General features: G+C 48.4%; 2 protein-coding genes across 7 annotated transcripts; both read left to right on the forward strand.

Annotated features, from left to right (window-relative positions):
• The first annotated feature begins 3,855 nt into the window (after positions 1-3,855).
• MTMR9 (myotubularin related protein 9) lies at positions 3,856-23,882 on the forward strand. 4 transcript variants are annotated; one of them, XR_015282637.1, is made up of 11 exons: positions 3,856-4,568; positions 6,030-6,138; positions 6,477-6,602; positions 11,537-11,710; positions 13,315-13,532; positions 14,444-14,605; positions 16,367-16,508; positions 17,649-17,869; positions 19,304-19,455; positions 19,898-20,476; positions 23,740-23,882. XR_015282637.1 is itself a non-coding variant. In XM_023924210.2 (11 exons), exons 1-11 carry the CDS (start codon positions 4,384-4,386, stop codon positions 23,770-23,772), a joined length of 1,620 nt encoding a protein of 539 aa, XP_023779978.1. In that variant the 5' UTR covers positions 3,874-4,383; the 3' UTR covers positions 23,773-23,882. The 4 variants fall into 4 exon arrangements, 3 of the variants coding, with proteins under 3 accessions (XP_023779977.1, XP_023779978.1, XP_086731551.1); XM_023924210.2 differs by having other exon boundaries at positions 3,874-4,568; positions 19,898-19,995; XM_086875425.1 differs by having other exon boundaries at positions 3,877-4,568; positions 19,898-20,043.
• An 18,013-nt stretch (positions 23,883-41,895) lies between these two features.
• LOC111927365 (L-threonine 3-dehydrogenase, mitochondrial-like) lies at positions 41,896-54,571 on the forward strand. Of its 3 annotated transcripts, none has more exons than XM_086875427.1 (10): positions 41,896-42,024; positions 44,462-44,573; positions 46,760-46,961; positions 47,294-47,336; positions 48,458-48,528; positions 49,075-49,224; positions 49,553-49,725; positions 50,676-50,766; positions 51,212-51,481; positions 51,691-54,571. In XM_086875427.1, exons 3-10 carry the CDS (start codon positions 46,778-46,780, stop codon positions 51,828-51,830), a joined length of 1,122 nt encoding a protein of 373 aa, XP_086731553.1. In that variant the 5' UTR covers positions 41,896-42,024; positions 44,462-44,573; positions 46,760-46,777; the 3' UTR covers positions 51,831-54,571. The 3 variants fall into 3 exon arrangements, with proteins under 3 accessions (XP_086731553.1, XP_086731555.1, XP_086731554.1); XM_086875429.1 differs by lacking the exon at positions 41,896-42,024 and adding an exon at positions 43,166-43,311; XM_086875428.1 differs by lacking the exon at positions 41,896-42,024 and adding an exon at positions 44,073-44,352.
• The last annotated feature ends 6,377 nt before the right edge of the window (positions 54,572-60,948 follow it).

Consider the following 60,948-nt stretch of genomic DNA (forward strand, 5'->3'; position numbering starts at 1 on the left):
TTTCCATAAAGAAATATTCCCTAACATCCAACTCAAACCTCCCCTGGAACAACTTGAGGCTGTTTCCCCTCATCGTTTTCACTTGGGAGGAGAGACCAACCCCCAGCCAGCCACCCTCTCCTCTCAGGGAGTTGTGCAGAGCCAGAAGGGCCCCCCTGAGCCTCCTTTTCTCCAGGCTGAGCCCCTTTCCCAGCTCCCTCAGCCTCTCCTCATCATCCCAGTTGTGCTCCAGAGTCATTCAGGGTGAGTCTGTACCCCAGCCATGAGATTATCCTAAAACCGTTGTTGTTCACAGCCCGTGGGTTGGGATTTCTCCCATGGAGGGGGAATGCAGGACAGGATGGTATGTGCAGGAAACAGAGGTAAGGGGGCCAGGGAGAGGTGTTTTATTGCACAAGAGGTGTGTCATTCCCTTCCCCATGTCATGTACACTCCCCATGGTTCCTGGGACAATGTTTGCTGACCGGGATCAGGGCTCAGCTGTGCCAGGCAGTGTCACCAGGCAGGGAGCAGCTCCAAATGTTGCTGCTCCTGATTTTACAGGACTGAAATCAAGGCAGGATGGGTCTCCCTGACATGTTCTGGGAGAGGTGACGCTTAAAGCAAATTCTTTTGAGTGTAAACCTCACTTTCCCTCAAGCACGAGGAGAGAAAAAGGCAGGCAGTGAATCCCATCTCAGTGCAGCCACTCCTCCTCTTAAGGACATTCCCAGTGCACCTCTAACTCCATTTTCTCTGTGTAATATCCAATATATCCCTCATTTGAGGGCTGTCTGTGGTGGGATTTTCTCTGAGCTGGGTGATGATCCCCTCCCACACATCCCCTGGGGATTGCAGAGTTGTCAGGACAAACACTGGGGTAACAATCAGTCCCTCCACGTGCAGCCACAGCCCAAATTTGCCTTTTCCTTCCTCCACAGAGGCAGCAGTGTTGTTTCCCCACTGCCTGTGGGGCTGAAATCCTTTGTTCTCCTTTGCAGCCACTCCAGTTGTGGCTTCCCCACCCCTGGAAGTGTCCAAGGCCAGGTTGGATGGGGCTTGCAGCAGCCTGGGGTAGTGGAAGGTGTCCCTGCCCATGGCAGGAGTGGAACTGGATGAGTTTTAAGGCTCAAACTATCAAGGTACACCCAGAGACCCCCTCTTCTCTCTGATGATGCAGATCAGTGCAAACCCCCATAAGAGGAAAATTAATCGTCCTTATTATGAATTTTTGCATCTATCTACGAGATTAAAATGTCATTAATTAGACTTTCAAATCATTCCCAGACACTGGAACCACCAAAACTGCCAGCATTAACGAGACAGGCGGGCAACAAACTGGACAAACTCGGGCTGAACTCAGCACCAGGGGCGAGGATTAAAATTCAGGTGACCCAATCCAAACACCTGCAATCCTTCTCGGGGGCAATTGCCCAGAACCGGCTGTCACCCACCCCTGCCCGCTGGCATCCACTCGGGCTGATTCCATTGTGCAGGGGCTGAACAACCTGGAACTGAAGCAATCCCGGGCAGAACGGCACCAGGAGCCATCCATCCCCTCCAGAGGGAGCCCCAGGAGTGGCTGATGACCCGATTTCCAGGCTTTGGCTTTGTTCTCTGGCAGAGATAAGGTGGGTGGAGGCTGAGGAGCCTCTGTGGGTGAGTGAGATCTGTGAGATCTGTGAGATCTGTGAGATCTGTGAGATCTGTGGCTCTAGAGCAGAGCCTGGATCCACCCTCCCTTCCAGCACCCCCAATGGCCAGTGCACACAGCTGAGCCCCTCTTCAGGAAAAAGCTGGATTTTATTTTGGCTTTTTTCCCCTGAAAATCTGGAGAGTCCTTCGTCTGTTCCCCACTCCCTTAGAACTTCACTTTTCCTGGGAGCACACGGGTTTGTGGCCAGCCCTTCTCACTCTCACAGATACTGTCAGGGTAAATGCTGCATTTCAGTGCTACCAGCCTTGAATTTGGTTTGGAATCACAGGATAATTTTGGTTGGAAGGGACCCTATAGATCACCCAGATCCACCCCCAGCCATGGGCAGGGACACCTTCCACTATCCCAGGTTGCTCCAAGCCCCATCCAACCTTGGACACTTCCAGAGATCCTCATTCCTGCTCACACCTCTGCTGATAAATTTAGTGGTAAGGTTTGGGTTTTAACTGTGCCCAAGCTCTTCCTGACAGGGCTGAACTTTGCAGGAATAAATCACAGAAAAGCACTCGGGATTATGCACCCCTGGCCCTGCAGCCTCCCTGCCAGCTGGGGGATGTTGGCAGTGTCACAACTTCCAGGGCCTAAAGGGGCTCCAGGAGAGCTGGAGAGGGACTGGGGACAAGGGATGGAGGGACAGGACACAGGGAATGGCTTCCCACTGCCAGAGGACAGGGATGGATGGGATATTGGGAAGGAATTGTACCCTGTGAGGGTGGGGAGGCCCTGGCACAGGCTGCCCAGAGAAGCTGTGGCTGCTCCTGGATCCCTGGAAGTGTCCAAGGCCAGGCTGGATGGGGCTTGGATCAGCCTGGGATAGTGGGAGGTGTCCCTGCCCATGGCAGGGGGTTGGAATTGGATGATCCATAGCGTCCCTTCCAATGCAAAACACTCAGTAATTCCGAGATGGAAACACAAATGCCAGTGATGTCAGGGGGGCTCTGCTGGGGCAGCCTGAGGGGATCGTTCCCCTGCCACAGCTGCGTGGCCCCATTCCCAAACCCTGCTGGCTCCATTCCATTCCCAATCCCTGCCCATTCCATTCCAATCCCTCCCGTTCCATTCCCAACCGTGCTCATTCCATTCCCAATCCCTGCCGGCTCCGTTCCCAATTCCTACGCGTTCCCTTCCCATTCCATTTCCCCCATCCACTCGCTTTCTGCTCCATTTTCAATCCTTTCCCATTTTTCCACTCCGTTCCCAATCCCTGCCCTCCATTCCTTCCCTGTCCCCATTCCTGCTCCATTCCCTGTCCCCATTCCCGCTCCATTCCCTGTTCCCATTCCCGCTCCATTCCCTGTTCCCATTCCCTGTCCCCATTCCCGCTCCATTCCCTGTCCCCATTCCCGCTCCATTCCCGTTCCTATTCCCGCTCCATTCCCCTTCCTATTCCCTGTTCCCATTCCCGCTCCATTCCCGTTCCCATTCCCGTTCCCATTCCCGTTCCCATTCCCGTTCCCATTCCCACTCCATTCCCTGTTCCCATTCCCTGTTCCCATTCCCGTTCCCATTCCCTGTCCCCATTCCTGCTCCATTCCCGTTCCCATTCCCGCTCCATTCCCTGTCCCCATTCCCGCTCCATTCCCTGTCCCCATTCCCGCTCCATTCCCGTTCCTATTCCCGCTCCATTCCCCTTCCTATTCCCTGTTCCCATTCCCGCTCCATTCCCCTTCCCATTCCCTGTCCCCATTCCCGCTCCATTCCCGTTCCTATTCCCGCTCCATTCCCCTTCCTATTCCCTGTTCCCATTCCCGCTCCATTCCCGTTCCCATTCCCGTTCCCATTCCCGCTCCATTCCCGTTCCCATTCCCGTTCCCATTCCCGTTCCCATTCCCACTCCATTCCCTGTTCCCATTCCCTGTTCCCATTCCCGTTCCCATTCCCTGTCCCCATTCCCGCTCCATTCCCTGTCCCCATTCCCGCTCCATTCCCTGTTCCCATTCCCTGTTCCCATTCCCGTTCCCATTCCCTGTCCCCATTCCCGCTCCATTCCCTGTCCCCATTCCCGCTCCATTCCCATTCCCGTTCCCGCTCCATTCCCGTTCCACTCCCGCCCGCTTTCCGCAAGCCCCGCCCCTCACTTCTGGCCCCGCCCCTCTCGCAGCCTCTCCGCTCCCCATTGGCTCCCCTACAGGCCACGCCCCCTCCGGCGAGCCCCGCCCGGAGCCCCGCCCCCTGCCATTAAGCGCCTCGGAACGATTGTGGCGGGGCAATGCCGCCCGCCGGACCCATTAACCTCCTCCCTGCCTCCGTGAGCACGGCGAGCGCGGATTGGTCCAGGCGCGCATCACATGACCGGGGGCTCGCGGGCGGCGCTTCCGGCTCATCCCGCTCCGCTCGCGGCTCCTGGGAATCCCGGGAATCTTGTGGGGCCCGGGGGTCCTGGGGCTCCCCCGGCGCCCTGACCCTCCCCGAGCCAGCACCCAGGGTCTCCCCGCGCCGCCCTCCCCCGACACCCCCGGTCCGGCCCTGAGGGAGAAGGGGGGACCCTGTGCGGGCCTCTCCCGCTCCCCCCGTCACTCTCGGTCCCCAGGGAGCCGCCGCCCCCGCGGGTTATGCCCCCGCCTGCCCGGGTGGCACCGCACAGACCCTCCCCGGCTTTCCCAGCCCGGCCCTGCCGGTGTTCCCGAGGCTCCCCCCCGTTTTCCCGGTGAATTTCCCCGGTGCGTTTCCCCCGCCCTCCCTCCAGCATGGAGTTCGCTGAGCTGATCAAGACGCCCCGAGCGGATAACGTGGTGCTGCACTGCCCGTTCCACCTGGCCGTGGAGGGCACGCTGTGCCTCACCGGCCACCACCTCATCTTCTCGTCGCGGCGGCAGGACAACGCCGAGGAGCTGTGGCTGCTCCACTCCAACATCGATTCCATCGAGAAAAGGTGACGCTTCCTTTCATCCCTGCCTGCCCATCCCTAATGCCTCGCGGTTGGGAAGGCCGGCTGGCACCTCAGGATTGAGGGAAGGATGCTCTGGGCATAGACATTGCCTTAAGCTGTGGCAGGTTGGGCATGATGAGGAATTTCTCCCCAGAAAGGGTGCTTAAACCCTCGGAACACCTGGGGAACTTTGGAGTCCCCATCCCTGGCGGTGTCTAAGGAATGACTGGAGGTGGCACGCGGTGCTCTGGGCTGGTGACGAGGTGGGGATGGGTCATAGGCTGGACTCGATGATCCTTTTCCAACCTTAATGGTTCTCTCAGGGCCCAGGGCAGGGTTCCCATCCTTTTTGATGTTGCTTCTCAGAGGTTGGGTTTTTGGTCCTGTAGAAAGTCAGAATTTTTGTGTTTAAACCCTTTTGCTCTCTGTTCATTGCTCAGTTGGTTCATCCACTCTTGAAGCACTTTATAAATGATGCAGCTTCCCCAGTGTGCACAGAGAGGGGCGTCAGAGCACTGCTGGGGGGATTTGCCTTGTGTCACCCTCCAAAACTGGTGGTAGAATTGGACTCTGGACTTGCTCAGCCCCAGATCATCTCCTGCTGCTCAACAGCATCATCCCTCACTTTCTGCAGCTGCTTTTGGGAATCAGTAACCCTTTAGCAGTGTGCTTTTTGGGATACAGCTCAGCTGTAGATGCAGAGCTCCATATTTTTTCTTGCCCATCCCCTTTTAACTACAGAGAATTCAGAGATTTCTCTTTTTCCCCTCATTTCTTCTTTACCTGCACCATTGTCCCTCATTGAGTGTCTGCCCCATCTCACCTGGTCCTTGTCTTCTTCTCCCTCACCTTTTCCAGCTTGATGCTAATACTTCATTTTTATATTAATTACAGAATTCTTCCCCTGGTTTTAAAGCCTTTTAAGGAAATCTGGTAGAACAGGGTTTCTTTCTGCCAGCAAGACTGGAGAAATCAGGCAGCAGATTAAAAAAAGCCCAGAGCCTGGGGTGGGGGAATTGCTGGGTGCTGATGAAATTTGCTGCTAAGTTTGTTCCTGATTTCCCTGTGCGTGTCTGAGAGGAAAGGAGCAGAGGGATGGAAACCTCAGGGAATTTCTTCCCATGCTCAGTCCTCCACCTGGCCTTGGACACCTCCAGGGATCCAGGGGCAGCCACAGCTTCTCTGGGCACCCTGTGCCAGGGCCTGCCCACCCTCCCAGCAGTGTAATATTTGTCATGTAACATTTCCACTCCCTGCCACAGCAAAAGGATGGAACAAACTAAAATAAAACCAGGTTTGCAAATAGCAAATAATGAAATGTGATTGTTTCTTTATTTGTTTGAAAGGTGCCCCTGCAGACAAATTGCCACTAATGGAGATTTGCCTCGTGGGAAGAGCTGTGACACTCATCCTGCCTTAGAGGATCCTGGTTTTATGGCACTCTTATTTCCTGTCTTGCTGTAGGTTTGTGGGCTCCTTGGGCACTATTGTCATAAAATGCAAAGACCTGAGGATTATCCAGCTGGACATCCCAGGGATGGAGGAGTGTCTGAACATCGCCAGCTCCATCGAGGTGAGCAGTTACCATCAGCCAGTTACCAGTCAGCTTTCTGACCTTCAGGTCTTGAGCTCACTTCAGCCTTAGAGCTTTTTTTTTTCTTTTTTCCCATTAGGTTTTCATATTTTGAAAGGCAAAGTAGAATCTGGAATGTTTCACATAGGGTTGTGGGGTATTTCCCAGAGGTTTTGGACTCCCCATCCCTGGAAGTGTCCAAGGCCAGGTTGGATGGGGCTTGGAGCAGCCTGGGATAATGGAAGGTGTCCTTGTCCAAGGCAGGGGGTGGAAGGGGATCAGCTCTAAGGTCCTTCCAACCCACACCTGTGATTCCATGATTTCTCTTGCCCACACAGGTGCTTTCCACCCTGGATTCAGTCACCCTCATGTATCCCTTCTTCTACCGGCCCATGTTTGAGGTCCTGGAGGATGGATGGTCCTCCTTTCTGCTGGAACAAGAGTTTGAGCACCTCAGCTCAGTGGTGAGTGGGATCTGAGGGATTTGCCCAAGCACTGGAATATTCTGTGGGTTGTTTCACCCAGTAGTGGCTGGACTGGAAATCCTGGATGGTTAAAAATCCATTTGGTGCTTGGATGAGAAGTGAGTGTTGTTGAAATATTTTCATATATGTTGAAATATGTAACATCAGACTTTTGTTTGCTGCTTGACCTTGTACAAGTGGAGATTTCGGGAAATCACAAAGGTAGAAAATGTTTTTGGCCTTTGGGGATGGTTCTCTAATTGGGAGAACAATTTGAAATCCTTTGTCCTGGCTTTGTTGTTCTTAATTTTGATCTGGAATAGAATGAGATGAATCTTTGTCAAACCCTTCATTGAAATGACACTGGTTTAAAAAAAATCCTCTTTAGGAGGACAATGAAGATGCCTGGTTTGGAACACTTTTTCCTTTAATTGATGCTGGGGAAATATTCAGGAGGTACAAAAAGCAGGAAACTTCCAGTTTGCTTTTTCCAGGTGCTGCTGAGCACGTTGGTTTTGTTTTGGGTAGGAGCTGTTCTTGTGTCATTGCCTGTTGTGTCTCTTACTCAAATTTCCTTTTAGGATGCTGAATTTGGTAGAGTGGGAACTATCTTGGGTGCAGGAACCTGTTTTAATAATTCCTTGCATTTGCATCTCTGTGTTCCAGGGCTTTGTTTCACATCCACTCTGCTCTTGCTCCATCAGCTCAGGTTTCTGAGCCCACATCCATTAGTGCAGCATCCAAGAACATTGATTTTTCTTTTCTCTGCAGCCTGTATCACTTCCTGCCTATGAGTAACAACTGAATAATGTGATCAGCTTGACCAAATTCAGTTGATGAAATCACCAGAAAATTAAAGGGGTTCAGAGGCCTTGCTATTTTTGTCTCATGATTAAAACATTCTCATGTGTCTTATCTTCCTCTGCCATCCAAAGACAGAACAACTGTTACCATATCCAGCACATGGATCCATTGAAGTGCTTTTTTTCCTTATTTTTTCAGGGGTTTAAAACTTCATTTGTCAATCTCTTGCCTTTCTGAACATATTCTCTGTGTAAGAATTACGTTTAAAAACCTCATTACTTCTTAGCACCACGTTTCCAGGGCAATCATTCATTGCTTTAAAATCTCCATGTCTGACAGCTGTTGATTAATTCTTGGCTTTTAACCCAAAACTTCACATTTTGAACAAAATGGTGTCAAAAGCCACCTTCCAATGATTCACATCTCCTGAACAACAGATAAATGCCTTGTTGACCAAATAATTCTTGCTGTGTAATGACACTGCTAAATGTGACAGGCTGGAACAAGGAAATGGCTGATTTAAATCTTTCTCCCAGAAGTCAGATGAGTAGAATTCCAAAGGTTCCTGCCTCTGCTAAATCATCCATCTGGATCTGTACCTTCTCCAGCAGGATAACAAGTCAAAAACTACTTCACCCACCCTACAGCCCTAGTAATTTATTAATTCCACATTTATCTGCTACAGGAGAGTTGTTTTCAACACCCTCTAATGGCAAAGTGCAGAGTAAAAGTTAATGCTTTTTTAAAAAGTTAAGTAATACATTAAATATTTAGACAACATAATATGTAATTTCTATTCTTCACTGCACAGTGAGGGGCTGAATGGAATTCAGAGTATGTGCAGGGGTTCATGTTTTCTGTGAGCAGTCAGAAGAGAGCCAAGATGTTTCTCTTCTGCCAAATTCCAGAACTGCAGGATGCTGCAAGCTAACTCTGGAAATTCAGTTTCCTAAAATGAAGTGAAGAGGCCTGAGAAGTTTGTACACTGACTGTATAATTAACATAAATCTGTTTTATTGCCAAGAAAATCACTTGTTTCATTCTCCTTTCCTTTCCCCCTTGTCTTCCTTTTTCCTTCCTCTTTTCTTTCCCTTCTTTGTTCTTTTCTTTACCCTTTTTCTTTCCCCTTTTTTCTCTTTTTTCTTTCCCCTTTTTTCTCTTTTTTCTTCCCCTTTTTTCTCTTTTTTCTTTCCCCTTTTTTCTCTCTTTTCTTTCCCTTTTTTTTCTCTTTTTTCTTTCCCCTTTTTTCTCTCTTTCCCCTTTTTTCTCTCTTTTCTTTCCCATTTTAGCAGGAACAGTCTCAAGGTTCTGAATAACTCAGAAGTTGCTCATCTTCGTGTCAGAGCTCCTTTTAATAATCAGAATTTTCTGGGTTTGGGCTCAGGTTAAATGGTAATTGTGAACCAAATTTTGTTCTTTTCAGACAAGCCTCAATCTTTACATCTGTTCTGCTCCGTGCCCATGCACAATCTGATCCCAGCAGGGCTTGTTCCTTGGGAATAGCCTCTGGCTTTGCTGCTTTGCAGGATCTCCCAAGATCCCTGCTGGGTTCTTGACTTTTTTTTTTAAGGTCTATTGGTAGAGCTTGACTTATTTCCCAATGTTTTGTGGAAAACGACCTCTCCTGGCAATTTTATGTTTTAGGAGGAATGATAGCTTGGACATTTGGGAATCAATGTCTCTATAAACAGGTGTTGGGACAAGAAAAGTAGAAATCCAAGAGTTGATCCTGAGCTGGGTTTAAAAATCACTGCTTTCTTTTTTCTCTGGGGTTCTCTCTCCTTTCTGCTCAGCCCTCATCCCTTTGCTGCTTTTATCCTTAACTTTTTTTGATTCCTAAAAGCTCAGATGTCTTGCTGGGAGAGCTAGGGGTTCACTTTGCACTCCCTGAGTTTCACACAGCACAATTACCTGGTTGAAAGTGAGATCTCCCTTCATCCCTTTCCCTGCAGTCCTTCCTCTTCCTCTGCTGCTGCCTCGCTCTTCCGGTTACCGATGGCCCTTTTTGCTTCCAAATCCCAGCCAGGCCGAAGCTAAAGGAGCTGATTTGGGCAGTCTGGAGCTGGCAGTGCAGAGGTTAATGGAATATCTGCAGCAGGAGCTGTTGGAGGGAAGACAAACGGTGCCAAGTGCTGCCAGGCCCCTCCTCCTTGCCATGGAAATTACACCAGGATGACATAACGGGATCATCGGGATCCTGTCTCTGGTGTAGGTGGGGAGGAGAGCAGGTTGTGGGCAGGGTTAAATTACCAGAGTGGGGGTTCAGTCAGGTTCTGCTCCTCCATTCCTTTCCATACTGGTGGTGCCAGTGGCAGCCACTCTCCCTCACCAGAGTTCTGCTTTTGCCTTCTCTACATCCTGTGTCACAGTGAGGTTTTTATCAGTTTGATATTCCAGATCCATGCATATTTTTTTCATGGGAATCAAACTGCACACCCTCCTATGTAAATTAACACAGACACCCCAAAATCCTTATTAAAAATCCCATTGCTGGTTCATTAAAAGCTGGAGCTGTGACCAGCCACATCCCTTTTGTGTCCCAGAAGTTTTCATCTCTGCTCATAACACAATGCCCAGAGGCAATTCGACTTTGCAGCTCGGAGAAGCTCTGCTTTTTATAAAATGGAGCTGTTCAGAGGAGCTGTTTTGAGGCTAATGAATAATGAAATAAGGTTATAGCAGGGATGGTGCAGAGCTGTCCAGCTGGGCTGCTGCAAACAGGCAGCAGTGCTGCTCTTGATGCTGATATTTATTTTTTCCCAGCATCTTTTTTAGGCTGCCACCAAAATGGACTGTTTTCCTGTCTCCTAAGCCACACATCCCAAGCCTTGGAGCTGCTGCTGCTGAAGCAGTGTTGTGAGTCAGATCAGCTTGTTCAGTGGATGGAAAGGCTTCATTGCCAGAGGACATTCCTGAATTTATCCCTGTTTTCCACTGGACCAGTGAGCCATTCAGGTGGATTTAGATAAGCAGGTAGCTGTCAGGAGGTGTGTGGCAAGAGGTAGTAAGGATCCGGAAGAAAGGGATTCTCATCAGAGATGTGCAGTTAATTCATGTCAATTAATTCATGTTCAGTCAACAGACCTGAATTCATGTGGACTTCATGTGTTTTGTCACAGCCTAGTTCAGCTGTGGTGCTCTTCTCTCACTTTGTCCTGCCTGCCTTATCCCTCTGCCTTTTTTGTCTGCCTCAAACTCTCCTTGAACCCAGATGAGCAGAGGTTTGATGGATCTCTGAGGGCTCTCTCTGCTGCAGAAACTCCTCGTTGACCTTTTTCCCTGAGCTGGAGCCAAGGCCTGTGTGTGACCCTGGTATCAGGTAGCTGGAATTCCCATGCCAAGTGCCTGTGAGGTGCCACACTCAGCACTTCTTTCCCAGGCTGTTGGGAGCTGGAGAAGTTACATCACAGGAGCTCATGATGAGCCCTCGGTGCTGGGCTGCTTCCAGAAGGTGCTTTAAGAGGAAGAACTGAGCCCACAGAAAAGAATCGATCTGGAGATGTTTAAATTGAAGTGTTAACCTCAAAGCAGCTTCAGCATCTGTAGTGGGTGGAAATTCTTGCCTTTCTTGACCACCTTTGTCTTCTGAACTCTTCTTTCAGCACAGATAGAGGGTTGGGTGCATATTCCCTGGGTCTAAATTAACTTTTTCCCCTTTTTAACTTTTCCCTTTTGTGGGAATACGTTTCTCTGTGGGGTCTCCCCTTGCTGTCTGCTGTGCCTGTGGAATCATTTACAGCCACAATCACCCATTTCTGCCCACATGGGCTTATTTGGTGCTGTTTGAGGATGTGGATAAACCAGAGGGGGAACTGTTGCTCAAGACCCACAGGCACCTGATCATTCTTCCATTGCTCCCGAGCTTTATCTGCACTCTGGGGAGCTTTTGGGAGCTGCTGCAAGGAGATGATTGCAGGGAGCAGAAAGGGAGCTGCTGGAAAAACTAATGAGTCAACAACCCTGTAAATGGCTACTTAAAGGACAATTTGTGGACAATTTGTGCAAATGGAACAGGTCACAAATACAGCTCTGTGTGTGTGCCTTATCCTGTGCATGGAAGTCTTTCTTCCCTGTTACCTCTCCCATATAATGTCTTTTCTGACCCAAAACTGTGTTCTGGTGTTTTTCAGACCAATGAATGGCGCCTGAGCTATGTGAACAAGGAATTCTCTGTGTGTCCCTCCTACCCTCCAGTTGCCATTGTCCCCAAGTCCATCGATGATGAAGCGCTCCGCAAAGTCGCCCTGTTCCGCCACGGCGGCCGCTTCCCAGTGCTGAGCTACTACCACAAGAAAAATGGGATGGTGAGCTGGGTTTGAGGGGTGCTTGTGCCTGAAGGAAGTGTGGGAATCTCTTGGTTTCATGCTCTGGAATTAACAGAGCTCCTGGTTTATTTTCCAGCTTCCTCAGTGGAGCTGGTTTTGGGTGATGGAATGAGTAATCTCCATCCTAGAAATAGCCGTTAATCTGCTTGGTTGGGAATGTGCATGGCAGGAGCTCGCTTACAGCAGTAAGAACAAGATGAGGCTTGTAAAGGCACTGCTGGCACCCTGGCTGGTTGTGTCTGCCAAGAGTTTTCATGGAAAGGATGGCAGGAGCCACATTGTCCTGTCTGCGAGCGGTGGGCCTTCGTCATAGCCGTGGTGACAGCAGAGCCAACGCTGTGTGACTGTGCAAGGAGGATCAGAACAGTCTGTTCTCTCAGCCTGGCAGGGAAACTCGATTCAGGAGTAGCAAAGTCTTGGTCTTGCAGACTTTGACAATCCAGAATCCAATGGAGTGACTGATACATTATAATTAAGAAATGCACAGCATGAAAGTGTTGTGTAATTGTCTCTTGCTGATGTAACCAGTTTGAGGACGCTGGGATGTCCAGCCTGCAGTTTTTAAACTTGATGCAGTCTCCTCAAATACTCTAATGCCTTCTCACCTCCTGTGGCCAAGATTTGTAAACCTTTGATTTGAAGCTGTCTACTCTGACTCAGAAGCACCTTGGGATTTTCTTTGCTTTAAAAGCAGCCAGCCACCTACTCCACATCAGTTGTGCTTTTTGCTTTTTCTCAGTTTATCTGAAAACCATTGAAGGAATATTTTTGCTCAGTTTTCTCTCCAAATTGTACATGTTTCATGTGAGGAGTACAACAGTGTTTGGCTCAGAGTGTTGCAGTTGTGACAGTAATGCTGTCACTCTCATTGCCCTCCTGGCTCCGAGTTCTCAGCTGTACCTGGGGGTGCTGACTGGCTGCCCTCACATTTCTGTTATGATTTGCGCTGCTGGGGTGCTTCTGAATTGAAAGGCACTTGCTGAAGAGAAATCTCAGCTCATCAGTCTGTGGACTTGAGGTTTATTAGTTCATCCACAGGGTAAAAATGTCACCTCTAACACATGACCAATTTGAGTGTTTTAAGAACAGAGTTGGGAATAGACCTTGAAAATGCCAATCCTGAAAAAGTTGATTTCATGGGATCACAGGATGGTTTTGGTTGGAAGGATCCTTAGGGGCCATCTAGTTGTAACCCTCTGTCATGGGCAGGGATGCCCCTCACCAGGTCAGGCTGCTCAGGGCCCCATCCAGCCTGGCCCTGAACACTTCAGGGATTTATAACACTGCCAGGGTTTGTAAAGGAGCCATCAGCAGGAAGGCAGCTCAGTAGATCACAAAGATGGTACTTGAGGCATAACTGAAGGGATACAGCCTCTAAGATGATGCCTGGCATTTAAAACTTGCCCAGCCAAACAAGTGCTGGATTTGAGGATTTCTACTTCAGTTTTAGATACATTCAATCCTTGAGAAGGATCAAACTGGAAACAACTGAAGGATTCAGGGCAAGGCTTGGCGCTCTGGTGCCTTTCAATCAGAATTCTCTCCACTTCCAGTGCCTCATCCATGGTTTTGTGTCTCCCCAGGCGATGATGAGGAGCAGCCAGCCCCTGACAGGCACCAATGGGCGGCGCTGCAAGGAGGACGAGAAGCTGGTGAACTCCACGCTCCGCTCCGGCCGGCGCGGCTTCGTCATCGACACCCGGCCTTTGGCTCTTGCCCAGCAGGCCAGGGCCAAGGGAGGAGGCTTTGAACAAGAAGTCCACTACCCCCAGTGGAGGAGGATTCACAAATATATCGAGAGGTGGGTGAGATCAGGCTCTGCCCTGAGCTCAGCTGCATCAGGTCGCACTGGCAGAGCAGTGATACCTCCACAAAGTATTTGCTCCTGTAAGAAGAGTGGTGTATCCTGGTTCCTGGCAGCAGGGTCATGTTCCTTCTGTGGCAAAACCAGGATATGTGGATGATAAGGGGGTTTTGGTTTGGTTCCTTGTTCTGAGCAACCTGCTGCAGTCTTCAGCCATCAGGCATCTCCCTGTGCTGTTTCTTTTTGTGACCATCTTCAGCCACACTCCAGCCTTCCTGTGTTCCCCTCTGCACAGGAAGGAGCAGGTGTCTTGCCAGAAAACTTCTGCTGGGGAGGGTTTGTTCTGTGGCTGTCACACTTCTCTTATCCAAAGGATTTGTCCTGAAAAGCTGTGGCTGCCCCAGCCCTGGAAGTGTCCAAGGCCAGGCTGGACAGGGCTTGGAGCATCCTGGGTTAGTGGAAGGTGTCCCTGCCCGTGGCAGGGGGTGGAATGAGATAAGCTTTAAGTTTCCTTCCAACCCAAACCATTCCATAGTTCTGTGATCCAGTGCTTTTCTCTGCACATCTGATACTGTTCAGCCATTTGGAGACAAGTTACTAAATTAGATTTAGTCTGGCCTTGTTCAACTTCTCTTAAAGCTTTAATTTGGGGGAATCCTACACATGCATGCAGTAATGTAACTGGAGCTGTAGGCCAGCTCTTGAGCAGTTGAAATAAGGAATTTCCTGGCAAGTACTTGAAGTGTTTGGTTTTGTTTCTAAAGATTTTATGTGAACTTACATTTGCTGTTGATTATTTACAGCATCAAAGAGCGAATAAACAGAATATACAAAACGCTAAATAATGCATGTCCTCTTTTTCCTGTGTTACTGCTTGTGCTTTCAACAATGTTTCCCTTTTCCCAAAGGTTTCATATCCTGCAGGAGAGCTTCATCAAGCTGGTGGAGGCTTGCAATGACCAGTCACACAACATGGACCGCTGGCTCAGTAAACTGGAGGCTTCCAACTGGCTCAGTCACATCAAGGAGCTGCTGACTGCAGCTTGTCTGGCTGCTCAGTGCATTGACAGGTAAATCTCCTGCAGAAAGTCTTGGGTTGCTCATTCACTGGTTACAGATTGCTCATTAAATACCTCTGGCAGTATCAATAACTGCCCACTGTGGTCTGGCTCACTTGTACCCATGGAAGATTCTGTTTCTTCATGGTGAAGGAATGTTCCTCCAATAAATCAGGAGGAGGGAGGAAATCTCGGCTAAGAAAAGGTTTTGGATCATGTGTTTGAGGTATATTCCTGTGTCAGTTGCAGCTAAGCTAATTTAGACAGTTTTACTGAAGGTTTAGTTTAAAATGGGTCCATCTGAAATGCTGTTTGATGGCCTGGAAAAGGGGACACAGAGATGTCTTTTTCTTTTTTTAAGAAGTCTTTTTTTTCTTTCCAGCTGCAAATTTCCAATACCACCCCTCACTTCTAGAGGTTAAAACAATGTCATTCCTTGTTTTCCCCAGGAACTGGTCCAGTGCTTTTCCCCTCTTATATTTTTATCCCCACAGCCCTATCCAGGCAATCCTGCTCATCCCTTTTAAGTGTTTGTGACCTCTTTTAACCTGACATTTCTTTCACAAATGCTGCTGACTCAGCTGACTTGTGCTCATACCTCAGGCTGCAGAGCCAACGCTTGCTGCCAGGTGCCAGGGTTTCTAAGGCCAGATGCTGGAATCCAAACTGGTTTTATCTGTGGCTTTGGGTGGGAAAAGCCCATCCCAAAATTTAGGGAAGAAACCTGGCTTTTCACAGGAGCTGAGGAATGTGTTCTGCAGGCACACAAGCAGCTGAAATGCAGGCTCAGTGGTGAAACAGCACTGCTGCATTAAAATGGGAGCTCTGTGCTTTTTAAAAGCTCTGACAGTGCTGCTTTCATTACTGGCTGTGCCAGCAAAAGATTGCTCTGGATCAATAGTTTTATCTGAAATTCTTTCCCGCAAGCATGTAGTGGGAAAGAACAGTGATGAAACCTTTCTGGCTTGTTGGGACAGTGGCTGATTTCATCATTTTTAATCTCAGCTTTGCTTTTTGTGTTTACCTGGAGCCGTGGCAGGTCAGTTCCAGGTGCCTGACCTGCCTCACTCGGAGCCTGGAGGTCAGAGCTGGGCTGACAGAGTTCTGTTGTGTTTTCCATGGAGAATGAATTGCTGGGACAGATCTTTCAGCATCTTAAAGGTCTGAAAAAGGGGAAAATAGTGTTAGAAAATTAGTGTAGAGAAAGGGGAAGATTAGGTAGGGAAGGAAGGTTTTGATTAAATATTAGGGAGAAACTCTGCATTATAACAGTGCTGAGGCCCTGGCACAGGGTGCTCAGAGAAGCTGTGGCTGCCCCATTGCTGGCAGTGTCCAGGGCCAGGCTGGTGAGACTTGGAGCAGCCTGGGATTATGGAAGGTGTCCCTGGCCATGGCAGGGGTGGAATGGGATGAGTTCCCCTTCCAAGCTGTAACTGAAAAGGATGCTAATCCCAAAGAGTGAGAACCACAAGGGAGATCTCACTGTGCACCTTCTGTGAGTGTGGGAAAGGATCTGGAGTTCCAGAATGCTCAGCAAGACACTGAGCCTTTAGTGGTGCAGAGCTCAGGTCACTGTTGATGAGTATCCAGGTGAGATCCATGTGGGATCCATGTGGGATGGGGCTGCAGTGGTGGCAAAGAGGCAGCAGAACCTCAACACTGGCAACATGGGATGTAGTATAAAATCCCAGTGTCTATGGGATGTAATCACATCCACTGGGATGGGTTCTGCTCATTCATACTCTGATCCCTTCCCACCTTCTCCTTTCCCAGGGAAGGTGCTTCAGTGTTAGTCCATGGCAGTGAAGGAACCGATTCCACACTCCAGGTCACTTCCCTGGCACAGATCATCCTGGATCCAAGGTGCAGGACCATCCGTGGCTTCGAGGCTCTTGTAGTGAGGGAGTGGCTGCAGGTAAGAAATTCCCCTGGACAGAACAGCAACCAGTTCCAGAGACACTGGGGTTGGGAAATAGCCTGAGAGGCAGCCAGCAGGTTTGGCCTTGTTGCAGCCCTGCTGAGTGTGAGTGTCCTTTGTCCTAAAGAGCAGCATCATTACCTGAGTCATTTGTCCCTCTGGCACTCCTGGGGCCTCTGCCTCTCACGGCAGGTTTTTGATTTTGGGGAACTGCCTGTTTAGTGTGTTCAGAGTGAGCATCTCTTACCAAGAATGGTTTGGGTTGGAAGGGACATTAATGCTCCTCTCATTCCAACCTTCTGCCCTGGGCAGGGACTCCTTCCTCTGGGCCAGGTTTCACCTCTTCCATCTCATTAGAGAAAACTGTTCAGACCAAACCACAAAACCTGAGTTGTGCTCTTTGTACCTTGGCAGTCTGGACCTCCAGTGCACCCACCCCAGCTTGTTCCTGCTCACATTCTCTGATCAAACACAGCCTGAGAAAGGCAGGGAAATCAGTCATAGACTCACAGAAACATTTAGGTTGGAAAATATCTGTAAGATTGTCAAGTCCAACTGTCCCCCAGCACTGCCAAGGCTGCCACTGATCTATGTCCCCAAGTGCCACATCCGTGTGGCATTTTAATCCCTCCAGGGATGGGGAATCCACCATTACCCCAGGCAGTTGAGCCAGGGCTGAACAAACCTTTCCATGAAGAAATTTTCCCTAATATCCAATCTAAACCTCCCCTGGTGTGACTTGAGACTGTTCCCTCTCCTCCTGTCCCTGTTCCCTGGGAGCAGAGCCCGACCCCCCCGGCTGTCCCCTCCTGTCAGGGAGTTGTGCAGAGCCAGAAGGGCCCCCTGAGCCTCCTTTTCTCCAGGCTGAGCCCTTTTCCCAGTTCCCTCAGCCTCTCCTTGTGCTCCAGCCCCTTCCCCAGCTCCATTCCCTGCCCTGGACACACTCCAGCCCCTCTATGTCTTTCTTGTCAGGAGGGTCCCAAAACTGAATCCCAGAATTTGAGGTGTCCCAGCAGAGGTTTCTAACAGCTTGGTCCTGGCTGCCTGAGCAGTTGCATGGACAGAACTCTCCCTGAAGTGATTTTTCCACATGTCCTCACATCCCATTCCTTGGTGTGTGTCCCTGATTCCCTCCAGGCTGGCCACCCTTTCCAGCAGCGCTGTGCCCAGTCAGCCTATTCCAACAGCAAACAGAAGTGGGAGGCCCCAGTGTTCCTGCTTTTTTTGGAGTGTGTGTGGCAAATCCATCGGCAGTTCCCCTGCTCCTTCGAGTTCAATGAGCAGTTCCTCATCATGCTGTTTGAACATGCCTACGCTTCCCAGTTCGGAACTTTCCTGGGAAACAACGAAAACGAAAGGTTGGTAAGGAGGCTTGACTTGAATCCTTCAAATGTTGGGCTGAATTTGACTAAAAGGAGGTCCCAGAATCATGGAATGGTTTGGGTTGGAAGAAACCTTAAAGATCATCTCGTTCCAACCCCCTGCTGTGGGCAGGGACACCTTCCACTGTCCCAGGTTGCTCCAAACCCCGTCCAACCTGGCCAAAAATCTCCACCCATCACCAGTTTATTTAGCTTCTCACACAGAAACTCTTCCATAAAAGAAGAACCAGCTGGAGTTTGATGTGAGTCACAGCTGTGGGAAGCAGACTTGTCCATGCAGGCCTGGAGGAGGAGGCTGAGGCAGGCAAAGGCCACAGCTGACAATTCTGTCCCTCACCTGTGAGGAAGGAATGTGACTGTAGCCTGATGTTCCTGAGACCCCCCCCTCTGGGAGTAGAAACAGGGAGAAGGACTGAAGCTGCTCACAGCTGCCAGGGAGGTTTGGATTCCTGTTTGGAGCTTGGCAGTTCTGCCCTCAGGACTCCTGGCTGCAGTAAGGCCATGGCTGAGGGTTTCCTGCTGGACTGAAGGCCATTGCACAGGAAGGGAAAAGCAAAAGTGACACTCCAGAGGAGGAAGGCAATTTAAAGCTTCCCGTAAACCTCCCTGTCCTTAAAGTAATCTGGGCCTAGAAGAGACTCTGCTGCCTTCTGCAGGGCTGCTGAGTCAGTCATCTGCAAAAGCAGGTTAGACTTGGAAGCAATAAGCTGAAATTCGGAGGAGTATTGAATGTTACGTGCAATAACCTCCTGTCACATCTGAGCACGTCAGCCTGGGAGCACAGGCAGGGGTTAAGTCTGATGTTAAGCTTGTGCTGTCTGAAGCATTCACAGGAGGGGTGAATCTCCTGCCTGGCTGGCAGCTCAATTTGCCAGTGAAGGCAGAATGAGATTTGCTGGAGTCTGAGGCATAGGGATTCCTGTATCTGCTGGAGGTGGGATTGCCCCAGGAAAACAACTCTGTGTGCTCAGTCCCTTCCTGCCACCAGAGGGACCTGTCAGACGTGCTCATTCCAGCAACTAAACTGCTTTCATGTGCTGGAGAATTCCATTTCCATCCTTCCCTGATGCAGCCCTGCCCCACCTCCCAGCTCTACCTTAGCACAGGAGCCTGATCCCTTTCCAAACCTGGCACTCAAACCACAGTGGGCAGGTGACTGATTCTTCACCTGGACAACAGGCAGCCAATTTACAAGTGTTATTTCCCCATCTTTTATTCAGAACTAATTGTAATCAGCCAGGCTGAGTAAATTGCTTTAGGTTTACACCCTGTGCCATGATGATGAAGGGATTTACTTGAATTATCTGGGGCAATAGCACGTGGGAAAACTTGTGGCCTTGTCTGTGTGGTTCTAACCAGAGCCTTACAGATCCAAGTGTATAAAACTGACTTGTTCTGTGGGTTTCTTAGGGCTAAACTGAAGCTGCCTCAGAAGACCATGTCCCTCTGGTCCTGGGTGAACAGGCCTGAAGAGCTGAGCAGGTTCCAGAACCCTCTTTATGAGGCCAACAGCCTTGTCATCTGGCCCTCCGTGGCTCCCCAGAGCCTGCAGCTCTGGGAAGGTGAGCCAGGTTTGCTTTCCCTGTTACAGGCAATCTCTCTTTTGTGATTTTTGTCAGGCTTCATTGCCTCATTCTGGAGGATCCACGTGCAGTGGGTTCCCTGCTGCAGAAACTTTGCCCATCCCATGGGTGCTGAGGAGTTCGTGACAGCGACACAAGCAGGCTCTGATGGCAGACTGGAGACTCAAAATGGTGTGGTCTGATAAGTGTGGGAGGAAAAAAGGAATTAACCCCTCCTCATTTTTCATTTTTGTTTTATTAACCTTGTTGAATGGGATGGTGAGCTTGGAGAGGAGGGGGGAAGCCATTCAGGGGGGAGGGAAAGGGAAGAAAATGTGAACTGTGTGCACCTTGCTTGAGAGCTGCTGGAATGCAAACAGCCTTGATGAATTCCTCCTTGTTTCAAGAACCCCTTGTGACCTGGGTGTCTCTGGGCTTCCAGGTGTCTTCCTGCGGTGGAACAGGCCTTCCAAATTCCTGGAGGAAGCCGAAGAAGAAAGGATCAACATTATCAAGTACAACAAGGAGCTGCAGGCCAAGGTGAACGCGCTGAGGCGGCAGCTGGCGGAGCTGGAGGCGGATGAGGAGGTGCAGGAGGAACCCTGAGCTGGGCTTTGCCTCAGACCTTTGCTTTCCCCTTTACATTGAGGAAGAAACATGGAAAGTGCATGTTCTGCTGAGCCCTTGGGTACAGCTGACCCTCCCACTGCTGAACCCTTCACTCCATGACTCTCCCTGCTTTTTTGGGAGGGGTTTTTGTTTTGTTTACAGAAGACACAGCTGGGCACAATGTCCCCTCTTGGCAGCTTTTCTGTCTCAGAATTGGGTACAGTGTCAGCAGAAGCTGGAACTCTTTACCTCCAACTGCGTGGATGACCAGAATGGGCCAAGAGACAGGATGTCTCCAATTTATTTTAGACTTTTTCTGGTTTTGTTGAACACTCACAGGATGAAAATACAGAGTTCTATATAGATAGGTAAAGGCATTTTGTCTAGAAGCACCTTTTCTCTCCCAAAGTAGGTAAGGCAGCTTAGTTCTTTAATTTCCTAGGAAATCTAGAAATTGTTAAAATGAAATTACAGGTTCTGCCAGTCTACACAATACTCTTAGTAACCTTCACATCTCACACTTGGGTTTTTGTGTTCAGCATTGGATTGGGAGCAGGAAATTAAGCACCAAACCAGAGCAAGACATTTCAATGCAATACAGAATTGAAGGAGAGATTCTGCTGCTAATGTTTAAGCCATTACCTTCAGGTGGAATTGTCCCTTGTGGACAAGGATCTCCTAAGGAGGAACAAACTTTTTTTTTTTAATTCTACCTGGAAAACAGAAAGGTTTAGTAGTTGGTGGGGGTGTTCACTTGCAGAACAGGGCTCAGAGCTGTCCTTTAAACCAGAGCCAAGCTGCCTTCTTGGAAATTCCATCCCCCCTGGCTGGGTTTGGACACCTGGCCAGGTTCACAGCATTGCCAGGGTGCAAGAGCAGCACTTCATTCAGAGCTCAACAAAAACACTTTTGCTGCACCTGGTGTGCTTTTCCTTCTTGTGCTCTTATGCCCATCTTGTGGAACCTCAAAAGCAGAAGCTGGAAGTTCAGGTGACCTCACAGATCTGCTGTAGATGAAGGGGCCATCACACTACAAAAAAAGAGTTCAGATGATTTGTAGCTGCTAAAAGTGCTTAAAGACTTTAGGCATAAGCTTTTTCCCATTTAACTTTGTAGCTGCTCCTTCCATTTCAGTGGCTTCAATCTGCTTTTTATAAAATCAGAGTACTCTCTTGTGATTTTTTTCTTCTTTAAAAAGACAGGTAGGGGTAGGTCTGAAATACTCCCTGAGACATTTTTTTCAGCTTGATTCCATGGGTAGCTCCACAGGACTGGGAAAAGTTGAATTGACAGCAGCACATGAGGCTGGGATTATCCAGAAAAGAGCTTCCTGTTAGCCTGGCTCTACTGGAATGAACAGAGCTGCAGTAGGTCAGCCCTGGGATCCCTCTGGAAACTGTTGAGCTTCCGAGTTTATGGAATGAAGCTGCCTTTATTTAAAAGCCACTTCACATAGGTATGTGTGAAAATGCAGGATCTGTAGTTGTAGCTGGGCAGGAACCTGCAAAAATCATGTAGCCACTAAATCCAGTCTAAGAAAATCCTATAACCAAGGAAATTATATAAAATCATGTGATAGTGGTCAAGTGCTCCTTAATGCCTTTTGTTCCGTCCTTATTTCCTTAATTATTTCCTTCTTGCCTAAGCTAAACTTAGCCCTGAAGTCCTCTGGCTTAAAGAATAACATAATCCCTTTTAAAACACTGCTCATTTAAGGCAGAAGAGTGATTCCTCCTGCTTGCAATGCCAATTTCTTTTTAGGTTTGGAGCCTTGTTCCCTAAATCCAGTCTGACACGGAATGCTGCTCAGGGTGGCTGGGGATCTACTCTGCGTGGCAGGGGAGGCAGAATCAGGCTGTTTCCTTCTCCAAACCCAGAGATTCCTCTGGGAATGTTGCTCATTTAAGCCCCTAAAATGATTGTTCACCTGTTGAAATGATGTCTTTGGGATCTGCACCTGCCTGGGTGGTGTTTCCCAACCCCATTCTGAATTTCTCTGTCTGAAATCCATTATCCCCAGCCAGATGGGAAGGATTCAGAAGGCACTATTTTCCCTGTAATAGAGTATAGATAAAACACTCCTAAAGGTTAGGGAATTGCATAACACAGTAATTATAGATTGAGCTAAATAATAGAGAAGCAGAGAGGGTTTTTTTGGATCTAATTGCCTGGCTGCTCCAGCCTCTCCTGCAAACTGCAGGCATCCGAGGAAATTGGGAAACCAGCTGTGACAGCCAACAAAAGGCAGCACGTTCCCTCTGAGCTGGCATCAATTTCAGCCTCCACTTGCGTTGAATCCACACCCAGGCTCTGTGTGTGCCTTGGGGAGGTGGATCCTGGGAATGTGCCTTCCTGTGGCAGTGCTGGTGTCCTTCTGAGCAGTTTATTCCACGGTTCCTGGGCCATGCAGCACCTTGTCCCTGTGGCTCAGGCCTGGGAGGGCTGGCAGGAGATGGAGTGGTGACAAGCTGTGCGGTGGTGTGGGTTCTCCTGGGACAGGACACTTCCCAGGGCTCTCCTGCCACGCTGCTCCCACATTCCCTTGGAAATTTCCATTCCCAGAGCTCCAGATTCGCAGCAGATCGCTCCCATTCTTTGCTTTGCTGCTTGCCTCCCCTGTTAAATCAGGTTTACTATCAGTGATGGGTTTGGTCCCTCAGAGGGGGATCCCTGCCCCGTGACCCCCAGTTTGCAGATTCCCTGTGTCTTCCTGAGCTGGGGCAGTGCCCAGCTCTGGCTCCTCCCTGTGCCACTGCCTTACGCCCTCGCTGCCACCCCGCTCCTGCTCTTGTGCACACACTCTGTGTAACAAGCTGGACACTGAAAGCCCCATCTCCAAATTCTGGGGGCAATCCACGAGGACACTCTGCCATTTACCAAAAAAAAAAAAGAAGGGAAAAGGAGCTGACTTGCACAGTTTTCATAAGGGAAATACGAAACACATACCTTCAATATTTTGATTGTATCAATTAACTCTTGAATGTGGCGCTGGTTTTGACGTGCACTATTGTCCCTGTTGCATAGGATCTAACTTAAAATTGCACTGTACTGCATTTTTGGTGTCTCATGTGTGCTTTGCTCAAGCCTTGGGCGGTGCTGTGGGTGTGTGAGGGGTGAGGTTTGTCCCAGCCCCGCCTGTGTTCTGTCAGGGCAGCGCTGTGAGCTGTGTGTTCACTGCTGCCCGTTCAGGTGAGGAGTGCACCGCTGGCCCAACATCTGGAACTGCTGTTTGGACGTGGCTGTTGCATCAGTCTTGGTTTTGTTTTCCTGTACAATTTGAAGTGCCAGCTGGGAGCTGTGTGCTGGTGTTAGGTATTTGCTGTCTGTGTACAGAATCCCAGCTGCTGTGCCCTGTGGAATTTATGGCAACAGCAACAACAAAAAAGTAACAAATCTGTGGAAAAAGAAGATGATGGCTCAAGGTTCAGCCATTTGAGGGGAACAAAACAGATACTAAGTGGCTGTAAACTTTGCTGTAGATATATTGAGAGCATAGTAGATGTGTCTGTTTAAATTAAAACCTTGAAGACTAAAAAGTTCTTTAATTACACCTCTGAATCTTCTTTATTCCTGTGTCCTTTGCTTCCCACTGGAGGGATGTGGGTGGGTGTGACTTGGATTAAGCTTTTGCTTGAAATTTTAGTTCTTTCAGCTCAACTGTGTTTTATTTTACAGCTGAACAGCCATGTGATGGCAGAAGGGAGATGAAGGAAGGATGAGAACCTGAGGCTGTGAGGGGCTTGCAGAGCTCGGCTCCAATGGCTTCAGGCCCTGGACAGCAGCTCTGCACATGTTGGATAAACAGTTTGATTAGCCAAGGTTTTATATTGGTATTGATCTTTTTATCCTGGTGTTGATCTCTCCAAAAGAAGGGCAGGGGTGTTCACAGGGAGAGGGGATTGTAGTGCAGCAAAGCCTTGCAGGAAGATGGATGGAGAATGGACAAGGGGGAGTAGCTTTAAACAAAAACAGGAGAGATTTGGATGAGATATTAAGAATGAATTGTTCCCTGTGAGGGTGGTGAGGCCCTGGCACAGGTGCCCAGAGAAGCTGTGGTTGCTCCTGGATCCCTGGAAGTGTCCAAGGCCAGGTTGGATGTGGCTTGGATCAGCCTGGGATAGTGGAAGGTGTCCCTGCCCATGGGAGGGGTGGGACTGGATGATCTTCAAGGTCCCCTCCAACCCAACCCATGATGTGACTCTGAGCTCCATCAGTGGCTGGGGTTGGTTTTAAGGCAGGGGGGTACATTGGTGCCAGGGGAAAGAACACAAAAAGAACAAACAGCTCTTGGGAAATGGAGGCTGGGAACTGTGGGAACTCCTGGATCTCTCCTGGCTGGTGAGTCAGGAGCCTGGGAACTTCTGGGCCATCTGTCTCCCTGTGGTCTCTGCAGCTCCTGGGGAAGGTGATGAGTTTTTGTGGCTTTTGGGGTTGGAGCAGATGGAAGCTGGGGGTGTTTGTGCTGCCCTGCAGCCTGTGCAGCCCCTGAGATAACACAGGGATGGGTGCTGAAGGTTTTGATGTGAAAAGATTGATATCCAGCCACTATTTGTGCAAGAAGTCACAGCTGAAACAGAATAGGTCAGCTTTAAAATATTTTCAGCAATGATCAGTCTGATTTGGGTTAAACTTGATTTTTGGTGGGGGGTGGTGACTAGCTAAAAAAATCACTGAGTGGGTTGTGTTGGAAGGGACCTTAAAGCTCATCCTGTCCCACCCCTGCCATGGGCAGGGACAGCTTCCATAATCCCAGGCTGCTCCAAGCCCTGTCCAACCTGACCTTGGACACTTCCAGGGCTGGGGAATCCATCCAAGCAAGTGCTGAAATATTTCTTTAACTTTTTCTGGAGTCTGTTGAATTTTTCTCTTGGAAATCCCAGGTGGTTTTGCTCAGTGCCACTGTAGGAATCTCTTCCACGCTGCCCGTTTTCCCCTGAGCAGTGAGAGGGGAAACAATGAGGAGGAATTCCCGTTGCACTGGCTGGAACTCGGGATGCTGGGCTGTGCTGGGCTGCTCACAGCTTCCCCTGCCCTGGAAATGTCACCAGGAGCCCCTGGTGTTTGTATTGCAGAGCTGAGCTGATGAGCCTCTGATGTTCTCTTGGGAGGGTGTTGCTGATGCCTTTGGGTGCTTTAGCTGATGCTGCAGGTCAGCTCATGGAGGGTTTGCTCTTAGAGCTCCAAATCCGCTCCCTCAGGATCTTAAAATACTGGCAGACAACCTGGGAACTGCACAGATGTAGTTAAACCACTAAAAACGCCAGTGTAGTCACTAAAACAGTGTTTTTTATAGCTTGGGCAGTTGGTTGGAACCATTGACATGAGCAGTTTGCACATCCCAGTTGGTTCTGGTTCTGCTTGGGGCATGGTTTCAGGTTTGAAAGGTGGAGTCTGTGGTCACTGTGTGAAGGAAAAAGGCTCTTTTGGCAAGTGGCTCATTCAAAGGTACAAGAGATAAAGGAAATCTGCTTCCAGCTGTTCTTTCCTATCATGGAAAGCATTTGTTTGGATGCCCCAGCAAGGTAAGTGCAGCATTTCTACAGGGATTCTTCTGGGTTTGGCTTCTAAGTACGTGGTGGAACAAAATAAAACATTTATGGCAGGAATAAAAGTTGTTCCAGAGTTTGAGTTGGTTCATTTTTGAGGTTTTTTTGGTTTTGTTTTTTGGTTGGTTTTTTTTAACAGAGAACTATTTAGCTTCTCTGTACTGTGCTCCATTTTTTGGGGGTCCAGCTTGAACACTTCTAGGGATTGGGCAGACACATCCATCAGTTGTTTTGGGGACTAAGCAGCAATTTGTACTACAGTGGGGTAAGTACAGGTCTCTGGTGTCTACATTTCCCTCAGTTAGGGAATAAAAACAAAAAAACCCACAAACCTGTGCCTTGCTGGGAAAAATATTTTCTTCCAGAGATCCTTAAAAGCCACTTGTGCAACATCAAGCACATGGAGTGTCCTGGCTGTGCTGCCAGCAGTTGGCAATGCTGTCATTTCACAATGGGGAAGGCTGAGGCAATCCTCAATTAAAGCTCTGTTCTGCTCTCCTCCACCTCCTTTTTACCTCCTCACTTGTGCTGGTCCAGCTCTTTCTGGTTCCACGTGGCACATGGGATTGGAGAAATGTCTGGAGCTGACACAGCCAGGAGGGAAGAGCCCTGCAGGCTGAGTCAGCATCGGGGGTGTTAAACGTGGCATCGATGCTCGGAGTAAATTAAGTCACAGGGAGGATTTGTAAGGTGAAAACCCACGTGGAACTGCTGGAGAGAGTCCAGAGGAGGCCATGGAGATGTTCCAAGAGCTGGAGCCCCTCTGCTCTGGAGCCAGGCTGGGAGAGCTGGGGGTGCTCACCTGGAGAAGAGAAGGATCCAGGGAGAGCTCAGAGCCCCTTGCAGGGCCTAAAGGGGCTCCAGGAGAGCTGGAGAGGGACTGGGGACAAGGGATGGAGGGACAGGACACAGGGAATGGCTTCCCACTGCCAGAGGGCAGGGATGGATGGGATATTGGGAAGGAATTGTTCCCTGTGAGGGTGGGGAGGCCCTGGCACAGGGTGCCCAGAGAAGCTGTGAGCTAAAAGCAGAGCAGACACACCTTGATCCTTTCCCCACTGCCACCTTACAGGAACCCTGCACTCAGCACCTCTGGCACTGTCAGAGGGACCAAAGGCAGCTGCTCTGCACCAATCCCACCCCGTGGGCAGAGCAGGGAACCAGAGGGACAGCACATCCCTGATGTGTCTCCACTGGGAAGAGCTCCTTGCCCTGAGCTCTCCAAGCCCAGTGGGTGGTGAGGGTTTGCAGGTTCAGCAGGGCAGAGGGCAGAGGAGGAGACCACAAAACCCCCGCGTGTGGGAAGGGATGGGAGGGACACCAAGCCCCAGGCTCTGGGAGGGGCTGATGCAGAAAGCTTTGAAGGAGCAGCACTTGTGCATGGCAAGGGAGAGAAAGATGAGAAAGGAGGCAGTGGTGGAGAGTGGGGAGAGTGAGAAGAGCACTCCTGGAGCCCCTGGAGCCATGGCACCACGCTGCCTCTGAGGGATGTTGGAATGTCTCCTGCTTCCCTCCCCTTGGTTTGTATTTCCAATATTCACCCATTAGCCTGTCTCTGAACCTCAGGCTGGCTTTTCATGTTTGCAGACATGGATCTGCAACAAACCAACCCACAAAACCTTAAACTCCAGATAACATGAAAAATATAGACCATACAAACTCCTGGGTAGCCTGTGCCCCTCCCTCTCCCCCTGGAGCACTCTTGGGGGCATCTGTTGACACACATGGAGGTTCTGTGAGCAGGATTGGAACTGGCTGCCCAAGGAGTCAGTGGAATTATTACCCTTGGAAGTATTCCAAAGGTGTGTGGATGTGGCACTTGGGGACATGGTTTAGTGGTGGATTTGGCAGTGCTGGGGAATGGTTGGACTTGATGATCTTAAGGGCTTTTCCAATTTAAATACTTTGAGGACACACACAGGCGAGGACTGTCACAGAATCACAAATTGGGTGGGAAAAGACAATAAAGATCATCTGATTCCACCCTCTGCCATGGACAGGGACACCTTCCATTATCCCAGGCTTCTCCAAGCCCTGTCCAACCTTACCTAGTGAGCTGCAAATCTGTGCTGCCCACAGAGAAAGACAGCCAAGGTGTCTGTGCTGCCCAAGGGGGGTTCATAAGGTGGGAGTGTCAGCTTCAGCTCTTGGCATTCCACACTGCTCAGATGCCATCATCCCACTGGGATGCAGTCTTCTCCCCTTTTGGATTTTCTGCCTTCCCACACTGATGCTTTTCCTCTTGTCCCCTTGAGCTGCTGCCTATCACATCCTGACAATCCAGCCTCTGTCCTCGGTTTTACCTTGCTTATCTCAGAGGGCTCTGTGCTCTTTCTCACAAGCTGGCAGCCTCCTCTGCTCAGGGAGGAGGGTTTTCCAGCTGGGCTGTATCTGGGAGGCCTTGGATTGCAGCTGAACCTGGAGGATCAGGCAGTTCAGGGCCAGCTTTGCTGGAAGCTCCATTTTGCAGATTTTGTGCCAGTTTGGTGCTCCAGGTGCTTGGCTCAGTGCTGGAGGAGGGAGCTGGTTTATGGAATCACTCCTGCTTCCCTGTCAGCCTGGGGGCTCTGCCAGCCTGGAGTGATCTGGGTCTGGGAGGGAGCTTTACTTTGTGTCCAGGAAAGGGGCTGGAGCACCAGGAGAGGCTGAGGGAGCTGGGAAAGGGGCTCAGCCTGGAGAAAAGGAGGCTCAGGGGGCCCTTCTGGCTCTGCACAACTCCTGACAGGAGGGGACAGCCGGGGGGTCGGGCTCTGCTCCCAGGGAACAGGGACAGGAGGAGAGGAAAAAGCATCAAGCTGTGCCAGCAGAGGCTCAGACTGGACATGAGGAGGGGTTTCTCCATGGAAAGGGTGCTCAGGCATTGGAAGGCGCTGCCCAGGGAGGTTTGGAGCCCCCATCCCTGAAGGTCCAAGGAGTGACTGGATGTGGCACTCAGTGCTCAGGGCTGGAGACAAGGTGGGGATGGGCCACAGGTTGGATTTGATGATTCTGGATCTCTTTTCAAGCCTAAATAATGCTGTGATTTACATTGAGTCAAGTGGTCAGAGACAGTGAAACCACCAGTGCTCCATGCACTCCCATTCCTGAGCAGAAAAATCCCTTTTGCTCAGCTGCTCGTCTGTGTCAGTGCTCTGGGAACAACAGGATCTTCTCTTGCTCCCTCTGCAGAATTCCAGGTGAGCCCTTGTCTCGTTATGGACTTTTGGGTTAAGTTCTTTTTCCCTTTGAACTGAAGATTGACAGGAGGGAGGCAGTTTTCTCTTGTTCGGTCTCAGTTGTTTATTCTTTCCTTATCAGCATTACAAGGTACAAGGAGCTATGTGCACTATGATAGAAAGGGGTAAAATGGATAACAAAAATCCTTTTCAAGGTCTTTTATATGTCCATTTACCCAATTAACAGATGCCAGCTAAATTATTTTTCTTAGTGACCCAATGACCCAACACCTGTGTGCTGCACTGTGGCATTCTCTATCCAATAATTTACTACCACCCAAAAACCTCTAGGAGAAGAACATGAAGAACAAAGAAGAAGGGACAAGAGACAACACCCTAAATCCTCCATCTTGTCTTTTGTTCTCTAAACTACTCTTTCACCCAGTGATTTAAGAAACTTTCTAATCTACACACTTACACTTTTTCCATCTAACTTCAACATTTGTTCTCATGTATCACCATGAAAACATGCTCATGAATTTCATATTATATGAAATTCAGTGTTTCTTTGAATCCTAGAACTAAGTATTAGAAACAAGGACACACACTCTGTATCTCAGACTCCAACAAGCTCTGTTTGCCCTCCCTGCAAGGCTGGATCCACAGTGCCCTTGTGAGGGCAGCCATGGAGCTGTGCTGGGGGCTCCTGCTTTCCTTCCATTTGGTGCAGACTCCTCAGACTGGAGCAGGGATTGCTGAGGACATGCCTTGATTAAGGTCTAAGGTAACTGGCATGGAATCACAGCATGGGTAAGCTTGGAAATGACCACAGGAATCATTTCACTGTAAGAAATTCTTCCCTGTGAGGGTGGTGAGGCCCTGGCACAGGGTGCCCAGAGAAGCTGTGGCTGCCTCTGGATCCCTGGAAGTGTCCAAGGCTGGTTTGGACGGGGCTTGGATCAGCCTGGGACAGAGGTGTCCTTGCCCATGGCAGGTGGGATGAGATGAGCTTCAAGGTCCTTTCCAGCCCAAACCTTTCCATGATTCCATGTGGTCCAGCCTGGCTGCTGGTGGCTTTGAGATGGGATTCAATGACCCTTAAATTTGACCTTTTGGAAGCTCCTGCTCAGTCTGTAGCAGGTGGATCAGTTCTGCTGACTCTCCCACATCTTTGCCTCCCCAGAGACTTTAAGTATCATTTTTTCCCAGGCCCTGCAGTGGAACAAGAGGGTTCTTTGTGTTTCTTTTCCTCCTGGAGCTTTCCCTCTTTTCAAGAGAGACATCTGCTCTGGTCAATGGTGCTTAACAGGCCTTTCAAACCCAATTAGGCACTCGAGAGGCAGGAGCTGCACAGCTTCCCCAGCCAGCTCCTGTAACACCAGGATTTTCCAAGACTTTTTAATAACTGGCCATGTGTTAGTCTGGAATGCTTGCAAATAACGGCCATTCCTGCTTTCTTTGCCCTCTGAACAATTGCATTCGGCACTTTTGAAGAGGGAGAAAAATAAAACTAAAAAAAACCCAAATAATCAGTCTCTGCCTCATCCCTGAACTGAGTCGAATCTTAGATCCACAACAAATAACAGGGATTTATTTATATATTATATATATATATATATGTATAATATAAAAATTAAAATATAAATAAATATGAATATATTAGTATAATAAAATTATAATATAATAACATAATATAATATGATTTATATTATATTATATTATATTATATTATATTATATTATATTATATTATATTATATTATATTATATTATATTATTTATATATAATATATAATAATTATATGTTATATATATATAAGCACCATTGACCAGAGCAGATAATATATATTATTTATATATATATATTATCTATATATAATATATGATATATATATATATATAATATTATTTATATATAATATAATATAATATAATATAATATATAATTATATATATATATATAATTTTTTTTTTAGTTTTTGAGAATAAAACCATTCTTGCATTTGAAATGGTGAAACCTGAGAGTGTTTCTTTCCCCTCTGTGGAGGTACATCTCAGGGCACAGGGGTTTTTGTAGGGTCTCCTCCTGCCCAGGAGCTGTGGCCGTGTCCTGCCCAGCGGAGGGAGGGATGGGATTAATCGCTGTCAGACGTGTTTGGCTCTGCCTCTGATCTCCAAGGCCAGGGATATCTCTGTGTGTGCACTGCAGAGTTGGATTTTGCTTAGCAGAGCTCTGGGAAAGGTTTTTCCCTCTCAGGAAATTGCTTTAATGTTCATCTTTGTCCTGAATGAAAATGATGATCTAAATATATCTATTTTTTTTTGTATGACATTTTTTTTTGTTTTTCCTTGATTTAGTCAAGCTCCTCCGAGTGTTTCCTGTGCTTTTAACAAAAGCATTTTAATATTTCAGGATTCCTTTTTGGGCTGCTGAGCTGAAGGTTCCAGCTCACTGAGCTGTGTGCTCTCAGGGGCCTGGGATACTTTACGTGTCACAATTTCATGCTCTGGGCTCCTTCTCAAGAGCTTCCAGGGCACACTGAGCTGAGCTGGCTTCATGCAGACCTGTAAGGAGGACCAGGCTGGTCAGAGCAAAGGCGCCAGCACCTCCATGCTCGGTCTCCAGCATCCACAATCCGTGGATAATAAAGGAGAAAATGTAGGGAATGGGACCAGAGCAACCTGGTCTGGTGGGAGGTGTCCCTGCCCATGGGGTGGAACGAGGTGAGCTTTAAAGTCCTTCCCAAGCCAAACCATTCCAGGATTCCAGGGATTTCCCAGACTCCAGAGACTTCTGATTTTGATTTAAGACAGAATTATTTAGGCAAAACCCCCTTTTTGTCCCCAAGGACAATTTTTAATTTGCTGAGATTGTTCTTTTAGCAGATGGAAAATTCCCAACCCGTGTGAGTTGGCAAGCTCTGGTTTTCAGCTAAAGCAGATGCTGATGTGTGTTTATATCCTGCTCCAACAAAAACTGTGGATAAATTGGGAGCTGAAGGCATTTCCCTTCCCCATTCCAACAGTCCTCATGTTGCCAGCAGGGGGTGGGTGGAAAAATGTCCATTACAGTTCAGTCTGTGGAAATATGGCAGCAAAATTTAATAAAATACGATTCCAGCTCTCTCACCTGCCCTACAGGGCACTTCCCTGTAAATTCAGGAAGAATTTTTCCATGGAAAGAAAGGGCTGTCAGGCATTGGAAAGGGCTGCCCAGGGAGGTTTGGAGTCCCCATCTCTGGAGGTGCACAAGGAATGTCTGGATGTGGCACCCAGTGCTCTGGGCTGGTGACAAGGTGGGGATCGGTCACAGGTTGGACTCAATGGTCTCAAAGGTCTTTTCCAACCTGAATTGATTCTATGAAACGAAGAAAGATCCAGAAAAGCTGACCTGCATCACCCACTGTCTGAGAAATACCGTGTGAGAAGGAGTAAATAACCTGCCTTTATTTCAAGAAGAGGACTATAAAACCTCAAGAGCAAAGTCTGTAGCCTCATCACGCTAAATTGCAGTGATTATCTAATAACACTGGGTGGAAAATGGAATTCTCCAAAGCCTTTGCCTCTCCCTGGTGTAACACGATGCCTTATTCCCTCCAGCAAAGGCAAGGAATTCTTAAGCTGATTTTTCAGTCCTGCTGTGGCTGCTCTGCTCCTGCACAGCTGTGAGAGGCTGGGGAGGCTGTGGGAAAGGTGCTGCCTGTTCCTGGAGGCATCCAGAATGCTCCCAGCACTTGATAAACGACTTTACAGCTGTGGTAGCAGCTCTGTTTTTCAGAGGTGACCAGTTTAGATTTAATTTTAAATTCATCTCAACTCTGCCCCAAAGTCTCCCCCTGAGGTCTTTGGCCAAAAGTCATTTATTTTACAGTGGTTTTTTGAGGTTAATTGAACAAAGCACTTGGGGGATGAGAGGTTTGGGTCTGTGAGACCTCGAAGATTTCATGGGATGCGTGGATAGGTTTTTAGCAAGCTTTTCTCAGGTTGGGTCATTACATTCTTCAAGCCCAATGAAATCCAGTGTTTCCCTGGAATTACAGACTTCCAGTGCCTGAAGGGGGCTCCAAGGCAGGAGAGGGACTTTTACAAGGGCATGGAGTGATAAGGAATGACCTTAAAATGAAAGAAGGGAAACTTAGATGAGATACTGGGGGAAAATGTCCAGGCTGTGAGGCTCTGGCACAGGTTTCTCAGTGAAGCTGTGGCTGCCCCTGGATCCCTGGAAATATTCAAGGCCAGGTTTGATGGGGCTTGGAGCAACCTGGGATAGTGGAAGGTGTCCCTGCCCATGGCAGGGGGTGGAGCTGGATGGGTTTTAAGGTCTCTCCAAACCCAAATCATTCTGTGATTCCCCACTGAGCAGCTGTGTCTCTATTCCCACATTTCAAAGGGATTGTGTCCCTACAGAGAAGCTTTATGTAACATTATCAGGTGAAACCTGAGTCCTCTTCATAAACTATTTATTCTCCAAAGTCTCATTAACAAATGTGCTCAGTAAATAGAATAAAGAAAATGGTTTATCACTGGTCACAGGGTTTTTTTCCACCTGTTCCTGGCAGAAAATGACCCTGATTATGGGGATTTTGTGAGAGAGACAGGACCACTTAAAGCCATTTTAAAGCATGATTTGTTTTAATAACAATTCCTCATCCACAGTCTCATAAAGGAATGAGAGCGTCTTCACCTTATTCACCAGATGTTCTTATTCAGTGGTCACAACACCACAGGTTACAGAGCTTTTTAAAGGTTAATTAGCCAATAAACTAATGCCACCAAAGAATGTTTCTACTTTCACACCAATAGTTAATTATTTTGTTTTATGTGTCTTTGCTGCAGTGTGGACATTCTTAACCAATCATAAAATGACACATAAAACTACTTGTTCTACCTTAAACTTCTTATTACCTTTATAACTAGTTCTGTAGCTTAACTTTAAAACCTTAAAAACTTTCCACTACTTAGCTAAATGTCTTTCTATCTAAACTCACATTCTTACTTATAATTCTATATCTGGAAGTCTTCTCCAAGGTCTTAAACCTTGTGTTCACGTCTGTGTCTGAGCTTGCATTTACAGGATTTTGAGAACTTTCTGTGCTTGGGGTTCCCACATCCGATGATCATCACCTCCATTTCCCAGTGAACTCTTTTCTGAGCATTCAGTGTTCCAAGGCTGATTCCTGGTGTTCTATGGGTTTCCATCTCTTGGAGAGATGGAGGTGAGCCACAGAATATCCCACAAGGATCCTTAAACTCCAATTCCAAAGGAGGGCGGTGATCTTCCATTGCTCTTTGTGGTGTGAGATAAACTCGGTGTGAGGCTTTCTCTGGATTTTTGAACAGTTTGGTTTTCACAGAGTACACTCCTTAGCCCTTATTTTATTTTTATATTTCTGCTCACCTCAGAGCCCTGAATGATCTTGTTTCCACACGGGTTTGTGTTGCTCCGAAGGACACAGACCTTTGGGAAAGCAGGCCAGGATTCCGTGGGCAGGGAAGGCTTACAGTGAGCGATCTCTCTTCTGCCTGCCCAACAGTGTTTGATGTGCTGCTCCTGCTTACTCTGGTAACTCATCCTTGTCATTAGCTGCACTAATTATGCATCTTCTTCCCACAGCCTGCTTGAAATGAATCCCTGTGTGGAAACTTGTGCTGCCAGGGCCAGTAAGGAAGGAGGAAAAATGGATTTTGTTTACACTCCAGACACCCTTAGTGAATCCAGCTCTGCAATAGCAGCTGCTGAGGGTTTATAACATTGCCCTTCTGCCTTTGTTTCTGCCTGTGGTTACTCATGTTTGTTTCAGGGTGAACGGTTTCAGCTTTTTATGACCAAGCTGTGAAAGGCAGAAAGATTTCTTGGGTTGTTTCTGCTGAGAGACTTCCAGGTGGTTTTCCCAATGTGCTACAGGAGCCCCACTGGAAAACTGGGAAATGGTCACAGACTGGTTTGGGTTGGAAATACCTTAAAGCTCATCCAGTTCCATCCCCTGCCGTGGGCAGGGACACCTTCCAGGTTGCTCACAGCCTCGTCCAACCTGGCCTTATCAGCAAAAGAAAACTGAAAGGCATTTTAAACTACAGCACTGCCCCTTGTGAGCTCCCTGTATCCACTCCAAGGTGTGAAATTCCTGCTCAAGGGCAAGGGACAGCTGCTGCATTTTCTTCAGAAGCATCAGGGCCCCTCTGCAGGCAGATGTTCATGAAAGGTAAGACACAGGGCCTGATTTTTTCCTCAAAAGTCCCTCCTTTCTGTCACCCATCTCAAATCATTGTTATATTTGTGACACACCCTCCAAAAAGGATGGATATCCTTTTTGCTGAGATGTGAGGCTGCGAGGCAGTGGAGGGATGGGTAAATCCAGGAAAGCCTTCAGGGAGCAAAGGGAGCTGTTTCCTTCCCCAAAATAACAATATATCTGTCTGGGCTCTAGGAATTCCTCCTGGCTGGTTGCTCCGCAGGCTGAGACTTCTTGAAGATTATGTAACCTCAGAACTTGTATCCCTGACCTTTTTTTATATTCCCAGGATAAACAACTCGTTATTTTATGTCTTTACTGGAGAGGCAGCAAGCAAAGGGGAGAGATTCAGGTGCTGAATGTGAAGAGGGGAGGTTTGTGAGCCTCTGTCTCTGCCCTGAGACAGGATCCACTGAACACACATCTCTGCTGATGGTTCTCACCGAACCTGCTCCTAAATCTCTCAGCAACACAAACTTCTCCCTCCCCAGGTGATCTTTTCTGGGACTTCCTTACAGCTAGAGGTTTGTCCCAGGGACTAATCTGGCTACTATTGGAGCACACGGCTTCAAGATCGATTTATCTGGAGGTTTTTCTTCTTTTGATGGTGCTTCATGCTGTGAGATTGGCCCCTTGTCCCCCTCAGCCACTTGTGCTTTTCACAGGTCTGTTTTCTCCACCTTTTCCCTTTATTTTTTTTGATAACTCTTGTTGCTGTGGGCTGTCCTTAATTGTGTTTCATCTGTCTTCAACACCTGGATGTGCCCTGGTCTCATTGACAAGGTGGGGATTGGTCACAGCTTGGGCTCGGTGTTCTTGAAGGTCTTTTCCAACCTTAATGATTCTGTGAGTGCAAAACCAATCACCATGAGGAAGTTAAAGCTGTGGATGTTAAGGAAACCAGATCATTTAACTGCCATCAGTGCATGAGCAGTATTGGGGTGCAGATTATTGCAGATCCTTGCAGGATTGCTGCCCCAAGGTCACAGAAGAAATGTTAATTTCAAGAAAGCAGCACAGCAGCATCTGGGGGGCACTGAGGGTTTGGTCCTGGTCCATTGCAGTGCAGGATGCCACAAGGTCCCTTTTCACAAGGAAATGTGGCTGCAGCCACTGCTGTCCCCGAGCTGTGAGTGGGAGGTAGCCCTGAAGAGAGGCTCCTTTCAGGCAGGGATCTCACACCCGGTGTGGAACAGCCAGGTAGAAAATGCCACAAGCAAAGACTTCCCTCCCTCCCAGCCTACCTGGAGGGGGAACACCTGTGTTTTCCCTTTGCAGGAGCTCCTAGGGAGGGGAATGAGGCCAGAGAATGTGTTGAAAAACAAGGCATCTGTGGCTCACACTGTGATTTCACCCTTCATTTAAAAAAATAAATAAAATAAATAAAATAAAAAGACAAGGAAAATCTAATTGAAAAAAAGATTATCCCGCGCATCATTTTAATTAAAAAGAACAATAAATAAAATCTTCCCTTTTTTCCTTCTCCAAGCAGGCAGCAATGCAGTGTGACACATGTTTGGGTGCAAAAGCGATGCTTTCACTCACAGAGGGAAGATGAGACCTGACTGTGATCAGTGTGAGGTTGTCCTGTGCTGCCAACACGATGTGACACCTCCCTGTGCCCGGGCACAGCCCGTGTCACATCTGCTGGGCATGACAAGCGTTAGGGTCAAACCAGTTCAGCACCACAGGGAGAAAATGTTTCTTCTTTTCACATCCTGTGTGGCTGAGCTGTCACCAAGGCCCAGCTCAGTGTCCCTCCTTGGTGACTCTTTGGGGCTGCTATGGCACATGTGGACACAGCAGGAGATCCTTTCAGGAATTGAAACTTTGCTTGGGTCTGGGTGACAGAGAGCCACACAAAATCCAGGCAAAATTCCACTTCCTTACTCATCTATCTCTGAGCAGCAGCAAAAGCTTGTGGAAAAACCATGGGAAAATGACCTGGTATAGATTTGTAGGCCTCCTTTGCAATGGGAAAGCTGGAGAGGGGGTTCTCCTTCGAGAACTATAGTGGTAAGACAAGGAGTAATGGGGTCAAACTGAAAGAAGAAAAATTTAGGTGAGATATATGGACAAAATTCTTCCCTGTGAGGGTGGTGAGGCCCTGGCACAGGTTGTCCAGAGAAGCCGTGGCTGCCCCTGGATCCCTGGAAGTGTCCAAGGCCAGGTTGGATGGGGCTTGGAGCAGCCTGGAATAGTGGAAGGTGTGGAAGGTGTGTTCCACCTGTGGAAGGGGTGGAACAAGATGAGCTTTTAAGTCCCTTCCCAGCTAAACCATTCCATGGTTCTAAGAACTGTGCTGGATCCCTGCCCTTCTCAAGTGACTACAGCTCCGTGGGGTTCTCCAGGTTTACCCAAGTGAGGGATCTGGTCCAGGAATTATCTGCTGCCACCTTTCCTGTGTGGCCTGGAAGCAGTTCCTGCAGGAAACCTCCAGCTGTTCTCTCTGTTTCCCATGTCTGGTTCAGTCCATGTGCTCGAGGGCTGTTGTGCAGTATCCGTGTTCCTGGTCAGGACTGCAGCCCATCCCAGAATCCCAGGTTGGGTCAGGTTGGAAAGGACCACTGGAGGTCATCGGGTCCCACCTCCCAGCTCCAGCAGGGCCATCCCATGGCACAGGGTTGTGACCAGATCATTCTGGAATATCTCCAGTGAGGAGACTCCACCTCCATCTCTGGACAATCTGTTCAGGGCTTGGTCACTGCACAGGGAAAAAGATCTTCCTCATGTCCAGGTGGAACTTGCTGGGCAACAGTTCCTGCCCATTCCTTTTATCCTATTGTTGGATAATAGAGCTGGTCCCTGCTCTGAGCCCTCCCTGCAGACAGAGACAGGGAAGACATCCCCTCAGGAATAAACAAAGTATTGGATATTTACCTTTTTATGTGGAGGAAGATGAAAAAGCAAAATATGGAAGGTGTTTTAGCTCCTGTCTTCCCCACTGTGAACAGTTTAAGTCCTGTTTATGGGCAGAAATTAGGCAAGATGGAAACACCATTATCTGCAGAACACTGTGAAATTTAACAGACTTCAGAAAAGATAAGCAGTGTTCCAAAAAATATGTTTAAATGCAAACTCCATGTCAAAGGAGGAGGTTTGCTTACCTTCAGCAGCACCTTCAAATACAGAGTACTGCTCAGAGGGAGGGTAAACATGACTCAAGTGCAAGTAGTTTTTAAAATAGAGGTTGATAAGCTGAACACCACATAAAAATGACTCCATTGTGTGAATAACAATCAAGTGGGTCCAGCAAACAGAAATGACCCGTGCTTCACAAATATAATTACTGCACTTGGCTGCCTCATGGCTCAATGCCCTGCTTATAATAAATGGCCTTGAAAACCAGCATTTTTATAGAGTGGTTGGTTTGCTGAGCTCCTCCTCTGCTCCTTGCTGTGCTGAGGCAGGAATTGATCATCACTCAGGGAACCCAATTCAGAACATAAAAGCAACCCCAGCAAATCAAGGTGAGATTCTCCTAATCCTGCTCCTTTGTTTCCAGCAGCAGCCTTTTCCCCACAGTGCTCCCACAGACTGTGGGATCTGCAGCTGGAGGACTTTCTGAACACTGTTTTTGGACACTGTCACATCCAGTGAGATTTACAGTCACTCATCATTAATGTTTTTCTCCTCCACAAACTCACCTGTGTGCTTTAGAAACTCAGGTAAGCTTGTGCCATCCACACTGGATAATATCCCCTCTCCATCTATAATTTTGTGTTCTCTAATTACGTGTAGCTAAGCTATTACATAAAAATCCCATCCTGTCTGCCAAGGGGTGGAATTCATAAGCAGGAGGGAATGTGGAAAAAAAAAATAAAACCAGGCTTATAAACACCTCTGTTGGCAAGATAATCTTATCTCAAAGCCTTTGTTCTTCAAGATTGCTCAGGGAGTTAATGTTGGTGGTTGTGAAAGATAGATGTGTTTGGAATAAGTGGGAAAAAAAAAATAATAACGTTGTTTGCTGGAGGTACTGCTCAGCAGAAGGAATCCAGAGAAGGATCTGGAAGCTCTTAGTACAAATGCTGCTGGGAATGAGAAGACTTGTCAGGATCTGCTCAGGGAAAGGAGGATTTGATCAGCACCTGGCTGAAGAGTTGCTGGATCAAATTGAGAGATGAAATCACTGGTCCATCAAAGATGGAATTCTGCTTGCCAGCAGCTTGTCACTTTGTCCTTCAGAGGACACCCCACCACCCCACACCATCCCAGTGCTCCCTTGAGAAGGGCAACAACACACAAGCCTCCACTGTGGGCAACTGCTTGTGCTGTCAGAAGTCACCCATTCCCTCAGCCAGGAGCAGCAGGAGAACCTGGATGGTCCTTAAGGTCCCTTCCCACTCTAATAATCCCAAGATTCTATGATTCTATCCTTGATTTAGGAGCAGGGTTCCCATATCAAACCCTTCTTCCGAGGCTGCCAAACCCCATCACACCAGGACTCTGCCTGGAGATTAAGAAAGTATGACGTGGGATCAGATTTAACTCCAAATACTTTGCACAAACTGCTCCAGGCCCTCTAATCCCTCCTGGCTGCTCATTAAGAAGTCCCTTAAGAACTTCCTGCTCCATGCAGCTTTACTGGGTGTCTAAGGAATCAGGCAGTGCCTGGACTGCACCAAACCATGAAATGTTTCTGGATTTCTGCAGTTTGGGCCAAGTAAGGTGCCTCTCTAGAAGGATTCTGGGAAATTTGCAACTTTGTCCTTGCTGCTTCCATACAGTCTTGGGATGGAAGGGACATTAAAGCCCATCCAGTTCCAACCCCCTGCCACGGGCAGGGACACCTTCCACTACCCCAGGTTGCTCCAAGCCCTGTCCAGCCCAACCTTGGATGAGGTTGCCACAGCTTTCCCATCAGGCTACCAGCTGGAGCTTCAAATGAAGAATAATTCCCCAGTAAGAAAAAATGAAAAGGTAGAATTTACAAGCAAGAAGCACAGCTCCAAAACCTCAGCAGAAATAGCTCTGAAGGACATGGTAAAATGTAGGACTGCATTTGTCATCTCACAGGGCACATTCCTGTGTTTGAGATCCAAAAATGCTGAACCTGGGTTCATAACCCGCCAGACATTCAGCTGTTCTTCATTCAAGAAGGATGTGCTCATTCCAGCACGCTTGTCCTCTAGAGAATTGTCAAGTTCCCAAACAGCATAAAAAGAAATGTGTCCAATGGAAAGTGCTTTCCTATTCCAGTTCAATGTACCTGATATCAAGAGAATTGTCCCTTGCTAAGGCTATTTTAGTTTTCCCTTGTGGAATCCAGCAGAATCTGGGTGTCAGCCTCACTCCAGTGGGGTTCTTGCTGTGGACATGAAGCTCAACCATCTTTATTCTCTTTGTGGCCTCCTACTTAAAAACGTATTGATGAGTTTTCTTCTCAGAACAGCTACGCCCATGTCCTGCACACAATCAGCCAGCAGGCTGTCCTGTGATATGGTAAAGGCTGCCCAGGAGTTTGATGAGCAGCTGTGAGTGTGGGTGCTGATAGGAGGGTGCATCTGCAGTTCTGAGGCATGGTGCCACAACTCAGCTGTGCAGAGAGCACAACAAACACGATGATTCCTTCAGTCCCTGGCCCAACAAAGAGTCTTTTGGCTGAGCAAATGGTGCTTTCTGCACCCAAAATCAACCAGGTGGCTCATTCTGCTGGGCTGAAGCCATTTAGGACATGGCCATGTACATGAGACACTGACCTTGATGGGAAAAGGGGAAATATCTTCTTCTATTGAACTTTTAGGAAACAGTGTAGAACCTAATAGGTCCTGCCCAGCCGCCGTGACCTCAGTAAGAGCAGGGAGACTAAAAACCAGAGTCTGAGCAAGGGAAAGTGAGTTTTAGCAGCAGGTAGAACAGGCACTGGAAGGATGTGAAGGCAGCAGAGGAAATTTGAAATGGAGAGATGATTTTTAGCAACTCAAAGATCATCTGAGTACTACATCCCTCCCATGTCTGAGCAGTCAAGGAGCTGGTGGTACAGCCTGGGAGAGACAATCATACTGGTGTGATGGAAAGATGATGAAGGGAACATTTCCCTGATGAAGAAAGGCTGAGGGAGCTGGGGCTGTTCAGCCTCGAGAGGAGAGAGATCCTGAGAGGGAACCTCATCCCTGGCTGTCCCTGTGAGCAGGGAGGGCTCAGAGCAGGGCCCAGGCTCTGCTCCATGGGGATCCAGCAATGGCACCAGAGGAACGGGCAGGGATTGATCCCAGCAAGTTCCACCTGAACAGGAGGAAGAACTTCTTCCCAGTGCAGTGACCGAGCCCTGAGCAGATTGTCCAGAGAGGGAGTGGAGTCTCCTCACTGGGGATATTCCAGACTTGTCTGGACACAATCCCTGTGCTCTGGGATGGCCCTGCTGGAGCAGGACCACTGGAGGGACCAGACGACCTCCTGTAGTCCTTTCCAACCTGTCCCATCCTGTGACTGGAAATTGGGAATCCTAGGAATCGGGGATTCTATCACCAGAGATATGTTGTACTACAGCTCTGCCTGTGAGTGCTGACCAACAGGAGAGCTGGAGAGGGACCTGGGACAAGAGCATGGAGCAACAGGAAGAGAGGGAATGGTTTCCCACTGCCAGAGGACAGGGATGGATGGGATATTAGGAATGAATTGTTCCCTGGAAGGGTGGGGAGGCCTTGGCACAGGGTGCCGAGAGAAGCTGTGGCTGCCCTTGGACCCCTGAAAGCGTCCAAGGACAGGTCGGACAGGGTTTGGAGCAGCCTGGGATAGCGGGAGGTGTCCCTGCCCATGGCAGGGGGTGGGATGGGATGAGTTTTAAGGTCCCTCACTCCCAGACCGCTCCAAGTCGCGGTGTCCCCGTGGCCGGGCCCCGCCCGCCCTCAGCTCCTGCGGGACCAGCGCGCCCCGCCCGGCGCCGCCGCCCCTCACGGCGCGTGACGTCACTCCCGCGTGACGTCACCGCCCAATCCTTTGGGCGGCCCCGGCTGACGTCAGGCCCGGCGCGAGCGGCCCCGGCTGAGGGACGGGGCGGCGGCGGGAGCGCGGCGGGAGCGGGGTGAGCGCGGCGGGAGCGGGGGAGCGGGGGGGCTGTGGGGGAACTGGCTGTGGGGGAACTGGTTTGGGGGACTGGTTTGGGGGCATTTGGGATCGCGGGGCCGCCCCGCTCCCGGCGCGACCGAATGAATGAGGTGGGGGAGGGGCGGCTTCCTCCGGCACCGTGCGGTCCTCTCCTTTGGGGACACTTTGGGGACGCTCCGGGACCGGGCTGGGGGCGGCGGTTCGGTGCTCGTGGCACTTTTGTGCCTTACCGCAGGCTCGCTGCGGGCGGGCGGGTTTTGTTCGTGTCCATCACCCGCACCGGCCCCTTGGCTTCATCAGCGGAGGCTGTGCTGGGTGTAGTGCCAGGGAATCGGGGAATGCTTTGGGTCCGAAGGGACCTTAAAGATCATCCAGTTCCAACCCCTGCCATGAACAGGGACACCTCCCACTGGACCGGGTTGCTCCAAGTCCCCTCCAGCCTAGCCTTGAACACTTCCAGGGATGGGGCATCCGTAGCTTCTCTGCAATCTATGCCAGGGCCTCTCCACGCTCACAGCCAAGAATTCCTTCCCAAGAGCCCATCTAAACCTACTTGTTTTTTTATGTTTAAAGCCACTGCGCCTTGTCCCAAGTCCCCCTCCATCTCTCCTGGAGCCCCTTTAGGCTCTGGAAGGGGCTCTGAGCTCTCCCTGGATCCTTCTCCGGGTGAGCACTCCCAGCTCTCCCAGCCTGGCTCCAGAGCCAGGTCCAGCCCTTTGAACATCTCTGTGGCCTCTTCTGGACTCTATCCAGCAGCTCCACATCCTTGTGCTGTTGGATCCCAGGGCTGGAGGCAGCTCTGCAGGTGGGGTCTCACCTGGGCAGGGCAGAGGGGCAGAATCCCCCCTCCCCTGCTGCCCACTCTGCCAAGGCTACATTGGACGTTCTGGACCAGTCTTCCTTACCTGCTCTGGGAATTTCACGCCGTTCAGCAACTGCGTAATCTCCCTTTTTTTTTTTAATTTTTTTGTTTATTTTTGGTGGCTGAGGTCAGGTTTCCAGCGGGTCCCTCACAGCTCAGGCTGACGTCTCCTCTTGGCAGGCTCCCCGAGGGGCTCGGCCTCATCCCCGGCCGTGCGTCACCCCTGGGACAGGAGCCGTGCGTAAGTGTCAAGGTTATTTCAGCCGAGCTCGGCCAGCAGCTCCCTGCCAGAGGGAACAGCTCCAGCCTGGACACCCTTGCACATCCCCGCTTCCAGGGGACACCGGCAGGGACGCAGCGTCCCAGCCTGGGGGGCTCTCGAAAGCGGAGGAATTGCCAGCAGTGAGTGTGTGATGCATTTGGGCTGCCCAGCTATCTGGGCAGCAGTCACTGGGGTTGAGCTGAGAGTGTCCCTTAGCTGCTGCAGCTTAAGTGCTCCCAAATGCAGGGATCTGATGGAGTTTCCACCTGGCAGCACTTGGGCACCGGAGAGGCTTTCCCATGGGCAGAGTGGCTTATGCTTCATCTTCTGGATGCCCAAGGAAGGTGTTGTCTTTCTCCTCAAGCTCTTGATACAGTCAGGAAAATTAGAGGAGCTTCCAAAAGCATAAGCATATCTGCAGGTCTGGAGCAGGAACTGTGGGGTTTGGAGCCAAATGGGAGTTGAGAAGTTGGAGCTCAGCGTGCTGGTATGGACCATGTTCCCGAGGTTGTGGTTGGGAATCTGCGAGATCCTGTGCCTTGCAGGGTCCCTTAATTTTCTTCAGTAAAAGAAAGTTCTGGATTTTTTGGTTTAGCTCCCTGGAGGGGTATCCCAGCAGCTGTGCAGCCCCAGAAATCCTGTGGGAGCTCTGGGTTTGGTTTGACCTCTCTTTCCTCCCTCTCTCCCTCTTTTCTTTGAAGCTTGCAGTGAGACTTTTCAGAACAAGTCCATGACTTTCTTATCTTTCTTATCACCGTGACATTCTATTAATAACTAACATAGAAGAACTGCTGCTTTCCATAAACATTTTTGACTTTTATGTGAGCAACAGGTGTTGCTGCTTATGTAACACCTTGGAAACCTCACAGAGGATCAGCAGCTGGCAGTTCACTCACTAAATGTCATTTTATGAATGCGCCTTGCTTTTTTTTTTTTTTTTCCTTCCCTCTTTTCCCTCTCCCTGTGCTTTAATCTTCTTACAAACCCCAGAAATTTCCTGCTATCCCAGGCAGATTATTGTACATTGGAATACGTGTTTGCTTTCTGCTAATCCTTTGCACTGCCACTAATTAGTTTAAACTCTGTCCTTCAGCCATGACCAGGGGCTGGCTGGTTCTGGGACTTGGAGGAGCTTCTTGTGCCCCTTCAGAGCCCTTTCCCTGCCTATCCCAAACTTCCAGGTATTTCAAAATCAAGCAGGAGAGAACAGAGATATCCCTGGCTGCTGCTTCTCTCACATGCACATTTTTTGGGTTTTTTTTTCTTTTTTTTTTTTTTTTTTTCCCTAAGGTGTGGGACAACTCCTACTCTGTGCCAGGTTTTGATTGGCTTTCCGAAGAGGCAGTGTCCTATAAATTGCCTTCTCAGCTCTGCTTCTGCCTTATCACCAGCTGAGGCCCAGGTGAGTACAGGAGAGGGGAAATTCCAGCTGCAATTCCATTGCCTAATCCTTGAAATTAGCGTTGGTTATTGGTTTGAATTAGTAGGGTGGGGGAAATAACTTTGGTGTTTCAGGATAAAGCTTCCTCATTTTGCTGACACTTTCTAATATCGGTTTGAGTTGCTAAATGAGATCAGGGACTGAGAAACTATTCAGAAGGGGACATGGGAGGGGGGTTTGAAAATATATTGTGGAATTATGGAATGGTTTGGGTTGGAAGGGACCTTAAAGCTCATCCTGTTTCGTGGGCAAGGACACCTTCCACTATAAATTATATCTATATATTATATAATTTTTTTTGTCTTCAGTGCCCAACAGAACAGAAGTATTCCCCTTTGGGATAGTAAAAAGGGAAGCCTAAAAAAAATTAAGTTATTTTACATCAGTTAAATTAATATTTTTGTGTGTGTTCAGAGCTGTTAATAACTCCTGGAAGTTATTTAAGATGGGAAACTTGAGTTAATCACTGTGTGGGGCTGACTTCAGCTATTTGGGGTAGTATTTTAAGGCATAATACTGCTTTCTTTATATATCTGTGCATTTATGGCAACTCTAGTAGCCAGTAACACCTGTTTTTTTCCCCCCTTTGTATTTGAAATAGAAATAAATGTCATCAGTGGAGGTTTTTTGCAGCAGCTCTGCTGCCTGGCTGTTTCAGTGTCTGGTATAAAATGCATTCATTTACTGTTCAGAGTCAGACCTGGGAGTAAATTCTCAGCTTAAGCCTTTGTGGTTTCACACCAGGTGCGTTTGGAAAAACCAGTCCAGTCAGTGGGAAACCAATTTTACTCACAGCCAACTTGTGTTTGTACTTTGCAGAGCTCAAAATGCCTTTTCAGGTACTTGGAGTGGAAATTTTTTGTCACACAGACCAGTGAGTGTCTCTCGGTGCTGGAAGATTTTATTTTTCCATGCTGAAATAGGAAGGGATGATCATGAGAGCTGGTCCCTGGGTCTGTGTCCAGATGGAATTTGGATATTTCCAAGGGTGGACACTCCCATCACCTCTCTGGCCGTCTCAGACCTAGTCTTTTTGATCAGTTTAAATGTATTTTTTTTAATAATGCAATTTTATGGGGCTGTCTTACTAGACAACAGGCAGTTTAGCAAATCTGTATTTAAATAGCACAACTCCCTCAAGTACCAGAAAATTCTCAGTCAGGCGACCTGAGAAGTGAAAGGAACACCCACATTAATCACTTGTTTGCTTTTCTCTGCAACTGGAATTCAGCTGCAGCAATGAACTGCTGCAATTTCCTGTGGAGAGCTTCCATCTACCTGACTCTCCTTTTTAGAATATATGCCCCAAGAAAGGATTTGGCAGGGTAACCTCATTAGGCAAGTTTGAAAAATGCTTTCATCTGGGAATTTACATATTCCAGATCATTGGGAAAGAGTTAAAAATTCTTCAGAGGGGATAAGGAAAAAATAAATGATTGTGCCTTCAGGATTTTATTTGAGAGAATTAAATTTGCACCACTGAAATGACCATCTGTGGCTGCAGGTGTCATTTATTTGGGGTACTTTGCATTTCCTTCCCCAGTATGAAAGATTTGGGGAAGGAAACTTGAAAGCAGCACACAATAAATTATAATTCTGTGAAATGATTATGACATTTTCCTGAGGCCTGGCTAAGCCCTGCCACTCCTCTGTTTGCTTTCTCTGTACCGTCAGTCCTGAGTGTTAAATCAGAATAAATCTTCCTTTTTTCAAGAGCTTTCCTGCTGCCTCCTTGGCTCAGCTGCTCTTGCTGATGCAATCCTGAGGAGTTTTGCTTATTCACAGCAGCCTGCAAAACTTTCACTCCAAATGTGGCATCCCAGCAGCTTTGTTTTATTCTGTATTTCTACTTAAAATCACAGCTTTGAATGCTGTTTTAAAGAAGGTTTAAACTTGAGCTTTACAGTGTTCTCCCTGTCCATTTTCCTGCACTGTGGATATTTTCCTGAGCTCACTCCAGGGAATACATTACCTCTGCTCATGTTACATCCCAGGCTGCTTTCAGCCATTGCTTGGCACAATCCCCCAGCCCTTGGATGGCATCGAATTCCTCTGGATCCCTGCAGAGTTTTCTGGGGGAGCGTTTAAAAGCCGTTTAATGGGGTTGAATCACTCGTGACTCATCTTTTCTCTCTCTCTCCTCGCAGCACACCTGAAGGGGGAAGATGCCAGTCATCAGGAACCTGGGCAGAGCTACCAGCCAGCTGCTGCAGAGCTCTGGCTGTGGCTGTGGGGTGTCCCTGGTGCCCGTCCGGTCCATCGGGGTGTCCCCACGCCAGGTGGCCTCCGACGCCAGCTTCCACTCGGTGACGTTCTCCGAGTCGGATCATCCCCGGGTGCTAATCACAGGTCAGCATTCCTTGCACAGCTGGGTTCCTGCTTGTCCCCCAAGCTTTCCCACTGCTCTCCTCCCTCCCCAAAGAGCACAGTTCTGGAAGCAAAAACAACCAAAATATCCTGGAATTGGGATGATCTTTCCCATCAGGAAAAGACTCAGATTGGAGTCCTGTGTGAGCTTTCCTATTTGAATTCCAGAGCTCTTCTAAAACCAGTTTCTTGAGAAAAAAAACATAAAAGCTTCCTGACTTGCTGAGAAAATCATGCTAATTCTTGATGTGATACCGATAATAATGGAATTCTACATTGTGACTGCCCCTTTTCCTCTGATTTTTGTCTCCTAGGTGGTCTTGGCCAGCTCGGAGTGGGACTTGCAAAGCTGCTCAGGTGGGTCACTACTCCCAGGTTTGCTGGGAGTGAGGAATTCCAGCTTTAGCCATCACTTCTAGGAGCAATGATTGTCTGGAAAGTTGTTTATAAAAGAAAATCTATTTTTCAAATTCTGGTTTTGCCTCTTGGCTTTGTAAATAACGTTAATAGCTGGACTTGATGATTTTAAAGGTGATTTCCTTAATGATTCTTAATGATTCTATAATTAAATTTTCACCATCATTTTATTTGTCCCTCTGGTGCTTGCTGTGGGTTCCTGACGTACTTTCTGCGTGTCCATTGGTCACAATTCCCAAAATAGCAGGATTTTGTCTGAGGGACTGTCTGCTGGGCTGTTTGCTTCCAGTTAAATGGGAGTATTCAGAGTCTGAACCCTCAGAGTTTTCCTTCTTTTTCCGTCGCCTCTTCCCTCACCTCAAGCACAGTTACCTCTTTTTGTTACGATATCTTCTCAAGAAGTGTGAAATGCTCCCAGAGCTCTCCCTTATCCCTTGTCCATATCCAGCTCAGCTCCAGTTTATCATCTGCTCATAGTCTTTTTGCTGGAGAGGATTTGGACCAAGACCAAAAGCGAGCAGATTGACTGCACTCCACACTGTGATATTTTCTACCATTTCTGTGATATATTTGAAAATTATCCAGATAATGGGAGGCCAGAATGTGCCCCAATGCCCCCAGATTCGTTCTCTCCATTAGCCTTCTGTTGATTAGCACAAGGTCACGATTTCTCTCTTTTATTTGCTTAGTTGATATAAAAGTAGCTGCAGTTACTACAATCCCAGTGGCTTTTTGTTGTCTACAGGGGAGTAGATTATCCCTGAGTAAAATTTTCAGTAAGAAAAGGGTAGGAAAGTCTCTTTCCCCAACATATTTTCACTTTCTAAAAAACTTCTCTATCCTTATGCACACCTTGACTGCTGCTAGAAGTATTTTATCATTTTTTAAGATGCTATGTTGATATTTAAAGGATTGTTGGGTGTTTTTTGTTTAGTGCAGTAACTGATTTTATTGTGGAAAATATTGTTCCTCTGCTATCACTCCTGCAAAACAGAATAGCAACTGATGGATTATCTCAGAAAGCTGTGGTCTCACTGTTCCCTGTGGGTATTTTTACACAGGAAACGCTTTGGAAAGAACAATGTGATCTTGTCTGACATTAGAAAGCCTGCAGATAATGTTTTTTATAGTGGTAAGTGACTGGGGAAGCACATGATAAAAAAAAAAAAAAAATCTTGACTTTACCTCTGATGTTCATTAACTAATTATCAAAGTGATAAGTGGATTCCACTGACAAGCTGCTCTTCAAACCTTCTGCATAATGCCTCCCTGCTTTGAAATCTTTCCAAGATGTTGGTTTCTTCTCTTGTTCCCTTTTCCTAAATATTTCTCTTTGCTTTTTTTCACTGCTGCTTTGCCACTTTGCTGACTCAAATACCTATTTGAGGCATGTCGTGCTCCTGCTATAAAAGGAGGTGCTTTTATTCTTGTGGAGGGAGGAAATTGGAAATGAAACTTGTGCTTTGTTTTCACATGCTCAGGCAATCTTTATTATGAGGAGGATATAGAGCAGGATTTAAGATTCTTTGATTTTCACTGGAAACTTGCTAAAGTTTTTCCTCAACATCGCTGTTCAGTGATGTATTTAGGCGGTAGAAACAGCAGCCTGAGCTTCTTTCAGACCCATCCTTCCACCCATTCCTGACAAATAATTTCCCACTGCTCCCATCTGCTCCAGGTCCTTTTATCTTCGCGGATATCTTGGACTACAAGAACCTGCGGGAGATCGTGGTGAACAACCGCATCACGTGGCTGTTCCACTACAGCGCCCTGCTCAGCGCCGTGGGAGAGGCCAACGTGCCCCTGGCCAGAGCTGTCAATATCACTGGTGTGTGCTGCGTTTTGAGTGCTTAAAGCTGTGCCAGGGGAGGTTTGGGCTGGAAAGCAGGGAATGGTTCTTCTCCAGAGGGTGTCCGGCACTGGAAGAGCTCCCCAGGGAATGGGCACGGCCCCAAGGCTGCCAGAGCTCCAGGAGTGTTTGGGTAACACTCTCAGGGATGCACAGGGTGGGATTGTTGGGGTGTCTGCAGGGCCAGGAGTTGGACTGGGTGATCTTGATGGATGTCTTTCAGCTGAGAATATTTTATAATTCCCACAAGGGCTTGAGAAAGTAGAAATACTCTGATAAATCCTGTTGTTTTGGTTTTTTTTCTCAGGTTTACACAATGTTCTGGACATTGCAGCTGAGCATAACTTGAGGCTCTTTGTTCCAAGCACCATTGGAGCCTTTGGACCCACCTCTCCTCGAGATCCAACTCCTGATCTCTGCATTCAGAGACCAAGGACAATCTATGGAGTCTCCAAGGTCCATGCTGAACTTATGGGAGAAGTGAGAATTTTTTATTTTATTAATTTCTTAAAAGGTCTGAGAGAACTTCACTGAAACAGGTTTCCCAAAGAAGCTGTGGCTGCCCCATCCATGGAAGTGTCCAAGGACAGGGCTTGGGGCAACCTAGGATAGTGGAAGGTGTCCCTGTCCTTGGCAGGGGTTGGAATGTTCTTTAAGGTCTCTTCCAACCCAAGCCATTCCATGATCCTGTGATTGGAACTTCATTGCTCTTGTAAGATTCCTCACTCATTCTTTTCCCCATTTTTCCTTCATTTAGACTTTAGTACTCAGCAGTAGTCTGAGGCAGCTCTGAAGGTTAAATACCTTTTGAGTTTTTTTGGGAAAAGCACAAAGCATGGGAAGCTGGCAAACAGCTGACTTTCAGTGTCATTTCTTTTCCTGTTTTTTATGGCTTTGGCCTCTGTTCCAATGTGAATGGCACTGCAGAAAGGACAGTGCACAAAGCCTTGTGACAGCAGGTGCACAAAAAGATGACTTTTTGCTCTTCCTCTCCAAAAAAACACTTTAAAACCAAAGCCTTGGAACTGTGCACATGCAAAACTTTTCTTTTGGCTTTTTAGTTATTTATAAACAATATTCTTAAAGCTGATATTTTTATATCAGTTTCCTCACATAGGTCTGAGGACTGTATTGTCCTGGAAAGTTTCACAAAATTGGGAATGTTCAGTTTCTGAACACTGTAGATCCTACATGAGTAGCATGACAATCCACATCATTGATCCATATCTACTGATGTGGATGTGAATTGGAAAAGAGCAGGGAGGGAGATCAGCTGCCAGGCAGGGAATGGGGATTGTTCAATAATTCCTTCCCTTTCATCCCTGTCCTGGGACAGCTGAAGGTTCATCCTGTGTCAGATTTTTCCTGTGAAATCTGTGGGTGTGTGACCAACTCCTGGTGTGTAACTCTGTGTTTCTCCCCCTCCCCAGTACTACCACTACCGCTATGGCCTGGACTTCCGCTGCCTCAGGTATCCAGGGATTATCTCTGCTGATTCCCAGCCTGGAGGGGGAACAACTGGTGAGTGACTGTGTGTGACAAGAGGGCTGGGGAGGACTTTCCACAGGGACATGGAATGACAGGACACAGGGAATGGCTTCCCACTGCCAGAGGGCAGGGATGGATGGGATATTGGGAAGAAACTCTTCCCTGTGAAGGTGGGGAGGCCCTGGCACAGGGTGCCCAGAGAAGCTGTGGCTGCCCCGTCCCTGGCAGTGCCCAAAGCCAGGTTGGGGGTCTTGGAACAGCCTGGGATAGTGAGTGGCATCCCTTCCCATGGCAGGGAATTGGAACTGGATGGTCTTTAAGCTCCCTTCCAACCCAAACCACTCTGGGATTTCATGATGAATATCACACAGTCCTGCTGCCAGATTTGAGACAGGAGACTTTGAGGTTGGTCTGAGGTTTGCTGACTGTCATGAAGTACACAACACAGATCATACACATCCATTATTCTCTTCCCCAGACTATGCTGTCCAGATTTTCCATGATGCCATAAAGACTGGCAAATTCAAGTGTTACCTGAGGCCAGACACCCGGCTGCCCATGATGTACATTGATGACTGCCTGAAGGCCACGCTGGAGGTCATGGAGGCCCCTGCAGAAGCCCTGACCATGAGGACCTACAACATCAGTGCCATGAGCTTCACTCCTGAGGAGCTGGCCCAGGAGGTGCAGAAGTATGTCCCTGAGCTCCAGATGACCTACAGTGTGGATCAAGTCAGGCAGGCCATAGGTTAGTATCTTCCCTGGCAGCAGGTAAGAAAAAACATCAGCGGGGAAAAATAAAGTCTCTTTTCTTTTTAGGAACTGAGAAATTGCTCCTGTGAAGTTCAAGTCTTATGGCTCAAAATTCAGCTTTAGTAGTGCTGAAACATCTCTAAGTTCAGAGAGATTTTTCCTATACCTCACCTTTCTTGGTTCTTTTTTTTTTTTTCCCTGCAGCTGACAGCTGGCCCATGAACTTTGACGACAGCAACGCCCGCAGGGATTGGGGTTGGAAACACGATTATGACCTCCCCGAGCTGGTGACCACGATGTTTAGCTACCTTGGGTCTGACTCCAGGATTGCCCAGGCTAACTGAAATGCTTTCAGATGTTTCCAGATTTCCACAGAGGACCAGGAAGAAATGGCTGAATTTTAGTTTCTAATTTTCTGAGTCTTAGAGCATGTCAGTTACTAATTTTCGTAAGTAGCAACAGAGTTGGGCAGAAATGTCCTGTAGCTGGAATGTCCTTTAGATACACAACAGCACTGGGTGCTGTCCCCAAACACAGCACTGCTGACAAACACAGGGTTCTTGAACATTCACACTTAGGGAAAAACACCAAAAGTAACACTTACTCCTGGCTGATGGCTTTCCAATCATTCCTGCCTCTTCCTTGGCAAACAGCATTGGGATAGCATTGTCCAACCTGGCCTTTCAGGCACATCCCAAAAAGTTAACAATAGGTTTTGCATTTCCCTGGTGGAGGATGTTAGGTTGTAGCAAGATCGTTTTTACTCTTTGCTTACAAAAGAGATGTCAGAAGAGCTGTTTCATGTTTCCAAATTCCAGGGGGTTGTTGCAATTCTAGTTTGAAATCAAACTTTGCTCGATAGCTCCTATTTATATCTTTCTCTAGTGCTGTCTAAGCATACACTTTTTTATACCTAGGGCAAACAGAGTAGCATTCTTATGATGCTGCTTCTAAATGTGAAGTGGAATAGGACTTGAATTCTCATCATGCTTTAAAAAAAAAATACCAGGGTTTACAAGCAAAGCTTTGTCCTGTTCTCTGCAAGTGCCGCTGCCTTCAGTGCAACCTCGGAGGGAGAGCTGAAATCTGAAGAGCTGTTCCATGGATGTGAGTCTGGGTGGGATTTCAGGGAGGCCAAGCCCCTGGCTGGGATTTTTAGCAGTTGTTTGGTGTCCCTGCACGATGTCAGATTGCCTGGAACAAGTTTTAAAGGTGGGCTGAGGATGGAGCCTTACTGTAGAGTCTGGTCAGCCTTGGAAATCTTTCCCGTTCACCCCATTTTTCACGTGCACTGTGTTTGTAGATGCTGTTCATGTGTAACTCATTCCCTTTTATTCTTCAGAGAGGGATCCAGAAGCTGAAACCATCTTCTAGCTACAGCTAAGAGCTGGTCTGCTCATTGAGTTTCATGCACAGGAGATTCTGGGATGAACAAGGGAGTTTTAGTAGATGTGTGAGAGGAAGAGGTGTCTGTTCAAAAGGAGACTTCAGGAAATGACAACCTGGAGAGACAGGAAAGTCATTGTAGGTAAAATATGGATGTGAGTCTGAGCTGTCAGCTGCTCTAGCTGAGAAACAGCCTTTGGGAGCTTTGGACTTTATTTTTTTCAAAGAAAAAAAAATATCTCATTTTTAAAGTGACTGGAAATTCCCTACAGGAAGCTTTTTTTTTTTTGTCTTGTGTACTCCAGTAGTGTGTATAGGTAAAAACATTCAAGTTTTTTTGGTTTTGTTCTTTTTTTTTGTTTTTTTGTGGTTTTTTTTTGCCTACAACTTGTTTGCTCTGTTTTCTGTGACGGTGCTTTGGTGGTTGTGAGTCTGTTGTGTTCTCTGCAACCCTGCCACGATCAGACTTTTGTCTCTTTGTGCAGGAGTTCTCATGCAGGGAATACGTTTCCTCACAAAAGTAACCTTCCAGTGAAGATTCTGTGGCGAAACCCAGTTTTTTGAAACATTTGTTACACTTGTATCTCTTGGTTTTGTATGTATTTTATTGTTTCATCTGTGGGCAAAGTAGGAATTTCCCAGGTATTTAAGCTCAAGGGTCGTGGCTAATACTGAAACATTTTTATATTGTTTACGTTGTGAAAGGACAAGTTTTTAAACTTCAGCCACTGTTGTAACTCTCACCTAACTCAAGTGTAATTTTTGGCCCAATGGGCCAGTGGAGTCGGCCTGCCCTTCACCCTTGGAGGAGAGACTGGCTGGGCTTGGTCCTCTGCCTTGCCCAAAAGGATGGGATCCAGACTGGATTATCTCCCAGGGGCCTGGAGCCAGCAGATGAAGGGCTGGAAAGAAGCTGAAGTGTCTTGTCCACTCTTCAGTGCCTCTGTTCCACCCTCAAGAAGTGTAAAATAAAGAGTTGTTGATGGGTCTCACTCCATTTCCTTACATCACTCAAAGTCCTGGGCTCTGATTCCCCTCACCCTCATTCCAGCTCCAGTTTAATTGGAGTCAACAGGAGTGAGGGGCAGCAATGTTCTTTCATCTCAAACTGTCCTTGGTGGTGGAATTACACAAAAGCCTTGGGACAGGTGTCACAGCAAAGGTGAAATTCCACCCTGGCATTTTGAACAGTTTTGGTCTTCCTGCTAAGATGTTACTGGCCTCATTTAGGAGCAGCCATTTAAGCAACTTAAATTTTAAAAAGTCTGAAATAAACCATGTTCCAATAGAGAGGGGTCTGGAGGAAACTGGTGGCAATCAGGGAATGTTATTAAATGTGGCTGCAAGGTCTGTTTCCTGTTTCAAGTTCCCATTTTCAGTCTCATCAATGACCTGTATGTTTTTTCCCCCCATGTCTTCCACATTAACTTATCTTGTAATGATGTCACAATTTTATATTTTTTTTCTGTATTAAACAAACTTGATGTGTTACAAAATATCTACCTTTTGCTACCAGTTGGAAATTTGACTCCTGGACAGAGACTTCCTTCGTGACACTTGAGCACTGTGGCTGTTAAATTACATATTCAGGACAAAAAAAAAAAGTAAAAAAATAAAAAAAAAAGGTTGTTAAAAATATTTTTTCAACTATTGTTAGTTGTGGGTGATGCCTACTTTAATAAAATCCTATGCGGATGGACCCTGGGTTTGTCATCCTTGGCTGGAGCAGGTGAGAGCAGTGCTGGGGGCTCCTGGTCAGTGCTGGGGGAGCCAGGAGAGCTGGAGAGGGACTCGGGACAAGGGGAATGGCTTCAAACTGCCAGAGGCTGGGGTTAGATGGGATATTGGGAAGGAATTCCTGGCTCTGAGGGTGCTGAAGCCCTGTTGGGTCCCTGTTGCTGTCTCTGAGCAGGTCCTGCCTCCAGGTGTTGCACAACCTGTGATGGATCAGCAGGAGAAGCTTGGGTGAGGAGATCACACTCGTAACTCCACACAGCCCCACCCTGCCTCCTTAATCCATGGATAAACCCTCCCTGCAGGTGAGATGAGGCCTTCCCCTCCTCCCACACCTCGGCTTTCTAATGCTGGGAGCCTCTGGTGGAGAGAACGTTCCTCTTGACCACGGTTTAATGACTGACACAGCGTGGCCGTTGTGTTTCGGAGGGTGTTGCAGCACCGTGCCATTCCCAGCCGCTTCCCTTTGATCCTCGGTCTGGATCTTGTCGAGTCCTGTTTGACACAGGCCCAGCCTGGTTTTTAGAGGTGCCACAGGGCTGCTGCAGCTGGAGCCAGGCTGGGAGAGCTGGGGGTGCTCACCTGGAGAAGAGAAGGATCCAGGGAGAGCTCAGAGCCCCTTCCAGGGCCTAAAGGGGCTCCAGGAGAGCTGGAGAGGGACTGGGGACAAGGGACGGAGGGACAGGACAAGGAGGAATGACCTTAAACTGAAGGATGGTGGGTTTAGATGGGATTTTAGGAGGAAATTCTTCCCTGTGAGGGTGGTGAGGTCCTGGCTCAGGGAAGCTGTGGCTGCCCCATCCCTGGGACCCAAGGCCAGGTTGGATGGAGCTTGGAGCTGTTTTCTTCCCTTGGCTGTTTAAAACATCAGACAGGCACAGGAAGAGGAGGAAGCCTCTGCCCTCAGTGGGAAGGTGTGAGGGATGTGGAGGATTAACCCCTGTGCTTTTGGAAAACCCTTCTTGCTGCTCCTCAGGTTGGAATCAAGCTCATAACTGTTTGTCAGTTCTGCATTCCTGCAGAGAAGAGAAGTTTAACCCAGGGAGGTGAAGAGAGGAGAGCATCTGGGTTATCCAGAGGGAAATCCAGGGGTCCCCACCTTGCAGACCCCTCCCCACACTCTGTGTTTCAGCCAGGTCTGGTGGTTTCCTGCCCCCCTGCAGGCAGGTTGTGTCTATTTTAGCTGAACATCAGCTGGCATTTGCCCTTCTCCCGGAGCCTCGGGCCAGACAAATGCTCTCCAGGCTATTTCTGGCTTCATACCATAACTGTATGTGATCCTAAATTCCCCGTGGGACTGAGTGCCTGTGGCATGCTGGGGCTGAGGGGCAGGGAGGGGGCAGCTCCTGGAACAAAGCCAGGGATTTCAGGATGACTGGGATGACACAGAGCAGCTCAGAGCTGGCACACGTGGCTGTGGAGACGCAATTCAAAAGCCAGATCTGCCTCAGCCAGCACCGTTATGGAAGCTAAATCTGGACTGGGCATTACTCAGACAAAAGAAAGTTGTTTCCTGCCCTTGTTTCTGCAACTGGGAGCAGTTTAGGATGTTTTCCTGCCCCTACAGTCCTTGTGCAGCTCCTGAGAAGCACACAGGTTAATGTTCACTTCAGAGGGGATTTAAACTTTTAAACAAAAAATGTAAACAGTCTTGTGCCCTCTCCCCCATCTCATATGGATCTGCAGAGTAGAAAATACCTTGGGTACAGAATACTATTTCTTCTGACCTCAAGCAGAGCTTTGATATCTCAGTTTGGAGAAGAGAAGGATCCAGAGAGACCGGAGAAACCCTGCCAGGGCCTAAAGGGGCTCCAGGAGAGCTGGAGAGGGACTGGGGACAAGGGGTGGAGGGACAGGACACAGGGAATGGCTTCCCACTGCCAGAGGACAGGGATGGATGGGATATTGGGAAGGAATTGTTGTCTGTGAGGGTGGTGAGGCCCTGGCACAGGGTGCCCAGAGAAGCTGTGGCTGCTCCTGGATCCCTGGAAGAGTCCAAGGCCAGGTTGGACAGGGCTTGGAGCAGCCTGGGATAGTGGGAGATGTCCCTGCCCAGGGCAGGGTGTGAGAATGGGATGCTCTCAAAGTTCCCTTCCAACCCAGACCATTCCATGACTCCATAATTCTGTGAACACTTCCACAGATGAATGCGAAGTTGAATGGAAAACTAGGCTGGGAATGCATCCTCAGGAATTTCCCTGCTGCAGTGAGGCCACCACGTTTTCCTGGATGTGTGGGATGAGCTTTGGACCAATCCTAAAAAAGTGGAAGTTTTTTGGCAGGGCACACCCAGCTCCAAGGACACCAGGAGCCACTGTTTCTGGCACGGCAGGGACATTGCTGCCAGTGATGTCACCTCACTGTGTGATGCAATGAGTCCTTCATCTCTCCAGCCTTTCCACAATTCCAAGTTAAAGATCCGTCACTGGCAGAGCTGTTGCAAAAGAGGTGAGTCAGGAGAGAGAAGGTAAAGTCCAATGTTCATCCCCTTTGACACAACACGGCCCAAAAGTCCCCAGATTTCATGAGTTTTTACAGCTCTTCTTCCTTGTGATGCTGAGATACTCTCATAGGTGGTTTAGAAAAAATCCTTACCTTCCTAATCCTTGTGATTTTAAGGGAAAAAATTGATCTTCTAGAAATGAGTATGAACCCTGTGAGTCCAAAATCGGTAATTAATTTTTAAGACAGTTGAGTTTTAATATTTTATCACTATTTTATTTATAATAATTCTTTATCTTATTATCTTGCTTACTTTAGTGGGATCAGTTTTTCACTGTATCCACAGCAATGTTCCTTTGGTGAATACAGGAATTGCTCCATAATTGCTCAGATATGGCTTGCCAACATGTCCTACATTGTGATAAACTGCTAAAATGATATTTTTTTAGTAGGGAACTCATCACAGAGTGTCTGAACGTGTTTGTCTGCATACAAACACCACTCCAAGGATGCTGTTCCATGGGATAAGTGGTTTATTGAGCTCCAGCTCCAGGGAAACTTGGTTTGGTGTGGATTTGTGATTGATGTGGGTGTCTAATATTGAAATAAAATATGTTCCTTTTGCCTGAGTCCAGCCCCATCCTGGGGGGCACACATGTGCCTCCACACTTTTCCCAGCTGCACTTGCCTTTGGTAAAAGGAGGAAGGGTCAGTAAATGAGCAATTTCCTTTTCTTCATGTTTCTTCTTTTTTCCTCATCTCTCCTCTGTGTTTTTTCCATGGTTAGGTGTGGTTTGGGCAGGTCTGAAGTCATGGCAGGGACCAAGAAATTCCACACTTGGTCTTGCTGGAGGCAAATGTACTTTGAAATCTGGGGATAACCCCAATTCCTCCTGCAATCTTTCCCCCACCTAGAAGTGGTGTGGGAGCTGACACAGAACAAACAAAAGTAATTCCCAGTCAGGTCAGAGCCAAATTTGCCAGATCTGAGAGTAACAGGAGGAAGAGGGGGTCAGTGAGGTGCAGATCCTGCTCATCCAGGCCCAGGACAGCTGATCACAGAAACAGAGAATGGAATATTAGCATTAAGGTGGGAACAAACCTCCAAGGTTATCAAGTTCAGCCTTTGGCTGGATCCCATCATTCCCACTAAACCTCGTTGTGAAGAATCCTCTGGTTCCCCCCACAAGTCCCCTGACACCTTGACCCCACCACCTCTCCTCTCACTTCTCCATGAATTTTGCCACCTCCATGGAAGGCAGAGGCCTTACAAATCCCCAGTTGGTGCAGGGCCCACCCAGAAGTTTGTGTAGCTGTTTTTAATACACTGCCTGGCTGAGGAGCTGCCAAGAAAACATCAACACATCCATCCATCATCCATCCATCCATCCATCCATCCATCCATCCATCATCCATCCATCCACATCCATCCACATCCATCCATCCATCCATCCATCCATCCATCATCCATCCATCATCCATCCATCCATCCATCCATCATCCATCCATCCACATCCATCCACATCCATCCATCCATCATCCATCCATCCTTCCATCCATCCATCCATCCATCCTCCATCCATCATCCATCCACCCATCATCCATCATCCATCCATCCACATCCATCCATCCATCCATCCATCCATCCATCCATCATCCATACATCCATCCACATCCATCCATCCATCATCCATCCATCCTTCCATCCATCCATCATCCATCCATCCATCCATCCATCCATCCATCCATCATCCATCCATCATCCATCCATCCATCATCCATCCATCCATCATCCATCCATCCATCCATCCATCCATCCATCCATCCTTCCATCCATCCATCCATCATCCATCCATCCATCCTCCATCCATCATCCATCCATCATCCATCCATCCATCCATCCATCCATCCTTCCATCCATCCATCCATCCATCCATCCATCCATCATCCATCCATCCACATCCATCCACATCCATCCATCCATCATCCATCCATCCATCCTTCCATCCATCCATCCATCCATCATCCATCCATCCATCATCCATCCATCATCCATCCACATCCATCCATCCATCATCCATCCATCCATCCATCCATCCATCCATCCATCCATCCATCCATCATCCATCCATCATCCATCCATCCATCCATCCATCCATCCATCCATCCATCCATCCAGGAGACCTTCAGCCCTTCAGGATGGAAGAGCTGCCCTGTCCCCTGACCAAGAGCCGCAGGGTCTCTGGGCCCTCTGTGGGTGACAGGGCAGATGTTTGGGTGCTGATGACCCTGGGGCTGTTTGCTCTGTTGGCAGCATGTCCCGGGATCAGTGCCAGGAGTGGATTTCCCACCTCCAGCCTTCCTGCCTGGCAACAGCAGCCAGACCCATTGGCCTGAGATAATCCTGAGCCTTGGGGGGACATTTCCCGCTGATCCCTGGGCACGTAGGCCTGGCAGTGATCCCAGGGCCTCAGCTGGCCGGAGACTGAGGCCATCAGGGTCTGCATTCCATGGGAATGGTGGCACCTCTGCCCCTGGGGATGCACCCCAGTCCTCTCCAGACAATGTATCTGTGCAAGTGCCTGGAGATTTTGGTTCTCCAGAGGTTACAGCCGTGGTGTGAAGGGAGTTGTGATGGAGAAGGGCTAGGATCTATGGAGGGTCTGCAGTCCACAGCCCCCAAAGGGTTGACTCAAGGCAAATAAATTGTGATTTAATTATAAAAAATTGCATTAAAATAGTAGAACCATGGAATGGTTTGTGTTGGAAAAGATCTTAAAGACCATCTCATTCCAGTCTCTGCCATGGACAGGGACACCTTCCGCTATCCCAGGCTGCTCCAAACCCTGTCCAGCCTGGCCTTGAACACAGAGGCAGCCACACAACCCTCACAGCCAAGAATTCCTTTCCAATACCCCATCTATCCCTGCCCTCTGTCAGTTTTAAAGGCCTTATTTCAGTTTTCAGGCCTGATTCAAGCTCTGAATGCAGTGATGATGATGATGATGATGATGCAGTGGCAGCAGAGCTGCTCACACTGAGCTCAAAGCTTGGATGCTCTTCCAACACTGTTCCATTACTGCCAAGAAGATTCCACTCATGGCTCTGGCTGATGCTTTTTAATGAGGAATTTTTTTCCGTGGCTGGGGATCAGATATTTGCTGGGCTGGAGGCTTGTGCCACTCTCCTGCCAGTCCCCGGATCCCTTCCCACGGAGCCACCTGCCACTCCACCAGAAGCTGCCTCGTCTTCTCTTCCAAGACACTTGGAGCCAGACAGAGCTTTGCTTGTCTGGCCAGGGCAGCGATCTCCGTCCTGCTGAGGCGCCTGTTGAAGTGGAAAGTTTAATTTAAGGCTGAACTTGTCCTCTCCCCAGAAGCCATTGAATAACTGGTGCTGGTTTGGCCGGGAGGCTGGATCGGAGGTGGTGGAGGTTGCGGTGCTCTGGGCAGAGAAGATGCAGCAGCTGCACAAATTTGGGTTGTGCTTGGGGCAAGCAGCACTGCTGGAGCAGGAGAAGCTTTTGGAAAGAAGATGCTCTGAGGGCTGGAGCCCCTCTGCTCTGGAGCCAGGCTGGGAGAGCTGGGGGTGCTCACCTGGAGCAGGGAAGGCTCCAGAGAGACCTCAGAGCCCCTTCCAGGGCCTAAAGGGGCTCCAGGAGAGCTGGAGAGGGACTGGGGACAAGGGACGGAGGGACAGGACACAGGGAATGGCTTTAAGTTAAAAGAGGACAAAGCTAGATGGGAATTTGGGAAGGAATTCCTGGCTGTGAGTGTGGGGAGGCCCTGGCACAGGGTGCCCAGAGAAGCTGTGGCTGCCCCTGGATCCCTGGAAGTGTCCAAAGCCAGGCTGGACAGGGCTTGGAGCAGCCTGGGATAGTGGAAGGTGTCCCTGCCCATG

This window comes from Cyanistes caeruleus, chromosome 2, assembly GCF_971803275.1.
Source record: "Cyanistes caeruleus chromosome 2, bCyaCae1.hap1.1, whole genome shotgun sequence".
NCBI lineage: Eukaryota > Metazoa > Chordata > Aves > Passeriformes > Paridae > Cyanistes > Cyanistes caeruleus.

Excerpts from the sequence above, each read along its gene's own strand:
- MTMR9 (XM_086875425.1), top strand. The coding sequence starts at position 4,384 with ATGGAGTTCGCTGAGCTGATCAAGACGCCCCGAGCGGATAACGTGGTG. Across the intron at positions 11,711-13,314 it reads ACCACAAGAAAAATGGGATG|GCGATGATGAGGAGCAGCCA; the intron begins GTGAGCTGGGTT and ends GTGTCTCCCCAG. Across the intron at positions 20,044-23,739 it reads AGCTGGAGGCGGATGAGGAG|CTGAACAGCCATGTGATGGC; the intron begins GTGCAGGAGGAA and ends TTTATTTTACAG.
- LOC111927365 (XM_086875427.1), top strand. The coding sequence starts at position 46,778 with ATGCCAGTCATCAGGAACCTGGGCAGAGCTACCAGCCAGCTGCTGCAG. Across the intron at positions 50,767-51,211 it reads GCCTGGAGGGGGAACAACTG|ACTATGCTGTCCAGATTTTC; the intron begins GTGAGTGACTGT and ends TCTCTTCCCCAG. Across the intron at positions 51,482-51,690 it reads TCAAGTCAGGCAGGCCATAG|CTGACAGCTGGCCCATGAAC; the intron begins GTTAGTATCTTC and ends TTTTCCCTGCAG.